This window comes from Vombatus ursinus, unplaced genomic scaffold, assembly GCF_900497805.2.
Source record: "Vombatus ursinus unplaced genomic scaffold, bare-nosed wombat genome assembly UNPS02014778.1, whole genome shotgun sequence".
NCBI classification, from domain to species: domain Eukaryota; kingdom Metazoa; phylum Chordata; class Mammalia; order Diprotodontia; family Vombatidae; genus Vombatus; species Vombatus ursinus.
Window position 1 is genome coordinate 62,874,437 of NW_020954556.1, and position 72,089 is coordinate 62,946,525.

Here is a 72,089-nt window from a genome sequence, read left to right on the forward strand (position 1 = left end):
TGATTGCTAGAAAAATATTAAATAGCTAGAATACCAGCTGTTAAATTCATGTTTTAGTCTTAAAACTGTATGATTCTTACCACCTTTCTACTTTTGTACCACTCCATCACTGTCACTGCAGAAGCTGGTCTCAAAGGACTAAGGATTGTTTTGTACTTTTATCTGCTTCATGAGTTGCTGAGGCCAAAAATATTCATCCTCTGATGCCAACCTTCTGCTGATAAGCATCTTGGAAAAGTAGTATAGCTGAGTGGACTCTGAGCTAGACATCTGAGTCAGGAAATACTGGATTCAACTGCTGTCTCAGACACCAGGGCCAAGTCACTTTCACTTCATCTCTCTGAGGCTCTGTTTCCTACTTTCACAGATTTAGGGCTTAAAAAGACGTTAGCAGTCATTTAGTCTAATGTCCTCATTTTATAGATGAGGAAAGGGAGGTTTCAAAACTTGCCTAAATTTTCATAGGTAGTTAGGGGCAGAGTCAGGACTAGAACTTAGGCCCTCTGATCAGCACTATTTTCCCCTGTACTGTAAGTGTCCTCATTTGCAAAATGGTGATTATAATACTGCAGTCTCAATTCACAAGCTCTTTGTAACCTTCAAATGTGATAACATATGTAAAATGCTTTAGCAAATGCAAACTTTAATGTGATATGTAAATATCAGTTATTATTATCTCTGTATAGAGAAACCAGAGATTTTATTGTGGCAGGAAGGCATAAAAAAGGTGGTGTTTTTCAGCCGTGTCTGACTCTTTGTGACCCCATTTGGGGTTTTCTTGGCAAAGACACTGGAGTGGTTTTTTCTTCTCTGTTTTCCAGATCATTTTACAAATGAGGAAATTGAGGCAAACAGGGTTAAGTGACTTGCCTATGGTCATACAACTAGTAAATATTGAGGCCAGATTTGAACTCAAGAAGAGGATTCTTCTTGACTTCAGGCCTGGCACTCTGTCCACTGCATCACCTAGGTGCCCTTATAACAAAGGTAGAAAATGTAGAAAAAAGAAATTTCAGAGGATGGGGTGGGAGTCTACCTGGATCTTTAAATCTTGCCCCAAATAGATTTACATCACAACTAGGCAGATTCATGGGGGCTAAAAAGAACCTTGTCATCCCAAATCCAAACCTTATAATTTTGCTAAGTGGGGTCCTTAAGATGTTTTAAAGGAATTCAGACTAATGACCAGGAATATGACAGGAATCAGAAAGAAATCTCTTTCAACTCAAATTCATTCTTTATATAGATGCCAAGGTGATTTTCTTAAAGTACAGGTCTGATCAGGTCAAAACCTTACTCAATAAACTCTATTGGTTTCCTATTACCTCTAGGAAAAAATTTAAGCTATTAAAAAACTTAAAACTATGCTAAGACTTTTGCAACACCTTATATAAAGACCTTTGTTTGGCATTTAAAGCCCTTTATAATCAGGCCCATCCTATCTTTCCAATCTTATTACACTTTACTCCCCTCCACGTACTTCATGATTCAGCTATGCTAACCTACTTGTCAAACTGAGAGGTAGGAAGAATCTCATGTTCCTGCCTTCTAGGAGTAAGCAAAGGACTCATCCCTACTCAGTGTTGCTTCAGTGACTCAAGTATCCCATGATACTGGGTAAGATTTCCCTCTGAAGAATGTTTTTCTAGTCTCGCTAACTGATAATTGAGAACTATCTCCAAGTGCTTAACCATGGTGAAATAGTCACTAGTGCCTCAGTATAAAAGTGTGAGATTTAGCATGACATGACCTTCTTCTGAAGCACGTCTAAAGGAGTTTAGTTCCTTGAAGTATCAAATGGATATCATCATAATATGGCCTTATACAGGTCTGGGTTACAATATTGTTCCAGTGGGATCACTTTTATTTGGTTTATTTAAAAGAAATGGACAACAAAATTGGATAGCTAATAAAATTCAATATCTCTTTAGTACTAACAGTCAATCCCAAAGGAAATTTAAATACTCTGGAAAAAATAGAATCATAATCAGAGCTGAAAGGGACATTAGAAAATAGAATGTAGAATGTCAGAGCTGGAAGGGACCTTAGGACAAAAAGAATTTGGTATAAAGGGTTGTACCCAGGAGGATCTTGGTCTAAGTTAATTTCTTGTTAACAATGTTAATTAACAAGGTTAAAGGAATCAATAAACATTTGTTAAGTGCCTACTACATATATGGCACTGAAGACACAAAAATGAACATGAAATCATACCTGCCCTCCAGGAGTTTACATTCCATCAGGGAAAACATAGTATACACACACACACACACATACATATGCACATACACATACATATATGTGTGTGCATGTATGTATAAAAAGTAAATGCAAAGTATTTGAGAGGCATTAATAATTGGGTTGGGGGTTGGTGAGGAATCAGAATAGATCTTTTGTAGGAGATGGCACTTGATATAGGTTTTGAAGAAAGCTAGGGACTTAAGAGGTACAGGAGGGAGTGCATTCCAAGTATGAGGTACAGCCTGGGCAAAGGTGCAGAGATGGGAAGGTTGTGTATGGGGATCAGCAATTAAGCCAATTTGACTGGAATACATGAAGGAGAAAAATGTAGAGCAATCATGGAAAGGAAGGCCAGAGTTGGATTATGAGGCTCTTTAAATGCCAAATGAGAATTAATGCTTTATCCCAGAGACAACAGGGAATCAGTAAAGGTTTTTGAGCAGAAGAGTGATGTGATGAGACTTGTAATTTAATAATATCATGTTGACAATTCTTTAGAGAATGGACTGAAGGTGGGAGAAACTGAGGCAGGCAGACCAATTAGGAAGACACTTCAGTTGTCCAGGTAAGAACTATTGAGGACAGTGCAAATGGAGAGAATGGGGCAAAGCCAACAGATGTTGCCGAGGTAGAATCAAAATTTGGCAACTCACTGGATATGGAGAATGAGAAAGGAAAGAGTTAGAAATGAATCTACAAGTGTCAGAAAGATGGTGGAACCCTGGACAGAAATTGGGAAGTTGGGAAGAGGGGTGGGTTTGAGGGAAAGATAAAGGAAGGAACTTTTGTTCTGGCACTGAAGATGTCTCCCTGTAAAAGAGGTAAATATTCCCATAAATGTCCCAATTGAAGATAATTGATTCAGTCCTGACTAGTCATACACCTGAGCTATAACTTTGGACTTGACTTTTAAAAGGAAGGGGTAGAGAGGGAAACAGATGGGGAGAACCAGAGCTGAGAGAACACAGGTGTACAAGGAGTTTGAGGACATGCCCTGGGGCAAGTATTATCTTCTGTCCTTCTCCCTTGGGGAAAGCACATAGTAAACCTCCCTAAGGCGAAAAGGAGTAGCTACTGGTAATGCTGCCCCAGGGTGTGCATGCAGACCTGGCCTAAACCCTATGCACAGATTATATGAGAGACACCTGGAATAAAGGGGCTATCCACACAGACCCTCAGTTATCTAGAGAGAAAGTCTGCACATCTGGGAGACTCTTCTAGGGAAGAGGAGGGAACCACAGAGCCCCAGAGATGGCTATGGCCAGAGGCAGCAGGTGAGTTCCTCTACTTATCCAGGAACTCTCCTGCTACATGACCACAGCTGTTCCAGTCCTACTGGTTTATGTTCCTATGGTCCCAGGTTGGCTTAAGAGCTCCTTGCCACTCTGTTGCTGCCTCCAGCTATCCCTACCTGTGTGCCTTGCCATCTAGTCTTCCTTCTCAGGAACTGTAGTATATTTGCCTAATCGGATTCTCTTTGGCAGGCTTAACCCTGGTTCTCTCTATCTTCCCTTTCCAGGTCTGTCCAAAAATAAATCTATTAAATAATAGATTGATAATGGAACATCTCTGAGTTACTATAATTGGATGCAAGTATGAGCATCTTACAATTTTAACCTATATTTATGGTCAAATTGTAATACAGGGATGACATCCAAGAGCGAAATGATTAGACAAGGTAGTAAGACAAAGATGTAATATGAAAGTTTTCTAATTAATGGAACAGTAAATTTTGAGAAAAGCAGCAGGATTAGACTTTTCTCTAAGAACTTTATAGAGATGTATATGAATGGCTTCCAAAATTTATCTGTCATGGAAATTCAGGCTTTGAGTATGTTTTGGTAATAAGTTCTCAAAACTGGATTAAGGATTTTACACATAAATTGATTTGATTTATTTAGAAATGTTCTGAAAATAAAAACATTGTCCAAGAAAAGATATCTAAGGACCAGATAATTACATGAGACATCTGGGACTCAACATGTCCTGATTAAATGGATACTGAGAAGAGGTTACCAGGATACAAGTTAACATTGGTGAAGTTAGTTAGTTAACATTGGTGATAACTATTGTATTGCTTTGGTCTTTTGTTTTAAGATGTTTATGTATAAGTTTTCTTGGTTACCTTGGTGACATGTAAATCTCCCTTCTCAGAACTAGTCCATTGTGATTCCTCTAAGTAGTTTGATCTGCACCTGATTTAATGTAATTATATGATTATGGGAATTATGAGAAAACTTTATTGCATGGTTTGAACCTAACTCTACATGGCTGTGAAACTGGATCATCTCTACATGCTGTTTAGACATCCTTAATCAATGTTATGCTGACCAGAAACTCAGATTCAAAGATTGATACAAAGAGTTTCCTCCAAGGGCCCCTACCAGGTCCTTCTAACTATTCCCACAGCCCCCAAACTTATGGGTGTAGATTCTTGGATCATCTGAAGAAAGTCTTTGCTCCTGAGTGGATGGCAGAACCCTCCAGGGACCTCAAGGTTCACCTAGTATGGACCCAGAAGCAGCCGACATCCAGATGAAAAAGCTGTCCCAAGATTCTGGATGAGGGCTGAGTATACTATCCTAGTTTTTTTCTCCTCTTCCGTTTTGTTATGTGCCCAACTACCACGGCCCTAATTCAAGAATGTGTTGACATTTTCTCCCTCTATATTCTTGCCCCCTCCTTTTCCGCTTATTAGCAATGATACCTGGGACATATTTCCCTGATAGGTCCCCTAACTAATCCCCTGGGCAACATCTCACCTTGGTCCAACTGGCCTCCTATGGCATCTTGGCTTATACCTGCCTCTCCTTTATTGGCCAGAAAGGTAGGGGTTCTTTCAGAACCCTCTCCCTTTGGCCAAAAGGAAGAAATGTCAAGATATAAGGAGACACCTTGTTTTCCAGAGCAAAGGCCCAGCAAACAAGCTGTGCCCTGAGCTTGGCATAACAACAATCCTTTGCACTCACCCTCTGAATGATCTCACTCTCTGGCAAAATCACATAATTATTTTAGCATTGCTTTGACCAGCACCAGGTGTTCTCTGAGCTCAGACAAGTTCTGGTCATGCAGCCCTGCTATGAATCAAACTTGCCTGTTTGTTGCCATTACTCCTCATTGTCAGGGCTATAGCTCACTGCACAACCATTGGTATACTTATTGAAATCTCCCCACACTGCCTTGGGTCCCACCACCAGGGGGTGGGCCCTGGCACTTGTGTTCTTGCCTGCAAACCGTTTCCCTCACTTTGAAATTAAACTTCTGTTTTATTCCTGACTCTCCTGTTTCTAACCTGTTCTGTTTGGCTCTGGCTTCCCATAGGTTAGGGGCAGGTTCTGTCCAGTTGACAAAACCAAGGATGTGCCTTGGAAAGAACATGGGTTTTGGAGTCTGAGGATCTGGGTTCAAATCCTAGCTCTGCCTGAGGTTATCTGATGAACTTCAAGAAATTAACTTACTTCTCTAGGTTTCAGCTTCCTCATCTGTAAAATGAGGTGGGTTGACTCAGTTGACCTTGAAGGTCACTTCCAGCTCTAATTGTAAGATCCTAATCTGATCAAAAGGAGTTACAATGAAGATAGAGGAGCAGGAATAAGACTGTCCATGTGTAGTATACACAAAGGCACAAAGAAATAGAGGTGAAATAGAGATCTCAACACAAGCAAATTCCAGCTCATAAGCATCATTGAGATTTGAGGGGGACTACAACTGAAATATGGCTCTACAAGGGTACAAGAGTCAGAAGGAACAAGACAGGCAAAAGGAGAGGATGATGATGCAGTGCTGTAAATTAAAATGATAAAAGGATATGAGGAAAGCTAGGAATAGCAGAAGTATAGTGGAGAGTATTTAGGTGAGGATCACTGAGGGAGAAACAGACATGAGATTATCATCAGAGAAGATATATTCCACCTAGATGGAAGGAGGAAACAGAGTAGATATTTAAGCAACAAATCACAGGTCAAGTACAGAGGCAGAACATATTAGTGATGCCAATTACCATCTATCAGCTGGTACTCTCTCTGACAAAAATAGGGCAGCTGATAAATTCTTGACATGACAATGATAATTGGGTCTTTCAAAAGGTGGTGGAAGCTAATGGAAGGCTAGGGTGCTGCCATTTTGGATCTGATTCAGGAACTAGAAGCAAAAGAACAAATGATGGGAACAGACAATTAGTATGAAGGGACAACTCCATCTTAGAACTCATAATAGAGGAGAAAAGTAAAGCTGGGCATGGTCTGAGACGTGGAGTAGGTGATTGTATGTGCAACTAGCACTACTTTGTAAGGTAGGCAATAATTTCAAAGAGATTAAGGAAATCAGCAATGGTCACACAGCTAGTAAATATGAGACATGAAATTTGAAGCCAGATCATAGAACCCGACTTGGAGGATAGCTTCCATACTTGCAATTCTCTCAATGGACTCACCAGTTTCTTTTATGACTTAGTTCAAGACACACTTTTTACATGAAGCCTTTACTCAAGGTTCTCCCAACTCTTATACATCACTCTGCTGTCAAAGCAATTTTCCAAGAGTGCAGATCTGACTATGTTACACCCCTACTCAATAAACTCTGGTGACTCCCTATTACCTCCAAAATCAAATACAGAGTGTCCCAAAAGGCTTAGTACAGTTTTTTTAAGGCAATTGGGGTTAAGTGACTTGCCCAGAGTCACACAGCTAGTAAGTGTCAAGTGTTTGGTCTGAGGCCAGATTTGAACTCAGGTCCTTCTGACTTCAGGGCCAGTGCTCTTTCCACTGCACCACTTAGCTGCCCCACTCCTTTTGTGTTTTTTTTGTTTGTTTGTTTTGTTTTTTTTTTTTGGTGAGGCAATTGGGGTTAAGTGACCTGCCCAGGGTCACACAGCTAGTAAGTTTCAATTGTCTGAGGCCAGATTTGAACTCTGGTCCTCCTGACTCCAAGGTTGGAGCTCTATCTACTATGCCACCTAGCTGCCCTCTTAGTACAGTTTCAAGCTATTAAAGCATAAAGCTTAAAACTGCACTAAAATGTTTGTGCCATCCTGTATGAAGCCTCCTGTTTGGCATTTAATGTCCTTCATAATATGACCCATTCCTACCTTTTCAATGTTATTACACTTTCCTCCCCTCCATGAACTTTATGATCCATCTACACTGTCTTACTTATTGTTCTTCCTGCTTAACACCCCATCTTCTGACTGTGTGTTTTCATTGGCTGTCCCTCATGCATTACAGAGGGAGAGGTGAGCAATAGAGATGTCCTTTACTTAAATCTGCTACCCTGCCTGGTTTCAACTCCACAGAACAAGATGCCTCCACTCTGGATACTCCCCTACTTTCCTGCCTCCTTTTCTGTGCTGCTTCCATCTTTTCCCTCCATTAGTTTGTAATCTCCTAGGGACTGTCTTTTTAGTTTAGTTTTAAAATTTTATTTATTTATTTTTAACATTCATTCTTCTACAGTTTGAATTCCAAATTTTCTCCCTCCAAATCTTCCCTCACTCAGTGAGAAAGCAAGCAATATGATACCCATCATTCATGTAAAGTCATGTAAAACATATTTCTATATTAGTCATGTTGCAAAAAAAAAGAAAGTGGAAAAAAAAGTATGCTTCAATCTACACTCAGAGTTCATCAGTTCTCTCTCTAGAGATGGATAACATTTTTCATCTTGGGTACTTTGGGAGTTGTCTTGGATCATTGTATTGATCAGAGTAACTAAGTCTTTCACAATTGATCATCTTTACAATGTTGCTGTTACTGTGTGCAATGTTCTCTTGGTTCTGCTCACTTCACTTTGCATCAGTTCATTTAAGTTCCCAAGTTTTTCTGAAACCATCTTGCTTGTCATTTTTTAGCACAATAGTGTTCCATCACAATTATATACCACCCTTGTTCAGCCATTCCACAACTGGTGGATATACCCTCAATTTCCAATTCTTTCCCACCATAAAAAGAGCTGCTATAAATATTATTGTACATTACAAGTCCTTTTCCCTTTTCTTTGATCTCTTTGGGATACAGATCTAGTAGTGGCATTTCTGAGTCATAGGGTAGGTAGAGTTTTATAAACCTTTAGGCATAGTTCCATATTGTTCTCCAGAATGGCTAAACCAATTCACAACTCCATCACCAGTGCATTAGTGTCCCAGTTTTTCCAGATCCTCTCAAACATTTGTCATTTTCCTTTTCTGTAATGTTAGCCAATCTGATAGGTGTGAGACAGTATCTCAGAGTGGTTTTAAGTTGCATTTCTCTAATCAATAGTGATTTAGAGCATTTTTTATGTGATTATTGATAGCTTTGATTTCTGAAAACTGCCTGTTAATATCCTTTGATCATTTATCAATTGGGAAATGGCTCTTATTTTTATAAATTTGGCTCAGTTCCCTATATATTTGAAAAAATGATGTCTTTATCAGAGAGACTTGCTGTAAAAAATTTTTCCCCAGTGTTCTATATTCCTTCTAATCTTGGCTGTACTGGTTTTGTTTGTGCAAAACCTTTCTAATTTCATGTAATCAAAATTATCTATTTTACTTCCCATGGTCCTCTCTATTTCTCATTTGATCATGAGAAATTTTTCCCTTATCCATAGATCTGACAGGTAAATTTTTCCATGCTCCTCTAATTTACTTATGATATCATCCTTTATATCTAAATCATGTATCTATTTCAAACTTATCTTGGTATACAGTGTGAGATGTTGGTCTATACCTACTTTCTGCCAAACTGCTTTCCAGTTTTCCAGCAATTATTCTCAAAATGGTAAGTTCTTGCCTGCAAAGCTTGAATCTTTGAGTTTATCAAACACTATAGTCATTTGCTACTGTGTATAGTGTATGTAATCTATTCCACTGATCCACCACTCTATTTCTTAGCCAGTATCAGATTGTTTTCATGATTACTACTTTGTAATACAGTTTGAAATCTGGTACTATCTTCTTTCACATTATTTTTCATTGATTCCCTTGATATTCTTGACCTTTTATTCTTCCAAATAAATCTTATTATTTTTTCTAGCTCTATAATAGAATTCTTTAGTAGTTTTATTGGTATGGCACTGAATAAGTAAACTAATTTAGGGAGAACTGTCATTTTTATTATATGGGCTCAGCCTACCCATGAATAATTAATATTTCTCCAGTTATTTAGATCTATCTTTATTTGGTGAAAAGTGCTTTGTAACTGTGTTCATATAGTCCCTGGGTTTGTCTTAGCAGGTAGACTTCCAAGTATTTTATATCATCTACAGTTATTTTAAATTAAATTTTTCTTTCTATCTCTTCATGCTGGGTTTTCTTGGCAATACGCAGAAATCCTAATGATTTATGAAGGTTTATTTTATATCCTGCAACTCTACTAAAGTTGTTAATTGTTTCAACTAGTTTTTAATTGATTCTCTAGGGTTCTCTAAATATACCATTATATCATCTGCCAAGAGCAATAGTTTTGTATCTTCACTGCCTATTCTTATTCTTTCAAATTTTTTTCTTGTCTTACTGCTATGCCTAACATTTCTAACACAATATTGAATAATAGTGGTGATAATGGGCAACCTGCTTCACCCTTTACCTTATTGGGAAGGCTTCTAGTTTATCTTCATTACAGATAATGTTTGTTCTTGGTTTTAGATAGATACTACTTATTTTAAGAAGGACTCCATTTATTTCTATGCTTTCTAGTGTTTCTAACAGGAATGGGTGTTGTATTTTGTTCTGTATATATTGTTGTAATCATATGATTTTTGTTGTTTTTGTTATTGATATGGTCAATGATGCTCATAGTTTTCCTAATATTGAATCACCCTGCATTCCTGGTATATATTCCACCTGGACATAGTGTATGATTTTTGTGATATAGTATTGTAATTTTCTTGCTAATATTTTATTTAAAAATTTTATATCAATATTCATTAGAAAAATTGGTTTTCTTTCTCTGCTTTTGCTCTCCCTGATTAGATATAAAAATTATGTTTGCGTTATAGAAGGAATTTGGTAGGACTCCTTATTTACCTTTTCTTTTTCAGTTTATACTAGTATTGGAATTAATTATTCCTTAAATGTTTGGTAGAATTCACTTGTAAATCAATCTGTCCCGGGGATTTTTTCTTAGGGAACTGTCTTTCTTTTCTATAAATTGTATCCCTAGCACTTAACATGGTGCCTGGCACATAGTAGGCACTTAACAAATGTTTATTGGATTAGATTGGATCATGTGTAAGGAGCAGCAAGAAGTCCAGTTTAGCTGGGTTGTAGGATATGTGTATGGGTAAGTAAAGGTAGGATGGGGACAGGTGGTGAAGACCTTTCAATGCCAAACAGAAGAGTTTATATTTGATAATATCCATGAAAGGCCAATGTCCTAGAGGAAATAAAGAACTGTTGGAATTTATTGATTGAGGAGTGATATGGTCAGACCTGACCATGATTAATGGGAACACATCCAAAGGAAGGTTTCCTTTAGGAAAATACTTCTGTGATATTTCATTAGGAATCCCACATCTTCCAGGAAAGAGGTGGGTGGAAAAGACAGTTTACCCCATTGGGTGCCATCCTACAGACAATCCCTGGGAAAATATGGAGAGAAATAGGGAGGGAGGCAGCAGGATAACTCTAATTATGAAAGGAGGCTGAATGAACACGGTAAAAGTTGGGTCCCAACAGAGTGGTGGAACCCTCACACAACAATCATAGTGTGTAATCCCCAAGAGAATATACCATAGGGTAACTCTTGGGAGGAGGCAAAGGTGATGAGAGTATACTCTGCTGAGTACACTAGGCAACACCCCTTCACCCTGGAGGAGGGGGAGAGCATAGCAATGAAACTGGGGAGAAATGAGACCATGGTAAAGCAGGTTCCAGCAGGAGATCAGGCCCTTATGGTATCTTTCAGTGCAGGATTCAAAGAGGACTGAGAAGCTTTGGGGCAAGGTCAAAAGGAATGTGGCTCCTTCCTCTGGGTCCACACCCTAGGGAAAAGCCCAAGTAGTCTGTCATTTACCAAATGTGTATGACTTACCAAATGTATCACCTTAGACAAGTCAGAAAATTTGCCATAATTATAACTTGGAGTGCAATTGAATAAATATAAGAAAATGAGAGGGGGGAATTGGGAAAGGAAAGAGAAAGATAATTGGTTAGAGGACAGGAAGTCCAGAATGCTGTAGTGACTACCTCACCTGATCCACTCTTTCAGGCAGACCCCAGAGTGCTTCACTTCACTCCCTATTCCTGAGTCATCTCAACAACCTCAACAGTGGCTTTGACATAGCAATGTGCATAGACACATAATAAACAGTGAACCGAATGGAACTGAACAGATGCTTGGCATGGCTTCTAGTCTCTTTACCAATCTGGTCACCTTCCTTTGGATGTATTCCCATTAATCAATGTCCTTCCAAAATGTGGTGCCCAATATTGAATACAAAATTCCAGATGCAGTTGGACCTGAGCACTGAAGGCCTATTATGTCCTCTTTTTTGGACACTAGCTCTCACTGAAAGCTCAAACTCTGTTAACTTTCTCTGCTCACCACGACATGGGGTTCAGTTTGTAGTCCACTAAATCTTCCAGATCTTTCGCATGGGAGCTGTGGTATGGTCGTGCATCCTGCTCCTATATTTGTGTAGTTAATTCTTTAGTTGCCCCATGGCACTGCTGACTGGTTTTGGCTTCATGGTCTGAAGTGAAGGAAGGCCTCCCGCCTCTCTCTAACTCTTCAGCTACAAAGGCTGCACATTTCCTATTCAGCCTTCCCCCCACCCCCTCCCCAGTGCCTCTGAGCACTATATCACCATGGAAACAGATTGTGGACTGGAGGAGATGCCATTAAATCCTATTAGACTTGCAATCATTCCAGCAAAATCTGCAGAGCAATTTGGACTTTGTTGTCCACAGCACCCTGCCTTGAGCCTACCTTTTTACTTCCATTCCATTCAACTTAACCCCATAAAGTATTTATGCCATCTAATTCCTCTACCATCACCCCTGTTGTTTGGGCTTGTATGGTCCTGCCTAAATCCCTGCTCTACATTGAAGGATTCTAGCTTAATCTCCACCAAATTAATTTTAGCATAAGAATGAGCCTGTGTGCTCCTAGATCAATACTATGCACACAAAAGGGAACAAAATATGTCTATCTAATGGACTAATTGGGTTGATTTCAGAATTGTTTTTTCTAACGTTAAATGGCTCTGTATATCTATATATTTGCTGTAAAAGAAAATTATAATTAAAATATTGGTCATATTCATTCACTTAACAAACACCCACCAAATTTCTACTGTGTGCTGAGCCCTGTGCTTGTTAATGGGAAAACAAAGAATCGAGAAAAGACGTGCTCCTTACCCCTACGGATATCACAGTCTACTGGGGAGTAGGGCAAAAAGTGAAAAACCATCCTATATCTAAAATCCATACCAGATAGTACGTGATAAGAACACCAGAGCGGTGCAAATAAAGTGCCCTATGAGGTCCAAGGGGAAGAATGCAGGGACAATATAGTAGAAAGAACCCTGAACTTGGTCTAAGGTTCTGCCAAGGAGTCATTGTGTGATCTCTGGCAAGTCATTTGCCCTCCCTTCCTCCTCTGAGCCACAAAGAGAATTGTACAAGATGACCTCTAAGACTTTGGCAAGCTCTAACATTTTACAATTCTGTGAAGTGATGTTCCCTCTCAGAACTTCAGACTTTCTCATGTATAAGACAGAGATGACAACAACTCTAGCATTGCCTCCCACATAGGGTTATTGTGAGGAAACACCTCAACACTCCAGGGATCTTTGACTTCAATGGGTGTGGCTGCTTCCTCCACTGAAGCAGACAGAGCATCTGTCATTTAGTAGACAGTCTTCCTGATTTGCTGTAGTTAGAGAAAACAATAAACATCATCTGGTGGCCCCTAAGTCATCATATTTTTTGACTTCCCTGTAGTTTTTGGCATCGCTGACCACTGTCCTCTCCTTAACACTCTCTCCACCCTTGGCTTCCATGACAATGTTTTCCCTTGGTTCTCCTGCATGTTTAACTGCTCCTTCTCAATAGCTTTTGCTGGATAACGATAGTAACTGTTCACATATGTATATACATATGTATGTATATATGTATGTATGTATTTATGTATGTATATATGTACACATGTATATGTAAATACACTAGGGTATTCCAAAAGTCTAAATGCAGTTTTAAGTTACTAAAGCTTAACTGTATGTTTTAAGACTTACAAAGTGCTTTACTTACATGATTCTCACTTAATCTTCACCACAACACTGTAAAGTGCTTCATGTCTCTTATTATCCCCACTTCAGTGACATATCTAATAAGTGAAGGAGGTGGGATTTGAAGCCAGATCTCCTCTGAATCAAGTACTCTTTCCACTATATATATATACAGTCTTGTGCCATAGTTATTATTATATGATGAAACCATCCTTCCATCATCAAATGAAAACATTAGATCATCAATCTTATCTGTTCCCCAAGCTTGCGAGTCCCCCAAGGCTGAGCCTTGGACTTTCTTCTCTCTTCATTCTTTCTTTATTATCTCATCTTCTCCTATGGGTTGAATGATCACCTCTACACAGAAGACTACTATCTATCCAACCCTAATTTCTCTACTAAACCCCAGTCTGGCACTGTTGACTGCCTGTTAGACATTTTCAGATGTCCTTATGTTCAGTATGGAACCTGTAATGGTTGGAATGCAAGACTTGGTGCCAGGAAGACCTGAGTTTGATCCTTCCTTTGCCACTAGTTTTGTGACTACTGACAAATCACTTAATGTCTCTAAGGATAAACTAAAGACTGCTTAGACTGGAATTTAAGATCAGCCAAGATCTGGCTTCAATACCTTTCTAGTCTTATTTCTCAATATTCTCCTGTATGCAGTTTATATGTCTGGACTTCCAGACCATTTAGACTAGTATTTGCTCCCAATTCTCATCCTACATTCTACTGCCACTAAACATTCACACACATACACTGTCTTCCAAGCCTGTAATACATTTCTACCTCATCTCTACCTATTGAACTATTTCTCTTCTTTCTGGACCAAGCTCAAGGACTACCTCCTCCATAATGCCTTCTCTGATTCCCCCAGTTAAAAGTATACAAGTACTATGCAAAATAAAAACTACGCCACATTGTCTAAGTGACTTTGAGCTCCTCAAATTTTTCCCTAGAATTTTTTCCAGATCTCTCTCTAGCCCTATCACACTGAACCTAGTATGATTTATATCAATGGGCCCATTTTATTCCCTCCACCCCCACACTAGTAGATAGTCAATTTCTTTAGGGCAGGAATCTTTTGAACTTCTCCTTCCTTGAATCCCTAGCACCTGGCACATAGGTGCCTAGTAATTGTTTGCTGAGTTGAACTGAACTGAACTTTGGTGATAACATTCTCTCTACTTTGCTCAGCTCATCCTCAGACAACACACACATAATCCATCACTAGACCAGCACTCACCACCTTTATTTAGTAAACCCTGCCAAAGCTTACATTTTGCTAGCATGACTTTTGAGGCCTAGAGTTAACTCTGTGCCATGAAAGAACATTACTGCAAGGTTGAGAAGAAAGCATTAAGTGTAAAATACAATATACATGTGAACCATCATTACTATAATTTATTTCTGCCCTCTATCTCTTTGACCTCTCTGGACATTTTGACACTTTTGATTACCTACTCTTTCTAGGTGTCCCTCCTCTCCTGCTTGTGTGACACTGATGTCCCTTGCTTCTCTCTTCTTTTCTCTAATAGCAACTTCTCTGTTTCCTTTTCTGATTCTTTTAATGCGGTCTCCATATCACCACAGGATCATAAGATTTTAGAGATAGAAGTCCAGTCCCTTCATTTTACAGATGAAGGAACCAAGGTCCAGAGATGATAAATGGCCTAAGGTCATGCAGAAAGTAAGTAGCACAGCCAGGATTCAAACTCAAATTCTCTGACTCCTAATCTAGTTATCATTCTAGTATATTTCATTTAGAATTCAACAGAAAAATTATCACTCTGGCAGTAGTCACAAGTATCACATCAATTTCATTTATTAAAAGTGTAATTGTTTTGTTCATTTTAATTAAAAATGTTCTATATAAGTAGTTTTCATTTTACTGTGTATAAAATCAGATGAAGAAGCTTAATCAGATGTGATTAAGATGCTAACACTGGGTAAAGAGCTCAGAGTTTATTTTCAGGTCTATTTTGTTGAAAAATGAAAAATGAACTTGTTTTTAAGGCTAAATTTCACCCTCAAACTTTATCCTCACATCCTTTTTCTTTAGTCTGGACTTGTGATTTCATTAGAAGGTGAAATTTCCCATGAGGAAACTTCCTCTACTAATGCAGATCAGAAATTAATCTGTGATTCAGGGAATTGAGAAGTTAAGTGACTTACCTAGGGTTATATAGCTAGTGAGTGTCAGAGGTTAACTTACACTCAGGTCTTCCTAACTTTGTACTTTTCTCACTCTTTGCCACTATCATCATAAAATATGTTTCTAATTTTTACTTAAATGCAATAACATACGTAAAGCACTATAGTGCCTAACACATAGTAAACGCTTAATAAATGCTTGTTGACTGATTACTACCTCAAGTAACATAATATAATGCAAAGTAATGATGAATCTTCCACAAGGATGCTCTTTGACAAATAATAAGAATAGCTAGCATATATATAATATATACATATATACACACACACACATATATATATGTATATGTAGTACCTTAAGGTTTGCTGTTTCTTCATTTGTAAAAGAGGAAGATAATCCCTATCCAGTTGTGAGGGTCAAATGAGATAATGGCTGTGACAACATTTTGTAAACCATACAGCACTATATATATGGTACTGGACGCTACATTGAACCCTGTATTATATGCTCCCAATTCAACCTTGACACAGATTCTAAATCGATATTTCTAAAGCACAAGTGTGACTATGCTCCCCGCCCTGCCAAAGAAGCTTCAATGGCTCCCCATTGCTTCTGTTGTTCGGCATTTAAAGCCTTTTAAAGATAGGCTCCACCCTCTCAGTCCAAACTGATTTCCCAGTATGTCTCCTCACGTGCTCTTTGCGCTCTTAGTTCTGGCCTAATTGGCCTGCTTGTTGCTCCCTGCTTCTCCCGCCGGTGTAGTCTCTTATGCCCAGAGTGCTCCACTTCCTCACCTCCACCACTTGGAGGCCCTAGTTCCTTTCAAGGGCTCAAGACATGGATTCAAGACATCTTCTACACGTGAGGCCTTTCTTGACCCCCCAATTGGTGGTGCTCCCCATAAAAATCACTTTTTATTTACTTTGTATATACCTATTCATGATAAGTGTGTAGTTATCACAAATAAGTAAACAGAATATAAGCTTTCTGAGGGAAGGTGTTATTTCATTTTTATCTTTGTATCACCAATACTCAGCACAGTGTACACATAGAAGGAATGTAATAAATGCTCACTGAATGGAATGGAATGGAATTATGTAGTGGCTAGAAAACGGTTCTCAGAGTCAAGAAGACCTGGGTTCAAGTCCTACCTCTGACATCACACTTATGGGCAGCATGACCTATGACAAATCATTTTAACTCTCAATGAGCCAGGCAACTCTCTAAAGCTATAAATTACAGCACAGATGTCAAACTACATAGAGGGGATTTCTCCACTTGGAATTCCCAACAACAGTGACATCACAGGTCTGGACCCCTCACTCTCAAAAAAATCTTCTACTATGTCCTGTCTCCATTGCCTCATAACAAAGAGGTGACCTTAAGTTCTTAAGGTCTTGCCAACAACGGGCAAATTTTGGCAGGTCCTGGCGGAGGTTGGAAAGATATAGAACCAAGTTGAATTAACAAATATTTATTAAGTGCTTACTATGTGCCAAGCACTGTACTAAGAGCTACATGAAGAATAATTCATTGGACCCCTACTGTATTCCAATCAGATATTGCATAAATCATATAGGGATAGATAGGTTCTTATAGTGGACCTCAAACTATAACATAATGAATGTAGTGAACACTGCAAGTCATGAGGCTCACTTGTGCAACCACAAGAACGCTGAGAAAGACAACCCCACTCTATTTTATTCAAATTCCATGTCCAAACCCAGAATGGGCAGGATGCCTTGATGCTTTGGAAAGTCTTCCAATTTATTTTTGTACCTCTGGACCATTCTCTTTTGTCCAACATGACCATCTTATGACCACTTAGTCAGTAGAGATGCCCCATGTTTCACCCAATCTGTGATAAACCCCCCCACCCTGCTAATTTGTCATTTTTGGCCCACAAGAGCAAGATCTATTAACCAATGAGATTCTGTATTTTGCCATGCCTTTTTTGCATATTTGGGTGTCATGGAATGTAAGAGATGGATGGGAGCTCAGAGATATCCAGTACAACTCGAGCCTAAACAAAACCTTTTCTATAATATTCCTGACAATGTTCATCTAATTTTTGTTTGAAGACATCCAAAGAGAAGGAACCCATTACTTCTCTAGGAATCCCAACCCACTATAAAAACAACGTACTAGAAGAAAGGGGCATCTCAGATTGTGATGAAGATCTGAATTAGAGGGAACAATGGACCCTTTAATAAAGTACTCTTGGCGCCAAGCTCTGCCTCCATCTCTTTTATTGTAGGTTGGACAATTTTAATCCCCATAGCTAGAAATACAAAAAGAAGCAAAAATAATGGCAGAGCTTATCCTCAAGGAACTGACATTATAATGGAGGAAGAAAACACCTAAAAGGAAGGCTAACAGGGGCAAGGAGACCAGTAAAGAGTGAAAATGGTTGGCTCTGCCCTTTCTTAGAATGGAAGTTTTAGGAGGAAATGACTAATCAGAGGAAGGGGCTGCAGGGGCAGAGATCTTCCAGGATGAGAAAGCTGCTGAGGCATGATGGAGAAAGAAGTCTAGAGAGTGAGGAGCAGAGACTAGAGAGGAATGAAGAAGTGAACATAGGTGGTCTGGGCCCTTCCTCCAACTAGAGATTCCAGAAGGAACTAACCAGAAGAAAGAGCCATGGGGGCTGAGAAATCTTCCAGAGTGAGAAGGCTGTCAGAGAATGGTGGATCAGGCATTGAGCCCAGAGAAGGAGTGGATCTTAGGATGGGTCCTGGGTCATTGTCTGAAGATAGAATCATGGAATGTAAGAGATGGATGGGAGCTCAGAGATATCCAGTCCAACCCGTGCCTAAACAAAACCTTTTCTATAATATTCCTGACAATGTTCATCTAATTTTTGTTTGAAGACATCCAAAGAGAAGGAACCCATTACTTCTCCAGGAATCCCAGTCCACTTTTTGACATATCAAACCTGAATTTATCCTTTATAACTTCTATCTAATTCTCCTTTCCTGCTCTCTGTGACCAAAGAGAACATGTCTGATCCTTTTTTCCACATAAAATCTTTCAAATATTTTAAGACAACTTAATTTCTCCCTTATGGAAGTATTTTCTTTTTCAGGCTAAACATTCTAAGATCCTTCAATCAGCCGTCTTCTAGCATGTTCTCCAGGACCTTTACCATCGTGTTTGCTCTCCTTTGAACTTTCTCCAGCTTATTAATGTCCTTCCTAAAAAGTTAAGCACAGAACCAAACATAGTATGTTAGATATGGTCTGACCGGGGCCAAGTACAGAATTCCTACCACATCGCTTGTCTATGACAATTACACTTCTTTTAATTCAGCCTCAGCTCACATACGAATTGAGTTTGTAGTCCACGAAGTCCTGAAGACTGTTTTTAGATGCATTGTTGCCTACCCTCCCCCACCTTGCACTTGAGAAGTTGATATTTGGAAGCTTAGCATAAGATTTTACATGATCCCTGTCAGACTTTGCCCTATTATATTCAGCCAAATGTTTCAAGTACATTTACTGGATCTCTGTTAGATTATGCCTTTTTGATTTGGCCAAATGTTTTGGCCTATAAAGACCTTTTTTGGATATTGCCATCCTGTGTGTTAGCCAACCCTCTCAGCTTTATGTCATCTATAAATTTAAGAAGTATGCTATTTATATGCTCATCCAAGTAACTGATAAACGTGCTGATCTCTGGGCCTCAGTTTTTCCTTCTATACAATGAGATAGTTAGGATAGGTTTTTTTTTAACCTATTTGCTACTCAGAATATGATCATGCAACCCTATTTCTCCCAATTCCTACCACTAGTAATAACAATAAATCACCTTTCTATAGATGCAATCTGACTCCCAACCAAACTGGGTAGGGAAGAGGAAGCAATGTGCTACATAGTCTCTCAAGAACATGACTGAATTGGGGTGGAGATGGAGGTGGAAAATGCAGATGTGATCTTACATGACTACATGAAGAGTAGAGTTAGTATGAGAGCTTTGTGGTTCCCTTTAGGCAAAGTTGGCTTCTCAACATGTCCTTGATCTCCAATTTGCTTCCCTAGAGACTTCTGGGAATTTCCTTTGGGTGAGAAAAGGTTCTTATTCTTGACTGGGAACAAGATCTCATCTTGCTCCCATCCAAGAAGTTAATTTACTTTTGTGTATTTTCTAATATATTCTAATCTGCAGAAGTTGTTACATTTTTGGTTTTTTTATCTGCTTAGATAAATAGGTTTATTCAGTACTCACTTGTATGATGTTCTTTTGTGTAAATAGCATTTCGTGGGAAGGAATCAAGTGTGTGGGTATAAGCTTGGGATATCTTTTCCATTTAAGGGATAGAAACCATGGAAACTAGTATTTTTTTCTTTTGAACCCCCCCCCCCCAAAACATGCCACTAGAACAGCAATATTTGGGGGTGGGGTGGGGCAGATAGATATTATTACTGTCTGTTATCCCTCTTTCTCTCAAAGGATAACCCTTCTCCTGTTTTGTTCCAAGCAGGAATCTTAGTCTCCCGTGGAGAGGAGCAGGCAGTTTTCCAGAGATATCTATTAGTACCTCTCTAAGAACCTGTGAGACTTTCTTTGTAGACTTATCCATCATATACTGGCAGCACCTACCTACATACGGCTTTATAGTTATAAAGACCTTTACATATGTTATCTGATTAGATCTTCAAAATCTCCCTGGGAAGCAGATAGCATTAAATATCATTATCCATACTTCACAGATGAGAAAAGTGAAGTTTTGATGGAGAAATGATTTGACCAAGGTCATCCAGGTACTAAACTATGGGATGAAAGATAGAAAGCCAGTTCACACTAAGGAGCTATTCATGATACTTTAGACTTCCCAGTGGTACATGCATTTGCTATACCCTCTCCATAAGTGTCTACTATCACATTAAAAAGATCCATTCTTCAAAGTCTGGATATACATGTCAGTTAAAAAGTTTTATTTATACCATAGCTTAGAGAGAGGTTAATCAAATAACAGTATTCCTCTATTATCCAAGGAAGTGTCCTTCTCTGTCCTGATAAACCATAATATAGAGTATCAAGAAAAAATGAGAGATAACAATGAGTATTACAAGTTGTTTGAGATGGCCTTAAGATAGTTTATTGTTTTTAGGAAGAGGAACCGGGACTTGCTAATCTGAATGTGCACTGGGACTTGTGACAAAGTGCATCTTCTTTCTCTGTGAACCAATCTTGCAAAATAATTGAGGCAAAAGGAAAATTAGAGAAGTGAGATGTGCCTGCTCACTTATGCTTAAATGGAAGCTGTTTTAAAGATGGAATCACTTTTTTTTACGTTATTTTTTCTGGCTGATTTTTAATTTTGAAAACATTTTTAATTTAATTTTTTCTCAATTACATGTAAACAAAAATTTTTAACATTTTAATTTTGAGTTCCAAATTCCCTCCCTCTCTTCCTCCCTGGAGAAGGCAAACAATTTGATATAGATTATACATATGCAGTCATGAAAAATAATTTCATATTAGCCATGTTGCAAAAGAAAGCATAGACAAAAAAAAACCCAAGAATGATAAAGAAAGTTTAAAAATCAGGCTTCAATCTGCATTCAGACTCCATCAGTTCTTTCTCTGGAGGTGGATAGCATTTTTCATTGTAAATCCTTCAGAACTGTCTTGGATCATTGTATTTCTGAGAATAGCTAAATCATTCACAGTTTTATTGTATAAAATAGCTGTTGCTGTGTACAATGTTCTCTTGGTTCTGCTCAGTTTATTTTGCATCAATTCATGTAAGTCTTCTCAGGTTTTCCTGAAAACATCCTGCTTGTCATTTCTTACAGCACAATAGTAGAAGGGATAACTCTTGTGGAGAAGACAATACAGGGCTCCTCCCTTTGCTTCCATACTAGAATCAAGGCGTGTCAGAGCTGGAAAGGAACCCAAGATCATCTAGTCCAATTCCTTCGGCTCAGGAAACTGAGGCCTAGAGTGTGGGGAAAAAACTTGCTCAAGGTAACACAGTGAATCAGTAGTGGAGTTAGGACTAGAATTAATGCCTCCTATTCCCCAAGCCAGGGTTTTCCTCACCACTCCAAGCTGACTCCTACTTCTTTTTTATGTAAAATTTTTAAAAAATTGAACTTAAACATCAGATAAAGAGCATTTCCATACACACAACAGAACACAAAAATAGGGCTGTATATGAAAGCATGAATCTCCATTTCACACCCCTTTTTTTTTCCAGCCAAAGACAAGGTTTATTAGAATATCCATCAAATTAGTCAGACTCTTAATGAGTCTGAACATTAGTGAGCTATTGGCTAGATTGTAAGAATCTGAGCCCATACCACTTTTTTTTTAAAAAAGTATATAATAAATTCCTCAGATTACTTTCAAAACTGTCCTAGTTTCTGCTTCCTTCTGAGCTTCCTTCTGTCCTCTTCGGTGCATTTTTACAAAAAGTTTCAATGGCCCTTTTTGTTGGCATCAATATTGTTAACTCTCCCTCTCTCTGAAATGCTACCCCCTCCCAAACTAAAAATAAAGGAGAAAAAAAAAAACCTTGCAACAAATAAGCCCAGTAAGCAAAACAAATCTATACAGTAGTCATGTCCAAAAATGTGCGTCTCTTTCTGTCCCTTAAGACTGACCTGTCAACACCTCCTGTCAGAAGGACTTTTATCACAGTCCTGAGAAGTCATAGTTGGTTATTGCATTGATCAGAGTTCTTTGAGTCTTTCAAAGTTGTTTTTTCTTTACAGTGTTATTGTACTTGTATAAAATATTTTCTGAGTATTGCTTACTTCACTCTGCATCAATTCATATTTAATAGGGTTCTTTGCAATTGAGTCTTTCATCATTTCTTACAATACAATCTTATTCAATTATATTCATATACCACTATTTGTTTGACCATCTCCAATTGATGGGCATCCCCCTAGATTCTCATTTTTCCCCCTTTTTAGTCCTTCTCTTCAAAATCAAGGTTTTTTTTGTTTGTCTGTTTGCTTTTTGCCTTGCTTTTATTCCCTCCTCGGTATTATCTTTCCTCAACCCCATCCCCCATTCTCATTCGTTTCCCTATTGATTTTGATGTATTTCTACACCAAACGGTTAATATGTGTTCAGTCCTCATTTGTCCATTTCAGATAAGTGAGGTTCATCTGACGCCTGTTCCCCTTATCTCTTCCTCTATATCTGAACATTCTTTTCATTCATCACAATGAGAAATAGCAAGTTCCACCCCCTTCCTCCTCCTTTTTACACTAGTGTATTTCTTTTACTCTCCTTTCTCCTCTTAAAGCCCTCAGAAGAGAACTAATCCACCCCACTGGGTCCTGTCTTTTCATTTAACTCCCTCAATACCCTTTGAAGACATTAAAGGTTTTGAAGAGACATTGGTTTCTTTTCCCTCTAACAGAATGTTAGCACTACATCGTTATACAGTCCCTTCCAATTCTTCAAATAAATTGATCCTCCTAGGTTTCTCTTAAATCTTGTGTTCGCATTTCTGAGTTCTTATTTAGTTCTGATCTGTTCACTATAAATGTCTGAGAATCCTCTATCCCAGGGGTGGGGAACCTGTGGCTTTAAGGTCACATGTGGCCTTCGAGGTCCTTGGGTGTGGCTTTTTGACTGAGTCCAAGCTTTACAGAATAAATCTTTTTATTAAAGGGATTTGTTCTGTGATATTTAGATTCAGTTAAAGGGCCACACTTGAGGACCTAGACGGCTACATGTGGCCTCGAGGCTGCAGGTTTCCCACCCCTGCTCTATCCCATTAAAGTTCAATCACCAGTCCATAGGATTTATACTCAGCTTTTCTGGGTAAGTTATTCTTGGTTGTAAGTGTATATATTTTGCCTTTTGGAATACTATGTAGCAACACCTCTCATTTTTAGTAGAAGTTGCTAGGTCTTATGTGATTCTGATTGCAATTCTTTGGTACTTAATATGCTTTCTCCTCTCCCCTCTACCCCCTCTCCCCTCCCCACCTCCACTAGATACTTGCAGTATTTTTTTTCATTGATGTAGGAACTCTGAATGTTGGTTATCACAATCCTGGGACTCTTACTTCTGGAGTTTTTCAGGAAGCAATCAATGAATTCTTTTTATCTTCACTTTGTCTTCTGATTCTAGTAGATATGGGAAGTTTTCTTTTATGATTTCTTAAAATATAATATGCAGGTTTTTAAAAATCACAGTTTTCAAGAGGTATGATGATTATTTAATTCTCCTTGATCTGTTTTCAAGGGGAATTCTTACCTTTTTTATCTTAATTTTGTTATAATTATTTCTTGAAGTATCATGAAGTCATTGATTTCTGGTCTATTTTAGTCTTCAGGAAGTCCATTACTTTGGGAAAATTTTACCATTTTCTCTTCTAAACTATTTTCTTCTTCTAATGCTTTCTCCTAGAGCTCTTATTTCATTTTTTATCTCTTGCTTTATTTTGTTCGAGGTATTTATGCAGTCTGTGGAAAGCTCCTATTTTCCTTTGAGTCACTGCTTGAATTTGTTGTGGAGTTACACTCTCCTTTTGGGGGATCTCTTGGTGATAATATTTGATACTGGATGGTGTTATCTTTATTTACATGTTTCTCTATCTTTAGTCCTGGAATTGAGGCTTTTGCCATGCCAGAGCTATGGGGTTGGAGGCAAAAGACCTGGGTTTGAATCCTGGTTTTGCTAACAACTACCTATATCAGCTTGGCCAAGTTATTTAACTAATTAAGTTCCTTTTAACTTTTAACCCAATGAACTATAAAGTACCCTATAACAAACATGGTTCCTGCACTTTGTGTATTTTGGAGATCCTTGTAAAAAAAAAATGGCCATTGACTAAATTGTGTAATCACAAGAGTTACCAAGACTACAGATGACTGCAGAAACATTCTGCCTCTGATCTCTGTCTATAAGAATTTGTGAAAGTCTGACTCAATGATTAGCTATTTTGAAAAATACTGGTACAATCAAAGGGATCAATCATAAATAGGTTATCAATTCAATATGATCAAAATGCTTCTATAACTGATGATATAATTGGTAAAAAGTTTTAACTTTGCTTGAGTATACAATCGTTCCAGGAGAATGGTTACAGAATTACAACTGAGAGCTAAAAGTAAAATTAATATTTTGGAATTTGGATCCCAAAATGGGAAAGGTTCTATTTGTTTTTATAACCTCTGAGGACAAACAATGACATGTTGGACATTCAGCTACCTAATCAGGATAGTGCCCAGAAGACAAGATGGCAAGGGAAGCAGAGACCATGCCATATGAGGATAGATTGAAAGAACTGGTGATTATTCATCTGGACATTAAAATATTTCAGGTGGACATGAAGGTTATCTTCACATATATCAGGTGTTGTCATGAACAAGATGGAATGCACTTGTTCTGCTTGACCCTAAAAGGGAAAACTAGGACCAAGAGGGATAGCTACAGGGAGACAGAGTTCAGCTCAGTATATGAAAAAGAGAAGCAACATGCCATGGTAAACAGAATGCTGATCTTGGAGTTGGGAGGATCTAGGATCTGACCATAATGGCTACATGATTATGGGCAAATCACTTAAAACTTCCAGTGTCCTAAGCAATTATAAGTTACAGAGAGGCTGCAGATCCACTGGTGGAGGGACTTCAACAACTGGAATTACCCACACAGATAAAATCACTTATCTCTACCTCTCCAAAAGGATAAATTTTACAAATATTAGAACTGTCCAAAAGTAGAGTACATTGCTTTGTAAGGTAGTGAGGTTCCCATCAAAAGAGGTATTTAATTGGGGGCTGGATAACCGGATGCTTTTTGGAGACACAGTAGAAGGTATTCATGCTTGAGCAGGGACTAGATGATCTCTCAGATCCTTACTAGCTCTGAGATTCTGTTTCTAATTGCCCAAAATCACAATAGGTTATAATAAACCTGATAAGAATCACAAGACTAGAGTTATACATTTTATGTCTTCTTTTATATTTACTTATATACTTTACAAATATATTAAATGGAACATCTGTCAGAAAATTGATATTGATTAAAGCATAATCAAATTAGTTCAGTGCTATAGACAACCTGTCAAGAAAATACATTTTTCAGTTCAATAAACATTTATTAAGCCTCCATTTGTAAGGCAATGAGCTTGGCACTGGGGATACAAAGATGAAAAACAACATAATCCATAAAGCTCTCAACCCAGGCTTTCAAGGAGCCTGTAGTATAATTTAACCCAAACATCAAATCTTGTGCCAGGAGTAGGATCCTTTGTTTGAGAATCAGGCTGGTACATGAACACGTACCTGGATGTTTCCATATCTAGATCATAACTTGCTCTTGACGGTTCTGTGTATCTTTACAAAGTATCGCTCAGAGGATGACATGAGATCATTGAGATCATATTCAACATCAAAGGAAGGTTGCTTTTGCAAAACAATGAGTGCAGTCAGCAGTGCAAACTGTGCTGTTAACCCCCATATTTGATAGGTTGATTGATTTTGGGGATCCATGTAGCCAAAGCAATGAACAAGACAACGGTGACCAAAAATAGTTGAGTAAAAGGAATAGTATGTGTGTGGACTCAGGAAAAACTCCAGAGGCACCAGGAACACCTCACTCACTTCATGTGGATTAGGCTGGGCCTGGAATGAACTGTCTATAAATCCCACAACTGGGGTTATCATGGCACCATTCTGAAAGTGGAGCACAGCCAAAGAAAAATTAGGACAAAATGAATCAATAGGACTTTCCAACGTCTATCAAACCCGATAATATACCACTGTCAAACGTACTGAAGGAAATCATAAAAATGTACTGAGTCTGCTACATATCCATGCTATCTAATGTCAAGGGCTGAACAGCAAGCCTGTCTTTCATTTTTGATCAACTCTATTACACTCTTCACAATGCCTGTTCCAAACTTTTTTTCTCCTCAGGTACCCAACTCTACCTCCAGTTCCCTTTTTCTCAGCATAAGATCTGACATGAAAAGACCATCCAAACATGAGCTTTCCCACCTGTGCTCTTCCACACCCCCAAATCTTTCAATGTCTTCACCCATATCAAAGGAAGTATCCATTTTTATTGCTAAACTTTCTCCTCCATTTGTACTATTGATCCCATCATCCCCTTCCATTCCTCCAAGACCTTTCTCCATCAATCATAATGTCTTCCTCATGAATCTTCAATCTCTTCTTTTCTACCATAACTATGGAGGTAGTTAGGTGGTGCAATGGATGAGGCAATGGGCCTGAAGTTAGGAAGAACTGAGTTCAAATCCATCCTCTGACACTTACTAGCTGTGAGATCCCAGGCAAGTCACTTTACATCTGTCTGCCTCAGTTTCCTAGCACCCACCTCAAGGTGTTTTGAAGATCAAATAAAATAATATTTGTCAAGTACTTAATACAATGCCTGGCACTTAGCAGGTGCTTATTAACTGCTTGTACTCTCCATTCTCCACCCCCTCCCCCGTTAGAGACTCCTTCCCCTCTCCCTACAAATATGCTCAGGTCTTTTTTGTCCTTAGAAAAATCTTTTCTTGATCTTGGCACCTCATTAAATTATTGTCCTTTCTCCTCATTGTAAAATCACTATTTTATAACCCTTTGTAACTTACCTTCTAGTTTGATTGCTCTAGTTAAGTAACTTTCTCCAAGCTTCTCCAATACCTCCTTATCACTAAATCCAATCAGGGTTTTTTTCCCTGTTCTCATTTCTTTCACACTGCAGACAACTCATTTCCTTGAATTTTTCCCTTGGCTTTTATAGAACTACTCTTTCATGGTTCTCCTTTCAACTTTTTGTTGACCTGACTCTTTTGTTGCATTCTTGACCCTTAAACTTGGATGTTCCTTAATGTTCAATCTTAGACTTTTTTGTCTTTTATCTTCTCTCTTGATGATGCCATGGCTTCAACTATCACCTCTATGTAGATGACTCCTAAATCTATAACTTCACATCCAATTTATCCTCTGAGCTCCAGTCCTTTATTTCAGTACCTATACCTGATTATCTTGGAATAACTAGAATTCAGTATATTTAAAATTGAACTCCCTGTTGAAATTCTACCCATCCTTAAAGCTTTTTCTCATATGCCTACCATTCCCTATGTTCCAGAAAAACTGGACAGCTCTTCTCATCCTGCCCTTTCCTATCTCCTGATATTTCCTCTGACTGAAAGGGTCTCTTTCAAACCTCACCTTGGCCTGTTCTGATGGCACCTCATCCAAGAAGCCTTTCCTGAGTACCTTCTCCTAGCCTCTCAAAACCTCAGCTCCAGATGAACTTTTTCTGTCTTTAATCTCTTATTCCATGCCATTTGGATCTCTCTTATCCACTATTGTAACTTGTATTATAGTCATGTGTAGTTTTGTCTTATTTAATTGCTAGATTATGAGTTTCTTAATGGCAGGGACTGTATCTAATTTTTACCTTTGTATTTCCCTTAGAGCCAACTACATGTGATATTGAACATAGTTTGTATTTAATAAATTTTAAATGAAACCTAGAAGCTGTGTTTATTCATATTTTGGTTCCCAAACTAATCACTTGCTTTAGAAGTTGCACTCTAATTAGAGGCTGACATATGACATTGTATAAGTCAAGCATATTTTGTTAGATTTGTTTGAGAAGTTGGTTAGTTTTAATGAACTGCTGAGTCTCTGGGTAGAGGAGGAGTAAGGGATATATTTGGAAATGAAGGTGATATAAAAACAAAAGATATCCATAAAAATTTTCCAAAAAAGGAATTCAAGTATAATTGTGAAGATGCATGTCCAAGTCTTTAATTTCGTTCTTATTTCAAGTTTACCACACACACAGTGCTAGAAGGCACTACTGAAGTCACCTCATCCGACTCCATTTTATAGATAGAGAAAATGAATCACAGAATGGTAAAGTGATGTTTGTTAGAGAAACTTCAGTTATTCCCTTTCTGTTTTTTCCATCCTCTTTTCCACTCCCTTGACAACCACTCTACTATAGGTCCTCATTACCTCTTATCTATATTATTTCAGTAGCCTATGAATTAGTTTTCCTGCTTTCAATATCTCACCATTTAGTACACTTTGCATATACTACCCAAATAGTCGTCCTAATGCACAGATCTATGTCAAGACCTTGCTCTCTACTATCAAAAATAAACATTTAAATTTCTCAGTCTAGTATTCAAGGATGCAGTGTGAATTTGAAATATAGCCCTTCAGAGGTGTCAGAGGATTTATGTTCAAATCCTGGCTCTGCCATTACCTATGTGACCTTGGCATTTTGACGTTACAGATTTAGAACCAGGAGATTCAGAGGTCATCTAAACAAACCTCTTTATTTTATGTATGAGAAAACTGAAGCTGAAGAAGGTTAAGGGACATGTCCAAGGTCACAGAGCTGGTAACAGGAAGTCTCTTCTCCTTTCTCAGTTTTAGTTTCCTCATCTATAGAATGAAGGGGTGAGACTAAAAAACTCTAAGGTCCCATCCAAATAAAAATCTTCCAATATAACTTTGTTTTAGCATTATTTAATATTATTCCTCTCCATACGTTAGCACACTCTTGTTATAACTAAACTTGAATGATTTGTAAGTTTCCTTACATAATGTGAGCTTGCCTCTGTGCATTTGTTTATTCTGTTCTCTATGTATCAAGTGTCATTCTTTCACCTCTTCCTGCCACCACTCCCCTATATGGGTTGTATCCCCTAGTAGAATAGAAGCAACCTGAAAGCAGGCCTTTTTTACTTACTTTTTACTTAAAAAAGCATGTTTTTTTTTTACTTCTATATTAAGCACTTAGCACAGTTCTTGGCATGCAGTAAGCACTTGGAAAATATTCTTTCTCTCATTCTCTTTCTTTCTGTCTCTACTCATCCTCTATCTCTCTGTCTTTCCCTCCGTCTCTCCCTCTCTTCTATTTTCCTCCTTCTCCCTTCATCTGCTGTCATTGTACCTTTGCTTCAGGGTCCAAAATAGTTACCTACTTTCCCCTAAAGACTTCCCTATGCCAATTCCAAGCTAGAAATTCTCTCCTATTCCTTTGGGCTTTCAGAGTAGTTTTTAACCCTTTTTATGCAACATGATATTTGTTTTGTATTACAGTTCTATATGAACATGTCCCTTACTAAACCGTAGGTCAGAGACAAAGTTTTAATTAGCTTTCTGTCATCCAATACCAAGCAGAGAACCATTTACAGAATATACCTAATATTGAACCAAATCTGCCCTAGCCCTACTTATCTTTCTGAGCAGTAAAAGCAGAAAGAGAAGGTAGGGTCTTGTACTAGGCTTGGGGGGCAGAAAACCTCATAGAGCTCACAATCTGGTAGTAGAGACAGACATATACAGATAACTGCAATGTAAACTAGATTATAGTACATGATTAAGAGGAGATCAGTAGAAGAGGGAATCAATTTTACCCATAAACTATAGAAGGCTTCATAAAGAAAGTGGTGTTTGAACTGAGCCTTGAAAGATGGATAGGATTTTGACAGGCAGAGATGACTAGGAAGAGAACCCATTCTAGAAACAGAAAATAGAATAAATAGGGGCCTAGAAGTGAGAATATTGAGGTTGGTGAATAATCTGATTTGGATGGGACAAAGATAACACATCTGTGTAGTATACTGAGGTCAAGGTGGAGATGTAGGCTATGCTTTAATTGTGAAAGGCATTGAATGCTAGGTAAGGTAATACGGATTTATTTTGTAGGCAATGGACAGCAACAGAAAGGTTTTGGTTAGAGGAATAATGACTTTATTAGTCCTGAATATAAGGAAGACTGCTTGGGTAGCATGTGAAGGATAGACTGGAGAGAAGAGAGACTAGAGACAGAAAGATGACTCAGAAGACGTGATTACAATGTTGTACAAGTGAAAGGTAATAAGAACTTGAACTATCATACCAACAATGTGAGTAGATAGCTAGACCAGATGACTTCTAAGGTTCAATTTTAATACTAAAATAAAACAAATGAAATGAAAATCATAAGAATAATCTAATCCTCAAGAAAAATATGACAAACGAATAAAGAACTCCACAAGTTTTGAGTCTGCTAATTGTTCTCTCCTACCAGGACACTGGCTGTCTTCCAATTTCCAGACAGAATATGAATCTATCTGAATATACTAAATAATACAAATATTTCCTTTTAGCCATGATTGGGAAGCCCAGGCTGAGTGCCCAGAGTATGGGTGGTTGTATAACCAAACCCTCACAAGCAGCAATTTTTCAAAACAAATTGCTTAGAGTTGTTTTGTTCCCTGACCATCACCCCAAAAATCTGACACAGTCTGTCTTTGTCTTTTCTCCCACCCCTTCTGTATAAGGTCAGAGGTATGGATTAGGAATCAGGATACCTACTTCAAAGCCTGGAGATGACCCTCAGGCTCCTGAAGATTCTGCCAGTGGAATTAAAGTTCTGGCAGGTATGACTAAGTTGGAAATTCTGTCTGGTGACTGACTCTGTGTCTGTTTTTCAAGAACCAACCTAGCTAAGTGTGGAGAGAGCTGGCTATCAAAAGATTAATCTTTCTCAGTGGATACCACTCATGAATGCTATCTATGGAGCAGTTGTGATCTGTACTGTCTGAAGGAATAACCACATCAGTAAAATCCAGAATCATTTAAAGTATTAATACGTATAGGACCTTACATTTACTGCTACCGAATTTCACCACCTTAAAATATGAGTACATCTTGTGATCAGGACACAACTGAGGACAAAACTATTGGTTTCCGTCCATATTTTTTCCCCAAAGAAATGTAACAATTTTAACAGGAACAAAGGAAGCAGGAGCATGCAAAAAGCAACAAGTAAGGCTATTACTCTGGATTTAATTATGATCAATGAAATGGAGAAAAGACAAATGATGAAAGGTAACAGAAAAATTTGGGGGAAAGGGACTTTGACATATTAAAGTCTATAACAACAAAGGAAGAGAATGTTAGGCATGGTGTCATATGAGAGATGAAGTCCTAGACTGTCTTAGAAAGGTTCAGTCTTTACAAGAATATGGATTCCTTCCCCTTGGGTGAATCCTTTGTGGATGGTGATACTGCTTTGTTAAGAGTAATATCAGAACCATGGTCAGTGGTTGTGAAAACTAGTATCAATTGGTTCAGCACTGGGGCAGCGGACAGCACTACACAGTTCACAACTGAGAAGTTAGCATTTCAGCTTTGCCCTAGGATTATTTAAGTAGGACCAAGGGCTATTACCCTTTAAGTACCTTAAATGCAATGGAAGTGTGCCCTCTAAGTCTTCCTGGTCTAAGACCAAGTCTCTAGACCATGCATAACCAGGTCCTTTAACCTATCCTCACATGAATAGAGGGTCTATAGCTCCCTCACCATTCTACTCTGGATGCACTCCAGTTTGTCAATATCCTTCTTAAAACGTTATGCTCAGAGCTTAACCAATATTCTAGATGTAGTCTAGCCAAAGTAGGGACAAGTAGGACTATCACCTCCCTCATTTCGGATGCCATTCTTTTTAGAGAGGGGATATCACAAGATAAAGTTGGAAAAACACAAAATTCTAGCCCATACCTTGTTTATACGTGGCACAAGACGACAGATGACTTCTACTTGGTGTGGCTGAAGTCCAACTTCCTCCTCAGCTTCCCGGAGAGCCGTGGCGACTTCATCTGTGTCTCCTGGCTCACTCTTACCCCCTGGGAAGCACACTTCCCCTGGTGAGGTACGTAACTAAATATTAAGTGAAAATCACTAGATTATATTTAGCTACATAGCTATTCATATGGCAGAAAATAGGAATTTTTGTCTTTTATGCTTCAAATCCTCTACTACAGGCCCACTGACAAACTGTGTATCGGTCATTAGTGGACCAGGTAGCTCAATGGAAGTAGAAAGTTTCATCACCAGAGAGCTGGCCACGAAACTCTTGAATAGTTTTAGACAATATTTATGAAGATTGGCTGCTAAGATGGCTAAATTTGGTGGAGAGAGCACGGGCATTAATAAAAAATATTGTTCTTGTGAAGTGTTCAAGAAGTACAGGAATGCTGCACAATCTATGTGCCTGATGCACACAGCTGTAATACGTCGGAGGTGGAATATGAAGCCAGGTCTTCCTGAGTTCTAAATCTGTAATCTCAAAATGACAAGGTCACATATGTAATGCCAAGCTGGGATGTGAACATAAATCCTCTGACATAACTCTAGGGCTGTATTCCAAATCCACAATGCATCCCTGAATGCTACACTGAGAAAATTGAAACATTTATTTCCTGACTTCAAGCCCAGCACTGTATCCACCCTGCTTCTATTAACTTAAAGCAAGTTAAAGAAATATACTTTTAAAATATATCACTAAGTTAAGAAAACAGTGCTATGAGAATGCAAAAATGGTAATCCCTATCATAATCCTTTGAAAAAGGACAGAAAAAGTCAGAAGTAATTAGATAGTAAGAAATGGAAATTTTCAGGTAACAAGTATTTATGAAAGTTCTACTATTTGCAAGGCTCTGTTGAAGAAATTTTTTTTAAAAAACCAGTTACATTTCTATAATAGTTTCCACTTTTACAAAACTTTCCTAAAAAGATCTGAGTTAAGGACTGCAGTATGATTATACCCATTTTACAGAGAAGAAACTGTATTGAGAGAGGGAAAGTGTTTTGGCCAAGGTCAAAGGGCTAATAAGTGGCAGAGTCGGAACTTTAGACTCAGGTCTCCTGATTACAAGGCCACTACTATAGCCACCATACCATAGCATAACCTCAAAATGTAATGCATGTAATGAATCCAGACAAAAAGGGGACAGGTGGTGATTTGTCCAGTTTGACAGAAATAGAGAAAATATGAAGGACAGTATTAAATCAAGCTCTAAGATGAGTTAGGCCCCTATTTGTAGAGAGCCAAGACTTCATTAAATAGAAAGTAGAAAGCCACTGAAGGTATTTGGGCAGCAAAGTGACATCATTAGATCTGTGTACTACAAAGATTATTCTTTTTAAAGTTTTTACATGTTTTCATACCACATTTATTTCTGCATACCCCATCCCCACTAGCCCAGTGAGCTTTCCCTTGTAATAAAGTTGTGGGGGGTTTTTAATGTTGCAAAACCAAATGATACAGTAGCTAAGTTTCATAGCCTATGCAATATTAGTAAAATTATCTTTGCAGATTTGTGAAGGATGGGACTATAGAAAGAGGCTGGAGGCAGAAAGGCCAGTAAGGAGTCTATTATGATAGTTCAAAAACATAGTCTAAATGATGTGGCAATTGCTCTAGCTCTGGGCCACCTTTCCTGGCAGAGAGGAAGAGGCAGAGAAGAAAAGACATTGGATGAGGAGTCAAGAGACCTGGCTAGTAGTGATTCTCTTCCTCTCTCTGCAAAATGAGTTGTTTAGACTAGATGATCCCTAAGGTCCTCTCCAGCTTTCATATTCTAATGGCTCTAGGATCATCAGCCTGAGACAGTAGAGGAATGGTTGTAGCAGGGAAGGTTATTGCTCTGGGAACTGTATGAAAAATGACAGAAGTCTTACAGGATAGTATAGTATGAATGCTGACTGAGTTAAGACTTAGAATGTCTTCCATCTATCTTTGATGTTCTCATTTTCTAATTAGCTACAATATAACATTATAATTGAAATGCTGAATAAAGGCACATATCCTGTGACTAGAGGTATCTAAACCTGCAATGTAAGATATTATCAGGATGGTGAATGAAAAGACTACTGGAAGTGGAGGAAGAGGACCTAAGTTCAAGTTCTAGCTCAGTCACTTACTACTTACATGAATTTGGACAAGTCACAACTTCCTTGGGCCTAATTTTCCTCATTTGTAAGTTTTCCTCTCAGGTCCCTTCCAGTTCTGTATCTGCAACCTATGAAAGGCAGCATGGTTCACTAGCGGAGTGCTAGACTTAGAAGATCTGGATTTAAATCTTGGTTGTGATTTCTCTCCTCTCAGTAACAAGATGGTGGACTGCAAGTGGGGAATGTTTCATATACTGTGAGATATGGCTGCTCTGTAAGCTGGTTTAACTTTTTCTTTGCTAAATGGGTTTTACGAGAAGGAAGTGGTCATTGCAAAGTAATTGTGAGGTAAAAAGCAAAATACATCAAACAAGTTTTAAAACTTGGGTCTCTTACATCCTACTTACGTGACTACATGACAATGCACTTCACTGCTCTGGTCACCCATTATTCATTTTACATAAAAACAAAATAATACTTGCATAACTTCCTTCACAGAGGGATTGTGAAGATCAAATGAGGATAAAAAGAATGTATTATGCAAACCTTAAAATTAGATAGAAACGGAAGCTACTATCATTATTGTTGTTTGGAAAGTCAAGTTTTTTTAATCTCACTTAATATTTTCCCAATTACATGTAAAAACAATGTAAACATTCTTTTTTCTTTTTTTCAAATTTTGAGTTCCAAATTCTCCCCCAGCTAATTGAGAAGGCAAGCAATTTGACAGAGGTTATACATGTATAGTCATGCAAAAAAACATTTCCATGTAAGTCATTCTGTGAAAGAAAACACATTAAAAAAAAAAAAGTAAAATAAAGAAAAAGTACCTTTGATCTGCATTCAGACTCTACCAGTTCTTTCTCTGGAGATGGTCAGCACTTTTCATCAAAGTTGTACAGAACTGTCTTGGATCATTGTATTGCTGAGAATAGCTAAGTTACTCATAGCAGATCATCATATGACATTGCTGTTACTGTGTACAATGTTCTCGTGGTTCTGTTCATTTTACTTTGCATTCATTCACATAAGTCTTTCTAGATTTTTCTGAGGGCACCCTACTCATCATTTCTTAAAGAACAATAGTACTCCTTCACAATCATATACAACTTTTTGTACACATAGGTCCTTTTCCTTTTTGTTTTTTATCTCTTTGGGATACAGAGCTTGTAGTGAGTACTGCTTGGTCAAAGAATATGCATGCTTTTATAGCCTTTTGGGCATAGTTCCAAATTGCTCTCCAGAACGGTTGAATTAGTACATTAGTGTCTTAATTTTCCCACATCTCCTCCAACGTTTGTAATTTTCCTTTTCTGTAATATTAACCATTCTGACAGGTGTGAGGTAGTAGCTCTGAGTTGTTTTAATTTGCATTTCTCATCAATATTGATTTAAAATTTTTTTAATATGACTATAGATAGCTTTCATTATTTTGTCTGAAAGCTACCGGTTCACATCCTTTGAACATTTATCAATTAAGGAATGGCTCTTGTATCTATAAATTTGACTCAGTTTTCTACATGTTTGAGAAATGAAGTCTTTATCAGAGAAACTCACTGTAAAATTTTTTTTTTCACAATAATGATTACCAACTAGGTATTTTCTTCCACTCTATTTTCCCCATTTATCCTACTTTCTCTCCTTTTACCATGTCCATTCTCAAAAGTGTCTTGCTTCTGACTTTCACCTCCCCCAAACTGCCCTCCTTTCTATCAGCTCTTCCTCCCTCCCATCCTCTTCCCTTCCCATTTTCCTGTATGGTAAGATAGATTTCTACACCCAACTGAGTGGGTATTATTCCCTCTTTGAGCCATTTCTGATGACAGTAAGGTTCATGCACTCCCCTCCCTGTTTCCCCCATTTCCCCCTCCACTGTAAAATCTCTTTCAGGCCTCTTTCATGTCAGATAACTTATCCCATTCTACCTCTCCCTTTCCCCTTCTCCCAATGCATTCTTCTTTTTCATCCCTTAATTTTTTATTTTTTTAGATAATCATGCCATCACATTCAACTCATACCTCTACTTTCTGTCTATGTAGACTCCTTCTACCTGCCCTAATAATGAGAAAGTTTTTAGGAGTCATTTCCTATGAGGAACATAAACAAGTTTAAAGTTAACAAATTCCTTATGATTGTTCTTTCCTGTTTACTTTTAATGCTTCTTTTGCATCTTGTACTTAAAAGCCAAATTTTCTATTCAGCTCTGGTCTTTCCATCAGGAATGCTTTAAAGTCCTCCATTTTGATTCAAATTGAAGGGTGGAGCCAAGATGGCGGAGTAAAAGCAGTGACTTGATTGAGCTCTCTCCCAAATCCCTCCAAATACTTGTAAAAAATTCTACCTCCAAACAAATTCTAAAGCAGCTGAACCCACAAAAAGACAGAATGAAACAAATTTCCAGCCCAAGACAACTTGGATGATTGATCTGAAAGGTATATCATGCCAGGTGGGGAGAGGAACGTAGTTTGGTGTGGGCACGCAGGCAAAATAGGCCTCAGTGAACCTGGAGCAGCCCTCAGAGGACTGAATCAAGGGGAGCTGTGGGGGTTTCCAGACTTCTCAAACCATGAACGCCAAAGACAGCTTAGGTCAGTGGGAAAAGTCTATGACTGTGGTGAGAGAGAAGCTTGGTCCCAGTCCCAGTCCCCGCATGTGGCCCCAGGGTGGCGGCTGCTTCCAGAGCTACCGGCCCACTGACTGAGGGGGAATCGATTAGCTGATCAGAGAGGGACTGCAGGGATCTCTTTGCTGGTGCTAAGGCAGGATTCTCTTGCTTTGCCTGTGCTTAGATTTGGGTAACAGTTCTGGGTGGCGGTCCTGGGGTGTGGAGGAGTACTGGCATGGTGGAGCTTGTAGTGGTGGTGGAGAGGAAATCCTCCTCACAGTTCCAAGGTAGAAGAGTGCTTGTGGACACTCAGAGACCACAACACAGGTCAGGAAAGGAGTAAACACCTTGCCCCTTATCATACCACCTTGGAAGAACTGAAAACTTACAGGTCCCTAGAAGTATCTCTGAAAACAGCTGCACAAAACCCCTGAAGCTTGGGACAGTACATTCTCCACAATGGAAGCAGACTTCTACCTAACAGAGAGTTTATAACTCAAGTAACTGGCCAGGATCATGAGCAAACCTCGCAAAAAAAAAAGTCAGACCATAGAATCTTTCTTTGGCGACAAAGAATAATGAAACATACAACCAGAAGAAGCTAACAAAGTCAAAGCTCCCACATCCAAAGCCTCTAGGAAAAATATGAATTGGTCCCAAGCAATAGAAGAGCTCAAAAAGGCTTTTGAGAAGCAAGTAAGAGAAGTGGAGGAAAAACTGGGAAGAGAAATGAGAGCAATACAAGAAAATCATGAAAAACTAGTCAACAGCTTGCTAAAGGAGACCCAAAAAAATACTGAAGAAAGTAACACCTTAAAAATTAGCCTAACCCAAATGGCAAAAGAGGTCCTAAAAGCCAATGAGGAGAAGAATGCCTTAAAAAACAAAATAGGCCAAATGGAAAAGGAAGTCCAAAAGCTTACCAAAGAAAGTCCTCTATTTCACTGAATGTCAATTTTTTCCCCTGAAGGATTATACTCAGTTTTTCAGGGTAGGTGATTCTTGGTTGTAATCCTAGCTCTTTTGCCTTCCGGAATATCATATTCCAAGCCCTCCATTTCTTTAATGTATTAGTTGCTAAATCTTGTGTTATCCTGACTGTGGCTTCACAATATTTGAATTGTTTCTTTTTGGCTGCTTATAGTATTTTCTCCTTGACCTGAGAGGCCAGGAATTTGGCTATAATATTCCTGGGAGTTTTTATCTTGGGATCTCTTTCAGGAGGTGATTGGTGGATTCTTTCAATTTCTATTTTACTCTCTGGTTCCAGAATATCAGAGCACTTTTCCTTGAAAATTTCTTGAAAAATAATGTCTAGGCTCTGTTTTTAAGCATGACTTTCAGCTAGTCCAATATTTCTCATATTCTCTCTCCTGGGTCTATTTTCCAGTTGGTTGTTTTTCCAATGAGATATTTCACGTTTTCTTCTATTTTTTCATTCTTTTTATTTTCTTTGATTGTTTCTTGATGTCTTATAAAGTCATTAGCTTCAACTTGCTGAAATCTAACTTTTAAGGAATTATTTTTCTTCAGTGAGCTTTTGTACCTGCTTTTCCATTTGGCCAATTCTACTTTTCTTTTCCTTTTTTTCTTTAATTAATTTACTTTTAGTTTTCAACATTCACTTCCACAAGATTTTGAGTTCCAAATTTTCTCCCTGTCTCTTCCTCTCCCCCCATCCTATAACAGTGTGCATTCTGATTATCCCTTCCCCCAATTTGCCCTCCTTTCTATCACCACCCCCATCCCCTTCCCCTTCTATTTTCCTATAGGGTAAGATAGATTTCTATACCCCATTGCCTGTGTATCTTATTTCCCAATTGCATGTAAAAACAATTTTAACATTTGTTTTTAAAACTCTTGAGTTCCAAATTCTCTCCCTTTCTCCCTCCTCACCCACTCTCATTGAGAAGGCAAGCAATTTGATATAGGTTATACATGTGTCATGCAAAACACTTCCATAAGTCATGTTGTGAAAGACTAACTATATTTCCCTCCATCCTAACCCATCCTCCATTTATTCTATTCTCTCCTTTGACCCTGTCCCTCCTCAAAAGTTTTCGCTTCTGCTTACCTCCTCCTCCAATCTGCCCTTCCTTCTACCACCCTCCCATCCCTTTCCCCCCTACTTTCCTTAGGGTAAGATAGATTTCCATAACCAATTGAGTGTGTATGTTATTTCCTCCTTAAGCCAAATCCAATGAGAGCGAGGTTCACTCATTCCCTCTCATCTTTACCCTCTTCCCCTCCATGGTAGAAGATTTTTCTTCCATTTTTTATGTGAGATAATTTGCCCCATTCTTCCTCTCCTTTTCTCCTCCCAGTACATTCCTCTCTCACCCCGTATTTTATTTTTTAGATATCGTCCTTTCATATTCAATTCACCCTGTGCCCTCTATCTATATATATGTGTATGTGTGTGTGTATGTCCATATACATACATATATGTGTGTGTGTGCGTGTGCGTGCGTGTGCATGTGTGTGTATTCCCTTCAACTACCCTAATAATGAGAAAGGTCTCATGAGTTATAAATATCATATTTCCATGTAGGAATATAAACAATTCAACTTTAATAAGTCCCTTATGATTTCTCTTTCCTGTTTATCTTTTCATGCTTCTCTTGAGTCTTGTATTTGAAAGTCAATTTTTCTGTTTAGCTCTGGCTTCTCAAGAATGCATTAAATTCCTCTGCATCACTGGATGTCAAATTTTCCCCCTCATTGATTACACTCAGTTTTGCTTTGTAGGTGATTCTTGGTTTTAATTCTAGCTCTTTGACCTCCAGAATATCATATTCCAAGCCCTGCAATCCCTTAATATAGAAGCTGCTAAATCTTGTGTTATCCTGATTGTGTTTCTACAACACTTGAATTGTTTCTTTCTGGCTGCTTGCAATATCTTCTCCTTGAATTGGGAACTCTGGAATTTGCCTATGATATTAATGGGAGTTTTCTTTTTGGGATCCAATTCTATTTTTTAAGGAACTTTTCTGTTCAGCAAAGTTTTGTAAATCTTTTTCCATTTGATCAATTCTGTTTTAAGGCATTCTTCTCTTCATTTTACCTCTTTTACCATTTGGTCTATTCTGTTTTTTAATGTATTATTTTCTTCAATACTTTTTTTGTGCCTCCTTTACCAAGAAGTTGACTCTTTTTTCATGATTTTCTTGCATTACTCTCATTTTTCTTCCCAATTCCTCCTCTGCTCTCTTATTTGATTTTTAAAATCCTTTTTGAGCTCTTCCATGGCCTGAAACCAATTCATATTTTCTTAGAGGCTTTGGATGCAGGAATTTTGACTTTGTTGTTTTCTTCTGAGTGTGTGTTTTGATCTTCCTTGTCACCACAGTAACTTTCTATGGTCAAAATTTTTTTCTGTTGTTTGCTCATTTTCCAGTCTATTTCTTGACTTTTAATTCTACACTAAAGTTGGGCTCTGCTTCTCAAGTGAAGGGGGCACTGTCCCAAGCTTCAGGTTTTTGTGCAGTTGTTTCAGGGATATTTCTGGGGACCTGTAAGTTTTTGGCTCTTCCCAGGTGGTATGATCTAGGGAGAGATGTGTTTACTATTCTGTGGTTTGTGAGTAACCACAGGCACTATTTTCAATGCTGTAACTGTGACCAGGGTCCCTGTTCCCTGCAGCCACAAGTTCTGCTGGGCTAGTGCTCCTCCTCCCCCTACTGGGACTAATACCCAGGACTGTGACCCAGATCCAAGTAAAGGTATTGAAACAGAATTCTGCCTCTGGTGCTAGCACTGGGACCCCTATAAATCTCCTTCTGACCCCTAACAGTCTGTGGGATGAGAGGTCTAGATACTTCCACTGCTGCCACTGATTCAGTTGCCCCTAAGACCTGCTCCTGGTTTGCTCTGATGTGGCCCACCCTTCTCTCTCACCTTGGTACAATAGCCCTTTCCCGCCAATTTAGAAGACTTTAGCCTAGCCTTAGATTAGAAAATTGTTTCATTCCATCTTTCTGTGGGTTCTGCCACTCTAGATTGTGTTTAGTCATTATTTAAAGGTATTTTAAGGGATTTGGGGGAGAGCTCAGGTGAGTCCCTGCCTTTACTCTGCCATCTTGACTCTGCCTTGAAAGTCAAGTATTTAATTGCCTATTACATGCAGGAAGGATATGTATAAAATGTGGCACCTCACTTCACGGACCTTATAGATGGGAGGAAAGACCTAAGCAGATGCAACAAGAATGACCAATCTGATTAAATGCTATAGGTCTTCAGAGAATCAGGGTAGATTAGAATAGTTAGGTAAAACTTCGTGGAAGAGTGATCACCTGTCCAAAGCTAACCATATTATCTTTTCCCCAAAACCCTCTCCTCTTCTAAACTTCTTATTAAAAGCACTGCCATCTCCCGACTGGGAGTGACTACTTGGTTTCACAACCAAGATATCATCCTTGACCGCTCACTCTCTCATCCCCTATAGTTAATCTGTAGTCAATTCCTGTCAATTCTACCTTTACATCATCTCTCCTTTGACACTGCCACCACAGTAGTGTAGGTCCTCATCTCCTTAACCCGAATCACTGCAATAGACTTCTCTTTGGTATTTCTGTCTCAAAGTCTCTGCCTACTACAATCTATCCTCTACTCAATTATTAAACTCATCTTCCTAAAATGCAGGTTTGACCATGTCACACACACCCTTGCCCCAACCCCCCAACTCCCTCTAGGTCCTTGGGTGCACCCTTTTGACTGAGTCCAAGTTTTACAGAACAAATCCCTTTTACTAAGGGGATTTGTTCTGCAAAGTTTGGATTCAGTTAAAGGGCCAAACCTGGAGGGCCACTTGTGGCCTTAAGGCCACAGGATCCCCACCTCTCTTCTGGATGCTTCCCATTACTTCTAGGATCACATATAAAATCTTCAGTTTGGATTTTAAAGCCTTTCATAAATTGACCCTTCCTACCCTTATGGTGTTCTTACACTTTATTCCCCTTCACATACTATAAAATCCAGTGACACTGGCTATCTTGTTTATAAGAATAGCATATTAAGATTTCATTAATGTTTTGCTAACATCTAAATAAATTATATCTATAGCAGATTTACTAGTCTAGGGACAAAATTTTAAAAAGCAAATGATGTTAGCCTGATATGGTGTGTTCTTGAAGCCACACACTGGCTCTTAGTGATCATTTATTTCTTTTGAAGATATTTGGAAACTATCCTTTTAAAAAAACATTTTAGAATTTTGCCAGGAATCAAAGTCAAGCTCATTGGCCTATAGTCTGCAGACTTTATTCTCTTTCTTTTTGGAATTAAAAGATTTCTAATTATCTTCCCTGTTTTAATTAATAGATCCCAACTACTTCAAATTATCCTTAATCTAGAAAAAAAATCTATTATTAAGAACTGCTAAAATTGTTTATAACTTGGATGAAAACTGCTTTTTTCTAGTTATTCCAACAATATTATAACTGAAAGGGAGCCTAGTTACTATCTAGAATCACCTTTTCAGTGAGCATTCAGTGTTACCCCCAATAGAACTCAAGCGACTTGTGGGCAAATATGGATTCATTTTTGCATTTGTATCTTCAGCATCAGCACAGGGCCTGGCACAGAGTAGATACTTAATAAATGCTTTTGATTAACTGATTCATCAAGTGGAAGCCCTACTCTAATTAGAAATCTCATCTCCATAACATCTGAAGTCCCTGCCTCAATTTCTTTATCTATAAAATTAAAAGTTTGGACCAGATAATCTCTTTAGTTCCTTTTAGCCCGAAATCTAATCATTCAGCTTCCACTTATAGATTTCCAGTAACTCACCCTCTCCTGAGGTAGCATATTATATACATTTTTGATAACTGTAATTATTAAAAAGTTCTTTATTTTGGGCCCAACTCTGTAAGTTCCATCCAGCAACTGTAGTTCTATCCATGGGGGCCCAGGAAAACTAATCTAATTTCACTTTTATAAAACAGTTAGTTCTTCAGCTACTTGTTTAAATCTTCTCTTCCCAGGATAAACACCTCCAGTTCCTTCAATTAATTCTCATATGTCCTGGTTTCTAGTCCCCTCATAAAGGTGGTCATGCCAATCTGAACTCATTCCAGTTTGTGAATGTACTCTATGTGGTATCAAGTATACAGTTATGCCATAAGCACTATACAATCACCATGAAAATAAAGCTAGAAATACATTAAGTTCTTGCTTATTTAGATATTTGTATTTTTGGACACATACTAGATTTATAGCTACTTAAGAGTCTTTCTTAATTCATTAAATGGATATAGAACAGATGAGTATTTTAACCTAGATTGTACTGTTTTCAATCATTCCATAAAGAGGCAGTGTAGAGTAGTGTGTAGCATAAAAAGCACTAGATCTGGAATTAGAAGACCTAGGTGGAATCCTGGCTGTTTTATTTATTAGCTGTGTTACCTTGAGTAAACTAACTTATTCCGTTTCTTCTTCTACAAAATAAAAGAGCTGGTTTCAATGATTTCTTCCTACATCCTACACACACTGAACTTTGAGAAGGGTAACCTAAGTGCTAATCCAAGCCCCATTAAAGTAACACAACCCTGGACAAGTCACCTAGCTTCCCAAGGTCTCAACACTGCAAATCTAATTGTTGACACCTTGCTCTGTGTGAAGAATACATCAGAAATACTATAATAACCTAGCACCAAATGTAGCCCCACAGAAGGTCAATAAGGGGCCAAGGCACACACAGTGAACTGAACTGTTATAGCACTCAAAATATACAAGGACAATTTATTGTGTTAATTAAAGCAGCAGCAGCAACAGCACAATGTAGTAGGAGAAACTCTGAGTCTTGTGGTCTTGTCATAAAGTTTCCTCCTCTCTAAAATGGGTATAATACTTGCACTACCTACCTCACAGGGTTATGAAGAAAGTGCTTTATAAACTTAATATTAGTTATTATTGTTAGAGTTTTTTTCAGATCACTCTGACTGGGAAGGTGATTCACCTACCTTCTTTGATCGGACTGTGAAAAGCAGATAAATCTTTCCTTCTTTAACCAACAAAGGTAGTAGGACAGAGTATTTAGTTGATAACCACTGGGAAAACTTGGTTCCAACATCATGCTTTCTTAATCGGACCTTAGCAGTATCCTTGGTCAAATTTTTGCTAAGATAAAAACAAATTCATGAATTTTAGCACAAGACTTCTCTTAAAAAGTTCTAGTTTGGGGGCAAATAACTTTCCCTCTTTGGGTCTTAGTTTCTTTATCTGTAAAATCTAAGGATGTAAAATATTTGATCTAGCTCTTTTCTAACTCTGACATGTTCGAAGTTTCCTTGAAACACAGAAATGAAAGCAGTGATCATTAAGTACTAGTATGGGTTCAAAAACAGGTCATACAAGACTAACCTCCATTTATTTGTTTGTTTGCTTATTTATTAACTTTGGGGCAGGGTTACTGGTCCCATTCAGAAGAATGCTAAAGATTTGGTATACGTGGATTAACAATACGGCATTGAACAGTCTCTCATAATATACTTGTGAATAAGATAAAATGTGATTGGATTAGATGCTCCACGTCTGAGGCTAATTTCTTTCAGCCAATATTCTAAATTAGAATTTAGGGGTTCCTTCCAACTCTACTCTTTTTATGTTCTAAAGTCCTTTCTAGGTTTCATATCCTATATTTTTAAGGTCCTTTCTAACTCAAAATTGAATGATCAGAGAAAACATTCAAGTGTGGCTTTTTTAATGTTCTAACGGCACTTTAGTGATAAGATTCTAATTCTTGGTGAGGCATGTTTTTTAGAAATTCAGTAGCTGAGAGGTGTTGAAATCCACCTTTACAAACAAAATTAGCTATAGGAGATACCCTGAGCAAAGGAGTTGAACACAGGGCCTTCAACAGTCCCTAGTGCATAGAATCAGATTAAAATGTAATTGGGACAAAAACAAAACAAAACAAACAAACAAAAAAAGGGGCAGCTAGATGGCTCAGCAGATAGAGCACCGACCTTAGATTCAGGAAGACCTGAGTCCAAATCTGGCCTCAGACACTTGACACTCACTAGCTGTATGACCCTGGGCAAGTAAAGTAATTGGGAAATATTTGACAAAATAAATAAAACACAATAGAACATAGATAATATTAATATGTGGTTTTCTAAGTCAACATGAGGCTCACAGGGATCCTTATCTACCTTTTTTTTTTTTTTTAAATTGAGTTACAGATATAGAGGAGCCTAGACAAATACTAGGAACATTCTCCCTGGATAACCACACTTACTTTCAGTCGTTCCCCCTCAGACATAGTTTCAATTTGCATCTGCATGTGTTGTCTTGGTAGTCGTCCTCACCTCTGATATGTGTCTTTCATATTCTTTTTTTGACCATAAATTCTTTTAGCTAAGGTTTTTTTTTTTTTAAGTGTCTCCCCATAGTGTCTGATCTGCCACTGAGAAAATGACATTCAAGAAAATGACAAGCCTGGAAATGATCTTATAAGAGCTGAGGAGGACTTTAGAACCTAAGAGCGGCAGAGCTGGAAGGGACCTTTGTACTCTCTCTAAAGGGTATACGAAGCAGCATACCTCCAATAGCAGAGGATTTTAACCTTTTTTGTGTGTGTCATGGATCCCTTTTCTAATGGGGTCCGGTGAAGCTTGTGAATCCCTTCTCGGAACAGTTTGGAATCACGAAGACCTGTGTTTAAATCCAGGCTCTGACACAACTCCTGTGACACTGCGCAAACCACGTTCTGCTTCCCTTTCCTCATCTGTGAAATGGGGTAGTCATAGTATCTCCTTCAGAGGGTTGTTATGAGGATCACATGAGATACTCCTAAAGTGCTGAGCGCTGTGCTAGACACGCAGTAGACACAACATGTTATTTGTATTATCGTTGTTACTCAGTCTGTTTCCTCATTTGTAAAATGAGCACCTACCTCCCGGAGTTGTGAGGATCAAATCATATAATAATTGCACAGCGTTTAGTACAGTGCCCAGCACAAAATAGGTGCAACATAAATGCCATTATCATTATTCAGTCTCAGTTCCCCATATTAAAAAACATAACAACAGCATCTATCTCTCAGGGTGGTTGTGAAGAATAAGTGAGATAACACATGTAAATCACTTTGTAAACCTTCAGGCGCCATATAAACGCTGGCTATTATTATAAAATACGTAGGGTTATAAAGGAAACCAACTGAACAGTTTTCATAATGTATTAAAAACCAGAAGCAACAAGTTCATGGCCCCGGGTTCTTAAGTGCGGCCCTACAGGGGCCTTTCAGGTGCCACAGCGCGAGTGCAGCCCCGCGGCACTACCCCGGCTGCAGGTCTGTCAGGCGCACTGCGTTGCAGGGGGCGGGGGGCGCGGGGCGCGGATCCGGGAGAGCTGGCTCGCGCCCCCGTCCTCCTCGGTACCCGTACCACGTCACGGCCCGCGGGCCTGCGGTCAGCCCTGCGCCGCCGCCCGGCTCCCACACGACCCTGGCCGGAACGGCGGGATCCCTGACCCAGCCTGAGGCTCTCCCTCCCAGCTCGGGTCTCACCATTGACGCTCCATGGGCTGCAGCCACCCGCCGCCTCCCTGAACACAGACAGACACACAAGCGCGGAAAGATTCCCTCCCCCAACCGCCCTCCCCGTCAGGCTGTCTCCTCCCCCAGGGCCCAACAGGCTGGAGAGCATGCGCACAGGGCAGACTGGAGGCCGAGCATGCGCAGAGGGCCCCAGCACTTGTACAGGAATTTTAGATTGTCGGAGTCTGGATGACTCATTCTACCCACAGGCCCTTCTGCTCCCAACTATTCCCATCCCCCACCTTCCCAGAAAAGATGCCGTATCTCTAAGAACTTGTGGGACCAGGTCTCAGTACAGAGTTGGGAGAGTGGGAGGAGCTAACTGGAATATCCCACCCCACTGACCCTTCTCGGTCTCTCATTGGCCCTGCCCCGTTTCGCTCTCGCTATTGGTCCTCACTCTCTCGTGCAACCCGCACTTTGTCCTCGCTTTCTCACCTCTTTTGAGATCTTGGGATGATTGAGTAAACTCTGCATGACTAATCTGGGGGATCAGAAGGCATGTAGCTAGGCTGGTGGAAGTTGCTTATAAACCCCTTTCTCCACACTTTTGGTTAAAGTCAAACTGGCCTGTTCTCTGCTAGTTTACATATTCCCAACTTCTGCCTGTGCCTTGACTGTGTGCCGTGCCTGGAATCACCCCCGTTACACTTTGGCCTCATCGAATCCCTCACTTTTTTTCAAGACTCAGGTCAAGCATCACCTGACATGAATCCTTTCCTGATCTCCCCCAAAGGCTAGGGCTCTCAATCAATCAACAAGTATTTTTCAAGCACCTACCACATGCCAGGCAATGTGCTAGAAGCTGAGGATGTAAATGCAAAGAATGAAACAATCCTTATTCTCAACGAACTTTCCCTCACCACTTTGTATTTGTTTTGTGTGTTTGAGTGTGTGTGTGTATAGACAGATAGATGGACAGATAGATATAGATATACACGTGTCTATCTATCCCTCCATATGAGGGGACTTCAACATACATGGTGACTGTCCTTCAAATACCCTATTTTTAGTTCCTCAACCTACTTTCCTCCAATGAGCTACTCCTCCAGCCCACCTCAGCCACGCCACCAAGATGTTCATACCCTCTTTCTTGCTATCACCCACAAATATACCACCTCCACTTTCAAGAATTCTCAAATCCCCTTATCCAATCATCTTTTGGCTTTTCAAATCTCCATCTGCCTTTCCTTACAAAACCTGAGTCTTCATCCTAATTGTGACCTCTAATCCCTTGATCCCTCAATTATCTCTCCTGCACTAACCACTCTCTCCTTCCCATCATGACTCATTGATGAACCAATTCAACTCTATTACTGTCCTCCTCTCTTAAATCCCTAGCCCCCTTATCATATCACTGATTATGCCTAGCCAAGCCTCAGCCTTGGATCACTCCCACCATGCATCACCTTCGTACCTACACAACTGCTGAATGAAGATGGAGAAAATCATGCTGACTGGGTCCAAATTTGCATTGCACAACTTTAACTGGGCCTTCACTTCTGCTAGGCAATCCTACTATACCTCCTTTATCAATTCACTATCCTACTCCCCACAGCAGCTCTTCCAAACCTTTTCATCATTCTTCAAACCTCCTGTGACTCCCCTTCCTCTCACTCTCTCAGCTGAGACCCTTGCCTCATATTTTACAGAAAAAAAACAGGCCTGTTTGTTGTGAACTCCCTCTTCTCCCCTTTTTCATCTCCCTTCACTCAGATGTCTTTTTCCACTTTCTCCTCCTTTGCATGATGAAGTGGCCTTATTCCTTACTAAGGCTAACCCTATATCTGTTCAAATCCCATTCCATCCCATCTCTTCCAATAGATTGCTCCCTGTCATTCCCATTCTTTCACTTATTTTCTAATTCCCCTTCTCTACTGGCTCCTTTCCTATTCCCTACAAACATGCCCATATATCCCTGTCCTAAAACAACAAAAACAACAACAACAACAACAAACTCTCACTTGTTCCTTCTATCCCTGCTATCACCCTATTTTTCTTCTGCCTTTTGTAGATAAACTCTTTGAAAAGGCCATCTACAATAGGTGCCTCCACTTTCTTTCCTCTCACTCTCTTCAGAACTCCTTATAATCTGACTTCTGACCTTATCATTCCACCAAAACTATGGTCTTTGAAGTTACTAATGGTCTCCTAGTTGCCAAATCCAATGGCCTTTTCTCAATCCTCATTCTCCTCGACCTCCCTTCTGCCTTTGACACTGTTGATCACTTTCTCCTTCTTGATACTCTCTTTTCTCTAGGTTTTCAGGATATCACTCTCTCCTGGTTTTCTTCCTACCTGTATGAGTATGCTTTCTCTGTCTCCTTTGCTGGATCCTCCTCCAGATCACACCTTCTCCCTATAGGTTCTCCCTCAGGGTTGTCTCCTGGGTCTTCTTTTCTTCTCCCTCTATACTACTTCACTTGGCAAACTCATTAGCTCTCATAGATTTAGTTACCATATTTATGCTGATGATTCTCAAATCTACCTTTCCTGCCCCAATTTGTCTCCTGATCTCCAATCTCACATCTCTAACTTCCTTTCAGACATCTCTAATTGAGTGTCCAGTAGATACCTTAAACTCAGTATGTCCAAAAAAGAACTCATCATTCCCCCTAAACCTTCCCTGTTACTGTAGAGGGCAACACTATCTTCCCAGTCCTTCAAGATTGCAGTCTAGGAGTCATCCTGTATTCCTCACTATCTTTCACTCTCATATCTAAGCTGTTGCCAAAGTCTGTCAATTTTGCCTTTGACATCTCTCAAATTTGCCCCCTTCTCTCTTCAGACATTGCTGTCACTGTAGTGCAGGCCCTCATCACCTCGTGTTTTGATTATGTCAATAGCCTGCTGGTGAGGCTGCCTGCTTCAAGTCTCTCCCCACTCCGATCTATTCTCCATTCAGCCACTAAAGTGATTTTCCTAAAATGCAGGTCTGATTGTGTGAGCCCCCTACTCAATAAACTCAAGTGGTTTCCTATTACCTCCAGAAGCAAATACAAAATGCTCTGTTTGTCATTGAAAGCCCTTTGTAACCTAGCCCCCTCCTACCTTTTCAGTCTTCTTACATCTTACTCCATCCCTCAGCATGTACTCTTTGATCCAGGGACATTGGCATTTTCTGTGGTTTCCAAACCTGGAAACTACTGACGTCCCTCACTTCCTTTAAGTCACAATTAAAATCCCACCTTCTACAGAAAGTCTTCCACTTAATTCCAGTGCTTTACCTCTTTTAATTACAGTTGTCCCTCAACATTCATGGGTTTTGGGGCACAGGACCGCTACAAATGTGAAAAACCAAGAATAACTCTAGGTTCCACCTCAATCCTTTATTTTTATTAATTCTGATCCTATTTTTTAAACACAAAAAACAAATAAAACAACACATTGTACCCATAAAAAAAGCTGTGGTTTCAATGGAGAGAAAATAATATCTTGTACACTATGTAGTCTTTGCGGCCACCAGTGTAGCTGCAGCAACTGTTTCTCCTTCTCCTACAAAAAGCACAAGATATAGTGATCACCTAGGAGGTGCAGTGGATAGAGTACTGGGCCTGGAGTTCAAAATGACCTCAGACACCTAATAGTTTTGTGACCCTGGTCGAGTCACTTCACTCTGTCTCAGTTTTCTCATCTGTAAAATGAACTGGAGAAGGAAATGGCAAACCACTTCAGTATCTTTGCCAAGAAAACTCCAAATGGGGTCATAGAGAGTCAGATAATATCTGGAAATGACTGAACAGCAACCATAAAAATAAGGTTAGAAGTGAGGAGTTTATCCTGGGAGGGGGCATCTTTTATGGAATTGAAACCAGGCAAATCACCTCTTATAGAATGTAAACTCCCTGGAGTGATAGGTGTTTGAGTTTCTTTTTTCTTTTTTTTTTTTTTTTTACTCATGGATAGATTGGCTGATTGCCTAAAGATCGACTTAGGAAATTTTAGGAAGATTTAGGAAAAACCTTCCAAACAATTAAAGCTATTCAAAAGTGGAATGGGCTGCCTCAGAAGGAAGTGAGTTTCCCCTCAATGGGGATTTTTCAGCCAAGGCTGGGAGACCAGTGTGCTCTCCAGTGTGTTACAGAAGGGCTTCCTGCTGAGATAGTTTGGACTGGATGTCTCTGAGCCTCTTCTAACTCTGAGATTCTGAGAACCAGTCTAACCTGCTTCTCCACCATACCTCAGTTTTACAAATAAAGAAACATGAGTGTAGAGAGAAGAAACTTTCCCAAGGTTGCTCAGGGCAGCAGTGGCAGAGCTGGACCTGTCAATCAACAAGAATGTATTAAGCGCCTCTTACATGCCTGGCATTGTTCTAGGATAGTCTGTGCTCCCAAAGTACTTAGAGTATAACTGGGACATTACATGCCTCTCTGGCCAAAACAGAAACAATTGCTATTTACACTCATTCTGAGCCATCAAAACCCAAACAACGACCAAGTGAGGTTTGGGCTGAAACCTATTCTTGGCCGGTCAGTGAGAGCCAGAGTGATTTGGGTTTAAGGCATGGTCAAGTAGCTCCATTTGAATCCCAATGGGCTTTATCAAAGCCTGGTTTTCCAATTCTGTATTTCAAGAAATCATAAATGAAACTACATGGGGCAAAAATGCTAATTGAGAATTTATTCTATCATTTTAATTCTCAACTAGAAAAAGAAGAAGAGGGCAGAAATGAGGAAATTTAAGCTTTAAGAGCAAAGAGGGAAATTTAGGCTTTTGGAAAAATGTTAGCAATTGGGAGCTATCCAAATGTGGACAGATAGTGAGTTCCCCATTACTGGATATCTTCAAGCAGAGGCTGGAATGCTACTTGTTGGGTAGATAATAGGATTCCTTGCCGGACAGGGTTAAATTAAATGGCTGCTAAGGTCAGTTCCAACTCTCAAATTCTATGATAGTCTCTGAGGCCCCTGTTAGCTCTGCTTCTTATGTTGTCACTAATGGGGCCAGGAACCCAGAATATTGGCCATCAGGATTCTGGAATGTCTATGGATGAGGCCATAGCAAGTCTGTGAAGCAGCTCAAAATTAAAATCATTATTTCAAACCTGTCCAAGTATACTGCCTCAGAAGGTAATGCACTTTCTGTTACTGGACATGGTTAAGAAGAGAGATAGGGGTTGGACTAGATTCCCTCTTCAGTCCCTTCCAGCTCTGAGATTCTCTGGTTCTACTTTTCAGGACATGAAGTCATCTAGGGAAATTATCTCTATGAAAAACACTTCGAATTTATTTCTAGTCAGTACAAATGAAGTTGCTGTGGGGATTTGGGGCATGTGTGTACCTGACATTTATCACCCATTTTATTTTCAGTGTTGAACAATAAAACTGATTTATGTTTGGAGAGTGAACAAACAGTTCTCTAAATTCCTGGGAACCAGACAGGCCAGGAAATGGCCCAAATGAAAGGGGGTGTGGGATTGGAGAAGAGGAAGCAGTGAGAACTTCACTGTATATCTTATACAGTTGCTATAATGACAATCACACTCACTGCTATGAAGCTTTGTAATTACAGTGTGGGTATGTCACATGTATTTCATTTGAGGTTCACCATAGCTTTGTGAAGAAGACAGCCCAATGATTATTATCTCCATTTTGCAAAGAATGAGGCTCCCCTTTCTAAGGGAGGTAAACTGCCCTATGGTCCCACAGGGAGGTAATAACAAACTGGGGCTCCTGATTCCAAATTCAGTATTCTTTTCACCATTTCCCATTGCTTCATGTTTTATTTGTTTCTCTGCACTCCTAGAAATGAGATCTAGATTAATTATATTTAGATCCTTCATTATAAGTTTCCTGGAATAGTAAGATCAGTTAGCTTCAATTACTGGGAACCATTACCCTGGAAAATGTTTTATCTCATCGATTAGTCACAATGACAGGCCAAGGAGGGAAGCCAATGCTCTGCATTTAATTGGAGTCTGTGTGATGTACTAGAAGAAATACTGGAAGTCAGAAGGGCTGATTCAGGTTCTGACTTTAACTGTATGATCTTGGCCAAGTCACTTCTCTTTTGGCCTATGAAATGGAAATCAAATTACCTATCCTATGTATCTCAGAGGGTATATGTGAGGAGTACATGAGGCAATGAATGGATGGTTGGGGTGGGGAACCTGCGACCTCAAGGCCACACGTGGCCTTCTAGGCCCTTGGGTATGGCCTTTTGACTGAATCCAGGTTTTACAGAACAAAATCTTTTATTAAGGGGATTTGTTCTGTGAAGTTTGGATTCAGTCAAAGAGCCACACTTGAGGACCTAGAGGGCCACCTGTGGCCTCGAAGCCATGGTTTCCACAGCTTTCAATAGACAATGTCCTGGTATCTGATAGAATATGAATGCATAATGATCTGTCCAAAGTAGCATTTACTTTTATTGTCAGTAATACATGTATCTCAGAATCTCAGAGTTGGAATGGGGTTCAGAAGTTATCTAGCTTAACCTGCACATTAACAGGTACTCCCTCTATGTCAGTTCTACAAGTAGCTTTCCAGCTACTTGGAGAATTCACTATCTAACAAGAGAATCCATTTTGTTTATTGAGCAGCTCTGATTATTAGGAAGTTTTTCCTTATTTCAAATAAAAATCTATCTCCTTGTAATTTCCACTCATTGCATTTGCAATTGGCCCAGATAGGTTAAATGATTTGCCTTCCCTTCTTTGCTTACCCCTCATTCTTCACAGAGGTAGCAAGTAGCAGCTTTAGAATTTAAACTCATACCTTCTGAGGCCCTTGATTCTAAATCTGGTACTCTTCCCACAATACCATGTTGCCTTACTGATATAACCTGAGTCCCAAAGCCCATAAGCATGTGGAGTTGGTGGAATTGGTGAGGTGAGGAAAGAAAGGAGATCCAGTCACTTCAGGCTCTTCTGGCTTGCAGTTTTGAGGGAGAAGATGGACAATGCCAATCTCACTTCAGATTGCCGAAGGGAGAAAAATATTCTGGGAAGAAGCTGACATGAGAAGAGCTGGCAGCCTCCAACATTTGTCTATCTCCAGCTTGCTACACTAGATACTTTAAGAAATATTCCTCTTTGGGTGAGATCTAGTTCTTTCTCTCTTGGTTGAATTGAGATCTCCCAATGGGAGAGCTCCTTCAACCTGTATTGTTTGGTGTATATTCTCATATGTATATTTTCTTGGATTTCTATTTTGCTATTGATTTGGATAAATGGGTTTCTTTCCTATTTACTATGTGTGCTGGTTGTGGAACTGCTATCTATTGGAAGGAAGTCAAAGTGTTGAATATAAAGCCTGGGGTCCTCCTTTCTCCATGAAGAAATAATGATCAACAACTGTGATTAACTTAGCTATTCTCAACAATACAATGATGAAAAATGCTATCCATCTCCAGAGAAAGAGTTGATGGAGTCTGAATGCATCAAAGCATACTTTTTCTTTATTTACTTTATTTTTTTTGTTTTTTTGGTATGTGTTTTCTTTCACAAGGGAAATATGTTTTGTATGACTGCACATGTATAACCTATATCAAATTGCTTGCCTTCTCAATGAGTGGGGGAGGGAAAGGAAGGAGGGAGAGAATTTGAAACTCAAAATTTGAAAAAATAATGTTAAAATTGTTTTTCATATAATTGGGGGAAAAATAAAATATTACTTTGGAAGCTATGTGAAGGATGTATTAGAGAGGGGAAAGACTTGACATATTATGCAATTAAATAATAATTATTCATAATAATAAATTGACTTTTTAACAAACACGATTTAAAAAAAAGAAATAATGATCAAGAGGTTAGCTTGAATCTGAAGATCACATCCACCAGACTAACAATATTTAAGGGAGCAGATAGAATATAATTCTAGCCTGCTACCCCCCTCTCTCTGAGGAGTTGAGAGCAGCCAGTTGCTTTTGGAGTAGCTTAGAGGCCTTAGAGAAGAGGAGAGGGAGGAGACGTTAGAACGAGAGCTGTTCATACCTTACTGTAAGTCACATTGAGACAGCCTATGTCATGTGTCAGATGGAGACAGCCTTGTTACACTTATTTTGAGCTTGCAACATAATTTAACAAGTATTTATTAAATACCTACTTTGTGCTATATACTAGACACCATGCTAGGCACTAGGGGATACAAAGGCAAATGAAAAATGATACCTGCCCTCAAAAGGCTTTCATCATACTGGAGGGTTACAATGTGCACACAGATACAGAAGTGTAATAAGAATGTGGGATGAAATCAGTGGCCAGAATACTGTATCTGAAGTGAGAGTTCTTCCTGGCTCTGAGGAGAGTTCTCTAGCCACTCTATTGTCTTTGTCATTTAACCTGTTACTTGTGTCTCCCAGCTTTAAGGAAACCTATAGATTTGATCCCCAACCTACTAGTGATGAGCCCGCCTGCTGTTTGCTAGGCTGATCTTCAGATAGTATGTTCAGTCTGTCTCTAACATTTTGTTCTTTGAAATATAGCCCATTGTTTTATCCTGTTGAGATAGGTTTTTGTTTTTTTTTGGTTCATGGTCTTTGTCATCTTTGTCATCTGCTCTGTTACTTATCTCTCCCTCTTCAAGGAAATCCATAGATTTGATAAGAATACTTTCTATCGTTTCATTCAAATAACTAATAAAAATGTTGAACTGAACATGGGGAAGGACTGGTTTCTGGGACATTCTATTAAAGACCCCCATTCCCAAGTTGATCTTGATAACTGCTTTTTATGTCCCTTCATGTAGCTAATTCTAAATGTACATTCACTGTCCTGTAGCTCATACAATTCCCTCTTCTACAATGGCAGAATGAGATAACAATTGTCAAGTGCTTTGCTAAAATTTAGACGTGCTATACCTCTTGTCCTATTCTCTCATAATAAGTGGTGGAATCAGGACAGGAGTTCAAGTGTTCTATCTTCATGTCCAGGGCTCTTTCCACAATTCTCTTTAGACCTCTCCCATAGGCTGTTATAAATATTGTGGAATGTCTGGTTGAGTGACCCTTTCATCCCAAGAAAGAGAACTGAGGCCTCCAAAGTGCAATATAGAATCATGGTCTGAAAGCTGGAAAGGACCTTAGGAAGTGACTAGTCCAGTCCCCTTCATTTTATAGATGATATGACTGTGGTCAGAGAAGTAAGGAGGCTTACCCAGGGCCACCCAGATAGTAAGTTTCAGAGCCAAAATCTGAACCTATATTTTATAACTCCAAATCTTGTGCTTTTTATACTAAACCATATTGAGTCTTTTCTCATGGACCATGATAGTGGTACTAAGGATACTGAGATGTCACAAATAAGAGATCATCTGAGTATAGGGGTTTACTAAAGAACTTGTTCATTACCTACATGGCAAGAGATGGCATCTGATTTTGATAACTTGCCAATTGTAGCCTCAAAAACTCTTCTAGTTGACACTCGAATAACTATAATTCATATCCATGGACATTCTAAAAGTAGCATCTGGGGTACTCCCTCACACATGAACCTCCAGAAAAAAATGCCCTCAGATTCAAGGCATTGTGTTAGATCAGCACCCCATTCAAAATGAATGGGTATGAATGGTAAACAGCTTCATTGATTGGTATGCAAATGAAGCTGAAGAACAGTCTTTAACTTAATAATTATTGAATTGAGTGGAATATGTTAAACTCTGGTGAAACTATACCAGGAAATTTGTATTCACTTTTGGGGCCACATTTTAAGAAGGATATTGTCAATTGGGAGCATATTCAGAAGAGGACAACTAGGATATGGAAATGATTATCTGTGAGTACCAGTTGAAGGAACTAGGAGTATTTATATTTAGGAATATCTGAATATATATAATTATGCATCCTGAATCTGCCATGTCTCTATAACATATATACACATGTGTGTACATATACACTCACATATATGGAATATATACATACATGCATATGTATCTCTCTGTGTATGTGTGTGTGTGTAGTCATTGAGGAACTTTGTTTTGTTTTACTATGTATAGTTATTATAGGAAATTTTTAATCTTTTTTAATGGGGTAGAAAGTGGAAAGAAGAGAAAATAGATGTTTGTTAATTCAAAAAATTAGAGGTGGAGGTTGGTGCTAGACGAGGTCACTATATTATCAGTTTTACTTAACTTTTATTTTGTTATAAAAGACCTCTCATGAAGTAGGAACAAATCTGTAAATGGCTGTAATGTAAAAAGAAGCACATCAATAAAAAGAAAATATAATAATAGCCTCTACTTCCTTTGGTTGTTGTGGGGATCAAATTAAATGAGATAATATATGTAAAGTATTTTGCCAAAACACTATATAAATGTTTGAAGCACTATATAAATGTTAACTATTATTATTATTTTCAGAGGGTGCAATAGATCAGAGATTTGGAAAGGAAACACACTTTCCCTTCATGGTCCCAAAGAAAGAGCTGAAAATGTATTTGTTTGTATAGGGTGGGTTTTCTGTGTGACTAAAACAAGCAGTGTCAAAACCTGGGCTATTTTTAACCCTGGTGTTTTTAATTTAGAGAGAACATTTCCCCGGATCATGTCCAAGAACATATGTTCAAGTCACCTAATTTAAATAGTAAACTAGGTTTTCTGATCTCTGCAAGGCATTGGAAGATTTGGAGCCAAACCACTAGCGCCTACTTTAGAACCTTTATGTTTCTAGGCAGACAGAGGCCCGTCTCTGCACTCCTCATCTGATGCCAAGAGAGATACCTTGAGCAGGCCAGGAATGCGCTGGCCCTGAATATTTTTCTTCCTAAGCAGTGCTGTGTGGTTGAAATACTACAGAACTAGAAGTTCCTGATGTAAAGAATTTGACCTCAGGTAGCACTGAGACTGGGCAGGAAAGGTTCATATCTCAAATCTGTCTCTGGACAACTATTCTTGATTTAAAAGGAACCGTTTAGGTTAAAAGAAGCAGGGAGCAGATAATCGTTGTATACAAAGATATGTATGAGAAAAGTGTGAGGAGCTCAGGAACCAGAGGGGTGAAGCATGATGGAGGGTATTTGGGTGAAAAACAGCAAACAGGAATGATATTGACTTTGGAATATAATGCAGTTCAGCTGGCCAGCAAAACAAAACAGGTAAAGAGTTTGGGAAATAGATTACAAGCCTGGCCGGGAAGTATGCTACAGTAGTGATGGGAAATTTCAAGCTGGACATCTGTGGGAGCTTTCTTTCAGCTCAAAGCAGAGGAACTAATAATTCCTTGACTTGTCTTAATTATATCATCCTTCAAAAGATACAGGGACCCATGAACAGAAAGGCTATTCTCTGAGTCTGGAAAAACTGATTTCTGAAATGGATATGAAGGGAACTTTGTGATGGTGTGGGGATGGAAATGACTACTCCTTCTAAGAATTCCTGATAAAGAAGGTGAGAAAATCTAGGAATAATCAATTGAGGAATGGCTGGACAAATTATGGTATATGAATATAATGAATACTATAGTGTCATAAGATATGATTAAACGAATGGCTTTAGTGAAACCTAGGAAGACTTGTAGCAACTGATGCAAAATGAAATGGGCAGAACTAGGACTATTTATATAACAACACCACTGTAAAAACAAATAGCTTTGAAAGACTTAAGAACTCTGATCAATGCAATGATCAGTTATGATTACAGAGGACCGATAATGAAGCTTACTTCCCACTTCCTGACAAAGAAGTGGTGTACTCAGGGTACAGAATGAGACATATATATTTCTGAGACTTGATCAGTGCAGGAATTTGTTTTGCTTGACTATGAATATTTGTTTCAAGGGTTTTTTTTCTTTTTTCAATGGTTAAAAGGATGGAAAGGAAAGAAAATTGATTTTTGTTCATTGAAAAAATTAATTTTATTTAGTTGAGTATAGTTTGACATTTAGTGTAGTTTGCAGGGGGAAGGGGAGAGAGAGAATTAATAGGCATGATCCCATGGCTTAAAATTCTACAGGTAAATACATTGAACAGGGAGTTAAAAACTCCAAGAATGAAATTCTGAAGGTAGAAAAACAATACTGAGGAGGAGAAAGGGGAGTTGTCCAAAGAAATTGCTGTGTGGATTCATGAGTGACTATTGTGGACATGAGTTCTGTGATGAATATACTGTATGTTAGAACTTCCCTTCTTCACAGGGAGCAGGACAATGGAATTACACAACAACCAGGCAATTACGATGATTTTGGAGGCTCAGAGCTGCTTGACATACTAGTGATCCTTTGTCAAGTGAACTCTAGGTGAACTTGGAGATGGCTGCAGAGGCTGGACCAGACTTGAATGGTTCAAGGAGGCCTTGAGCAACTGCTGCAGACTCAGGACTTTCCAAACATCTTACTTCCTGACCTATGGTATCTGCAGATATCTTCTTCCTTAACATCTCCTGCCACCTCTCTCCCCCTCTGAAAGCCTCCAGAAATTATGTTTTTTCATCCCTTTTCCCACTCCTCTTTGACGAGCTGAAGAGCTCTTTCTCTGTACCCTTGTAGGATCTTCTTTCCTCTACAAGCCTTTTGCTCAGACAATAAATGCTTTTAATTTGTGATTGGACTGTTTCATTTCAGGTCCCTTTACAGGCCTGGGGGTCATTTGTTAACACTACATATATACAAACACATATATGGACTATATGAATATATGTGTATATTTAATGAAGACCTATTCAGAAATGAAAAAGGGCAAGTAATATATACAAACTTGTGAACCAATTCTGAAAGAAAAATGACAGTAGTGTGAAAGCCCATAATGAGCTAAAGTTGAGAAGGATAAAAATACTGAGTGCCCCCTCCCAAAGGTTTTTATTATTTCCAACTATATTGGGGAAAGATAAATAGAGAAAAAAAGACATAATCACTACTCAAGGTAGGTATAATGATGACAACGGATGAGACAAGCTCAAATCTTATTTTGTTGCTATAGAAATTTTGTCTTTTATTTCATGGTGACTATAAATGTGAGTTGTGAGCTTTACCCTATTTTTTCAGCCATTAATGCTCTCTCCTTCCAATATTCCTAGACAAAGTATGCTTTGTCTAATATCTCCCTTGCCTCTTCATTCCCTACTCTATTTAATAAAAATAGCTGGCATTTATATTTTTATTTATAGGCATTTGTATTTAAGGTTGGCAAAGTACTTTACATGTTCTCTTATTTCAAGTCAACAAGTATTTGATCCTCACAACAATCCTTTGAGGTAGGTATCATTATTATCCCCATTTGTAAAATGGGGAAATAAAGTTGAAAGAGGTTATGACTTGCCCAGGGTCACACAACTAGTAAATGTCTGAAGGAGGATTTGAGTTCAAGTCTTCCTGACATCAAGTCCAGCATTATATATATTTTTATATATATCATGCCACCTCATTGTATCATCCTTATCTGTATTCATGTTGTATCCTCCTGGAAAATACAAACTCCTTGCAAATTTTTCATTTTTGTCTATCACTAGAGCCAAAGACAGTGCCTCACACATAGTAGTCATTTAATAACTATTGAATTGAACTGAATTAAATGGAATTAAGGATCCTTCTAGCTCTGACATTCTATGTTCTAATTTTCAATGTGCTTCCAACTCCAACAACTTCTATTCTCTGTTCTAAGGCCCTTTCTAGTGCTCTGTTACAAATGCCCTTCTAGTGCTAGCATTCTATCACTCTTTCTCAGAAGTAGGGGTTCTGATGAAAGGGAGAGAGTTCCACCAAATAGCTTGACAATGAAGTATTGGAAGAAAACTGCTCAGTGTATTTTACTCAATTAGCACTCTCTGAAATCCATTTGTTAAATTTCCTATAGATTTGTACCTGTCTGAGTATGATCATATTATAGTGCCATTGGCAGTCCTCAGAGAGATTTTTATGACATTTGTGTGAAGATCTATTCCTTGCTCACAGACAGATGGCCATTTAAAAACACTTTAGCTAAGTTATGAGATCTTAGCCCACAGATCAGCTATGGATATTGCAAACCCAAAGTGGGTTTGCATACATATGCATGTACAGATCATCTGTACCTCAAGTTGCTATAACCAGATGTAAAAATAGATGGACAGGTGGACAAAATAAGCATACTATTCAACATAGAAGCACGAACTGTGAATTTTTCATCAGCAGAATCATTTTACTTAGTGAGAAGCATGGGTTGCAGAGGAAAGAATGTTGGAAGCGGTTTTTGACAAAATACTCATTCCTATTAAAAACACTCCAAAGCATCGGAAAAAATGGAACTTTCCTTTAAATGATAAATGGTATCATCTAGAACCATCAGCAACCATTATCTGTAATGGGGATAAGCTAGAAGTCTCCAAATAAGATCAGTGGTGAAGCAAGGATGACCATTATCCTTGCTTATCACAACAACCACTTATATTCAATATAGTACTAGAAATGCTAGATATAGCAATAAAAGAAGAAAAAGATACTAAAGGAATTAGAATAGGCAATGAGGAAACAAAAATATCACTCTGCAGTTGATAGGATGGTATATTTAGAGAATACTAGAGAATCAACTAAAAACTAGTTGAAATAATTAACAACTTCAGCAAAGTTTCAGGATATAATATAAAATCAGCATTTCTATATATTACCAATAAGACCCAGCAGGAAGAGATAGAAAAAGAAATTTCATTTAAAATAACTGCAGACAATATAAATTACTTGGAAGTCTACCTGCCGAGACAAATCCAGGAACTGTATGAACGCAATTACAAAATGCTTTTCACACAAATAAAGTTAGATCTAAACAATTGGAGAAGGGCAACTAGGTGGCGCAGTGGATAGAGCACCGGCACTGAATTCAAGAGGACCTGAGATCAAATTCGGCCTCAGACACATAACACTTACTAGCTGTGTGACCCTGGGGAAGTTACGTAAGCCCATTGCCTAGGCCCCCCCCCCAAAAAAAGAGCAATTGGAGAAATGTTAATTGCTCATGGGTAGACAGAACCAATATAATAAAATGACAATTCTACTTAAATTAATTTACTTATTCACTGCCATGTCACTCAAATTACCAAAAAATATTTTATATAGCTAGAAAAAATAATGAAATTCACATGGGAAAACAAAAAGTCAAGAATATCAAAAGAATCAATGAAAAAAATGTGAAGGAAGGTGGCCCATTAGTACCAGATCTCAAACTGTATTACAAAATGGTAATCATTAAAACAGTCTGGAACTGGCTAAGAAATAGAGTGGTAGATCAGTGGAATAGAGTAGGAAAACAATACACAGTAGTAAATGACCACAGTAATCTAGTGTTTGATAAACCCAAAGATCCAAGCTTTTGGGACAAGAACTCACTATTTGACAAAAATTGTTGGGAAAACTGGAAAGCAGTTGGCAGAAATTAGGTATAGATCAACATCTCACACTGTGTACCAAGATAAGATCAAAATGGGAACCTAATTTAAGCATAAAGGATGATGGCATAAGTAAATTAGGGGAGCATGGAAATTTTTCCTTGATAGATCTATGGATAAGGGAAGATTTTATGACCAAATGAGAGATAGAGAGTATTGAAGAGATGTAAAATGGATAATTTTGATTACATTAAATTAAAAAGGTTTTGAGCAAACAAAATCAATGCAACCAAGACTAGAAGGAAGCAGGAAAATGGGGGGATGTTTTTTACAGAAACTTTCTCCAATACAGTCCTCATTTCTCATATAAAGAATTGTTGGAGTGTGAATGCAAATCAAAGCATACTTTTTAAAAGTTTTTTATTTTTCTTTCTTTTATTTGTGTTTTCTTTTGCAAAATGGCCAATATGGAAATATGTTTTGCATAACTTCACATATATACTCTATATGAAATTTCCCTCTTAAGGGGAGTAGGGGAGAGAGGGAGAGAGAGAGAGAATTTGGAACTCAGAATTTTTAAAAAAGAATGTTAAAAAAAATCTTTTTTTTACATGTAATTAAAAAAAGAAAACTTTTAGAAAAGAAGCAATAAAAAAGAATATTGGAAGTTGGAAGATCTAGCTTCCTGTCCCATCTCTGCTCTTTGTTTACTATGGTGGTGATTTTTATCCTTTGTGTTGGAAGAGGACCAAAATGACATCACTATGTTGGGGTCAAGTACAATGTGTTCAATTATGGTCAATGAGACCAATATGAACTCTCAAAGGCTCTACCACAGGCTGGGCACAAATAGTCCATGTGAACATTTGGGGTGGAGATGTGTAAATTTGTGTATCTCATTTTTCTTTTGAGCCACTGAAATTCTGCTTTATTCATAGAGCATAGAGCCTTCTTTGATGTGGGCACGTCATGCTGGGTGGTCTTGTGCCAGTGTCTCCCATGTCACAAAATCAATTCTAAAGTTCTTTAGAGAGTCTGTGAGAGTGTCTTTTATATTGCTTCTTCTGCCCTCAGTGAGCACTTGCCTTGTGTGAGTTCTCTGTAAAACAGTCTTTTAGACAAATATGTATTTGGCATTTGAAAAACATGGTCAACCCATTGGAATTGCACTCTCTGCAGCAGAGTTTGAATGTTTGATAGTTCAGCCTGAGAAATGACCTCAGTGCCCAGTACTTTATCTTGCCAGAAGATCTTCAGAATCTTACTAAGACAATTCAAATGGAAGCAGTTCAGTTTTCTGGCATAGTGTAGGTATACTGTCCAGGTTTCACAGGCACACAACGAGGTCAGCATAAGGGCTCTGTAGACCTTCAGACTGGTGGGTAGTCTAAGGCCTCTTCTCTCCCACACTTTTCTTTGGAGCCTCCCAAAGAGTGAGCTAGCTCTGGCGATGTGTGGGTCAATCTCATCTATGTGCACAACCCCAGAAAGTATACTGGGAGGGTAAGTGAACTCATCCGCAGCATTCAAAATTTCTCCATTTTATGTAACTGATGGTTCCACATTTGGATTGTGCAGTGCTGGCTGGTAGAGAATCTCTGTTTTCTTGATGTTAATTGTCAGGCCATAATTAGCACAAGTGGCAGAGAATCAACCATACCCTGTTACTTCTGAACCTCAGAGGCTGCATTGAGTGCACAATCATCTGCAAACAAAAATCATGTCCCAACTCTCCCTCTACTTTATTCTTAGCTTGTATACTTTTCAAGTTAAATAATTTACTGTCAGTGTGATAACTGACCTTGATGCTGTTTTGATCCTTGGTGAAGGCATCTGACAACATCACTGAAAATGTCCTGCTAAAAATCATGAGAGCAAGCACACAGACCTGCTTCCCTCCATTGGTGACTGAGAAAGCTCAAGAGCACCATTCATTATCCAGAATCTGTGCAAGCATGCCATCATGAAACTTATTATATGACCTTGGACAAGTCCCCTTTCCTATCTGAGCCTCAGTGTCTTTTTTTTCAAAATGGGAAACAATGCTTTTGAGGAAATTTCATTATAAGCTATAAAAGTGTTATAGAAATGTGGGCTGCTGTTAAACTACAAAGGCACACTATAACTATCATACCTGAGCAGGTATTAAGCCATAGGAATATATATATATATATATATATATATACACACATACACACACATATGTGTGTGTGTGTGTGTATACATATGTAGGAAATTTAACAGGGAATTTAGAGAACATTAATTCAATAGGATGGAATACAGTGAGTCATTTTCCTTCAGTGTTTCATTTCTGAGTCCTTTGAAGATTTTCCTCCTTCCCCTTTATCAGAACTCCTGGGGCTGAAATAGACTGATGAAATGTTAGAGCTGCAAAGCAACCTTAAAGCAAAGAACAGAAATTATTGTCCTAGTACTTGGCATGTAGTAGGCGCTCAATAAATGTGTTCTGAATTGTAAAAAGCACGACAGTGGGTTGTTATTGTTGTTGTTGTTGTTGTTGTTTTACTAGCCATGAAACGGGACCCTGATTGTGCATTATCATGCCTTAACTCTGATTTAACCTGTCTTCTCCTGGGCCTTTGCAGAATGAAACCATGGGAAGAAAAAACTCTTTCTAAATCTTCTTCATAATGTTTAGGAACTTAGAATTAGTTGGTGTTGTTCATTCTTATTTGATCTTATATCTAAAATGACAGAGCTATAACTAGGGTGGGTCACTTGAGCTTTGTCTCAGGGTACTGAAATTTAGAAGGGTAGGAAAGCACTTGTACTACAGCAAGTAGAAACAACTGAGCTTAGCAACTAGTTAGAAAAAAAATAGTGAGTTAAAGTAGGAAACTAGCTGATGATCCCTACCCCATGGTCATACTTCTCGTTAGCTCTGACCAGTCTGACCATACCCTGTACTCTCCTACCACAATGGCCTTCCCAGTAATGGCCTCCTGGCATTCCATGTTTTTAGAGCCTTCACTCACAAAAGACATTGAACAGGTTCTCTGTCCTTATTGAAACTTAGGTCCAATATCACTTCCCAAAGTCTCTCCTCTACCTTTCAACTAAATTACTTTTAAAAAAATGATTTGAGCACACTTTTCATGCTAATTACCTGGGTATATTTTGTGATACTTGCTCTGAGACCTAGAAGTGCTCATTGAATGGATGGAAATCAATGAAAATGTATTTAAGTTTCTATTACATGGCAAACACTGTGCTAGGCATTTGGCATACAAATACAAAGTGAGAAAGTCCCTGACCTCAGAGAGCTTACAACTTGATAGAGAGAGAGGAATATGGTGACCATCCAGGAAGTGTGGTGAACAGAAAATGGAGCTTTGGTCTGGAGAGGTGACCAGGCATGGTGAGTAGAGCCATAGGGCAGTTGATCCCATCTAGTAGCCATATTTTCAGGGCAAGAGGATGGAAAGATGCCAGTCGTAGGCCCTTGTTTCCTAGTGGATGGGTGGATGGGATGTAAAGCCTGGAGATATATAATGCATAGGGGATACCTAAATATATTGTAGGTTATCTGAGTTTTAACTCAGGACAGCTCTGGTCCAGAAGGTCACTGTTCCAGGTGGAGGGAAGGGGGCCTGTGGTAGCACAGATGGTATGATACCCAAGTTGGCCCTGTTTTCTGGTGGATGGATAGATAGGAGGTGACATTTATCATTCTGTGAGAGAGAAAGCAGAGGTATTGACTAAAAGAATATAAATTTTAGATCTGGGGTCTTAACACATTAAAAGATCAATATAGTTTAGTAGTGTGACCAGGCTACATGGCTGCCCCCCAAAGCTAATGTGTTCTCAGCCTGTTTTAATAGAGGACTACTATCCAGAATAAGGAACGTGATAGGCTCATTATACTCTACTCTGGTCAAATTTGGGGAGGATTATTGTGGAGCAGTGGTGTCAGACTCAAATAGAAATGGGTCCCTGTGGGCTACCTATTGACTTAGAAAATCACGAATTAACTATCTATATTTCATTGTATATTTATTTATTTTATTAAATATTTTCCAATTACACAATAAAATGTTATGTGTTTATTTTATTAAATATTTCTCAATTATACAATAAAATGTTATATATTTATTTGTTTTATTAAATATTTCTCAATTATACAATAAAATGTTATATATTTATTTTATTAAATATTTCCCAATTACATTTTAATCTGGTTCTGCCAAAAGTTTTGCCAGGGCCCTGAGTTTGACAATGGTATTATAGAGGTTATTTCTGATCAGGCTTAAGTGAAACTAGATGACTTTGAGGTCTCAGTCATACTAAGGTCCCTAAGACATATTAAGGCAGGGAAGGCAGAGCTAGCCATAACCTACTCCTGAGAATCAAGTGTTAAATTTTCAGTGTAAGCACTTATACCTCAGAAATTGACAAATGCTACAAATCAGGGCTTGATTTATTGATTATCTGGATTAAGAAAGTGATAGATGAAGTATTATAATTGCAGATTAAATTGAAATGTGATATGGGTGCTTTTTTTCTTCTTCAGGGAGCTGGTGGTTAAACATTTACCAGCACATTCCTGTATTAAGGTGATGATTCCATTGTATTCAGCTATTCCTTAAGTATCACCTTCAATCTGGGTACTACATTTTAGGAAGGACATTGAGAAACTGAAACAAAGGCAATGGGAGTTGGGCAGGGGACCAAATGGGAATTCGCTGAAGGACCTGAGATTGTCTTACCTGAAGAAGAAGCAATATTGGGAGAAGATGGTTGCAGTTTTCAATGTTGGAATATGCAAGAAGGATTAACTTTGCTCTTTTTGGGCTTAGAAGATAAAATTAGCAGCAATGAAAAGAAGATACAGTGTACCAGCCGCACCGACCTTGTGCCGGCCACGCCGTACCTTCTCCTCCTATAAGGAGCAGGCTACCAGAGTCATACTCACTTCCGAATCTTCGGTCCTCAGCCGGATAAACACACAGAGACGAGCCATCGGGAGGCGCCAACACCAGAGCTTTATTCAGAGGCCATCACAGCAAGCCATCACAGCAAGCCCAAGCAGCAAGGCCAGAGCAACAGAGCAGGAGCCAAGAGAGAGAGAGAGAGAGCGCGTGATCTGACCACACTCGTTCCTAAATACCTACCTAGCCCCTCCTCCCCAGCCCGCTTACTAGCCAATGATTGTAGGGTCAGATACCGGAAGGGGCTGTCTGAGTTTAGCACACCAAGGGAGAGGGAGTGACGTAGGAGGCTAGGACCGGATACAGGAAGGAGGCATCTGGGATTAGTGCATAGACAGAGTACGTGACCTAGGAAGTCAGACTCAGATACTGGGAGGAGGCGTCTGGGGTCAATGCTACACAAAGGGACCCAGGAAGTCAGGAAGGTCACAGGAAGGAGGCGTCTGGGGTTGACGTTGCATATAGGGAGGGGACTAAGCAAAGGGAACTCAGTCCTCTGCCGTCCCACTCCCACGTGACACCGCCCCTTGCCTCAGGAGCACAAGCTCCGGCTACTTCCTTGCACCCAGCTTATCTCACATAGCACTGCCCACTGCCTCAGGGCTTCTCCGTACCCAGCCCATCCCAGTTCACCAGGACTCCGCCTACCACAGCCCCTGCCTCGACTTCCAAAAATACCCAGATCTTACCCTAATCTTGCCACAGCGCCCACCTGGTAGTTGCCAACATCAGATAGTCCCTCACAATACGGAGGCACAGATTTCAACTTGAAGTGAAGAAAATCTTTGTGCCAATTAAAACTGTCCAGTGCCTAGAAAATAGTGCATTCCTCATTCCTGGAGGTCTCTATGCTGAGGGTATATAATTTCTGTCAAGGCATTCATGTGCATTCTACATTGTGCCGAAGTTTGGATGAAGTGACCTTTAAGGCCCTTCCCATTTCTGAATTCTAAGATTCCACAATTTATCCAGAGTCATATGATATAGTATAAAGATCAAGGGCCTCAGGTCAGGAGACCCAGATTTCCTGGCTCTGACACTGCCTTGCTGTGGGGCAGCAAGCAAGACCCTTACCCTACTTGAACCTGCTTCCTGCTCCGTAAAAGGGGATAATAAATATTTTACCTAACTCACAGGGCAATTTTGAGTAAAGTTCTTTGTAAACCTTAAAGTGCTATAGAAATAAGAGACAACCAAAAAAAGATAAGGTGTTACCTGTTGAAAGGCTCTTATAAAACAGCTACACTTAAGCAGTAGCATGAAGGGAATAATGTAGACATAAGGAAGATTTCAGGATACTAGAATGGAAAGCCAAAGGAACTTGGAATGGATCAAGGAATGAGTGAATGAATGAAAGGATAAAGCATTTAGAAAGCACATTTACTATGTGCCAGGTATTATGCTAAACATTGAGAACTCAAATGCAAGTAAGCAAGAGAGTCCTTGCCCTCAAGAAGCTTATAGTTTAACCGGGAGAGCCAATCTATAAAGGGAAGCCAGAGAAAGAAGAGAGGACATGACACATATGTAAGTATGGTTTGCAAATGTGTCAACTTGGTTCTGGGCAAAGTAAAATAGAAGCTCACCTATTAGAGTCCAAAGTCCTGGGACAGAGATCAAGGTTCCCATGGGAGATGTGAGGATAACCAAAGGATGAGCTTCATGGCTTGGAAATGGCCTGGAAGTAATGTATTGGTCCGATTTTGGCAAACTTGTGGAGGTCTTTGGAAAAAGCATAGATTCTTATCTTGCTGGGTTAACTTTAGTATAGCCCTACCTGAGGGTAAGATCATAAGGTCAATAGCACCTAGAACTGGAAGGAACCTCTGGGGTGTTATTTTACAGATGAGGAAACTGAGAGCCAGGGAGGTTGAGGAACTGGCCAAAGTCACATAGGAAGTAAGGGAAAGAGCCAAAATTTAAGCCCAGGTCCTGGGAATCCAAATCTAGTTCTATGAATTCACCATACCACATTGCTACTCAGGCTACAGTTGTCCTGTGGGGTAGGTAGTTCAGGTACCATTATCTACATTTTACAGATGAGGAGACAGTTAAGGGACTGGCCAAATTTACACAAGAAACAAGCGGCAGGGCCAGGACTCCATCCAAGGTCCTTCGTTTCATTTCATTCCCTTCTCTTTGACCATCTTCTCTACAACCTCACCAAACACCTCAAGTCTATACCAGGGACCATACCCTGGAGGAACATCCCCCCTAGGTCCCTCCTTTCCTAGTTGGTGTCCTCTCCCAGGCCAGTATTTTTCATATAGGGAAAGCCCCAGCCACACTTCATTTTACTCCTTTCTCTCTGGTCATCTTCTCTATGACCTCCTTGCCAGCCGTGGTAGCCATGAGTGTATCTTTTTCTGAGCTCAGGAACCACAAATCATGATCAACTCTATTCCTGAATGACGTGTATCCTTTGCTCCCATTCACCATCCCTGTAATTTTTAGGACCAAAGTGCCTCTCTCTGGCCACCTCTCTCCTATACATGTTATCTCCTCCATTAGAATATAAGCTCTTTGAGGGCAAGGACTGTTTTTGTTTTTGTATTTGTATCCTTAGATGCTCAACATCATTCCTGGTACATAGCTAATGCTTAATAAATGCTTTTTCATTCATTTATTCCAAATCCAGGGCTCTTTCAACTACACTATGCTGCCTCTAAAATTGGAACTTGGCATCCTTTCTAAGATGAGTAGGCACAGATCAAAATATTTTATTAGTTTCAGGAAAACAGTTGGATGCTTGAGATACATGTAAAGGCCTGTTTTTAGGTTTCTTTGGAAAAGGCAGCTTCATCAGCTACAGCAAATGTCAGTGAACAGGGAAACTATCTCAAGATCTGATGTAATTAGCCTTGGCCACCTTTCATCAACATATGGGTGACTGGTTATATTATTACCACTTTCCTTGTTAGTTTTTGCAGTTCTATTCCTTTCTATTCCACTGCATGTGGTTCATATTTATCTCACAGACCTGGGAGTCATGTTTTCTCTCTTTTTGGGAAACTGGGAAGAAGCCAGGTTGTCACTGGGGAGGCCATCCTGACCTTGTGTGCCCTCAGCCCCCTCCTCAGGAACCTTGTCCTTACAGTTATCAGGCTCATCAGTTAGAGTCAAACTTTCCCTCCAGCCTACCCTTGCTGTCATTATTGAAAGATAGTGTAGTTTGATGCGGTGGCAAAAGCCTTGATCTTGGAGCTAAAGGAACAGCATTCAAATCCTGTCCCTCTGTAGAACTGTAAATAGTAAAACTGAAATAATAATACTTGAAATATTTATCTTACTGGGTTGTTATGAGAAAAGTTCTTTGTGACCCTTAAAGTGCTATAGAGATATGAGCTAGTAGTGTTATTATTACCTCATCCAGGACCGTGTGCTTGGAAATGGAACTGGAAAGATGAAATCAGGCACTGTCTCTGTTCTTAAGGTACTTTGCGACATGGACACACATAAGTACAATATAAAGTAAAATATGATCAACATAAATTTGGCTCTTCTAAAATGTCAGATTAATTAAGCTTACATTGAATGAGGATAAATGTAAGTCTCTGTACTCAAGTTAAAAGATTCAACTTCACAGGTGCAAGATAAGGGAATTGGGGTTAAGGCAACAATTTATGTGAAAAAGATCTAGAAGTCTTACTAGATTGCGGTAATCAGAAAAATTAAATGGAATCCTAAAATATATTGAAAAGTATATTACCTAGCACAAGAGAGATAACAGTCTAACTCTACTGTGCCCTGGGTAGATCACGTGTGGAATATGGTTACCAGGAATTCTATTGTCTTGTTGCTTGATTAGAGAACAAAGAATATCTTTCGAAGATCCTGAATATGAACATTGGCAATTCTGGCTTACATCCCTCTACACATGACCTTTCAGTTCTGGGCTCTACATTTTATTAAAAGATATTGACAAGCTAGAATGAATTAATCTAAACCACGAAAGAGTTTACTCTCTGCAAAGAATGGTGCTAAGAAATAGGAATCCAAATACAACATGGAAACTGTACATGGTTACCATAGCAACCTCCTTATCTTGGAAGTTCACTCTGTCCCTGATTTTCTCACATATGGAATTTCATTCTGCCCTTGAAGCTCCTACTTCTTATTTATTATAGCAACAACAACAATAAATGTGTTATAATTTTATACCACTGTTATGAGACATCAATCACATATAATGTCTAATTATACATAACACATTATTTATTATATATTATGAGTTATAGGTTGTATATATCATATATAACTATATGTCATTATTGTGATAAGTCATATTTTTATAATTATATTATCATATTATGTTTTCTATATATATAAAATTTGTATAGTATCTACTATGTGCTAGACACTTTACAAATATTATCTCATTTGATCCTCACAACCACTCTGAGAGATAGGTGCTATTATTATTCCCATTTTACAGTTGTAGAAACTGAGGCAAATGGAAGTTAAGCAACTTGCCCAGGGTCACACAGCTAGTAAGTATCTGAGGGTAAATTTGAACTCAGATCTTCCTAACTCCAGACCCAGAACTTGATCCAATGTGCCATCTAGCACTTTGGGTGGCTCCTCCCAGAACCTCTATTTAAAGGAAAGGGCCCAAGTTAGCTATGTCTTCATTTTTTTTCCAGTTTCACTCCTTACTTTCCCTAACCATTTTCCCCACTTTGAGTACTTTCTCCCTTTTGTCTCCCTTTTAGAATGTAAACTCTTTGAGGGCAAGGACTATTTCTTTTTATTTGTATTCTCAGTGCTTAGCACAGTGTCTGGCACATTGTAAGGGCTCATTAATACTTGTAGACTTGATTTGAGACAGATCCTTCCCTCAAGAAATTATATTCTAATGGAAAATGTCAAAAATATAGGAGAGTGGTAGCCAGGACTTATGATCTGTGAAGTCACAAAGGTGGATATTGGAACAATAGAACAGTCCTTCACACACCCTTTCCAGAAGCTGTGGGAGTGGTGATCTGATTATAGTTCTCCCCCCAAAAAGGTAGAAAGTTGGAAGAGGGGAAGGGTATTTGAGGCTGCGGGGTGGAAAATGGCTGGGGAGAAGATGAGGACTCTAGTGTCAAGAAGGTTGATAAGGATAGTGAGGGACTAGAGACTAGGTCATACAAGCATCAATCAAGTCAAGTCAAGCCAAGTCAATAAGCATTTATTAAACATTTGTAATGTGCCAGGTACTATGCTAAGCACTGAGAATATAAATACAAGCAGAAGAAAAATAGTCCCTGTCCTCAAGGAGCTTATGGGGGCATGTAAGGAAGCTGAAAAGAGGTAAGGGCAGGGGTATATATGAAAGTAACCAGCAATTCAGCAGCATAGCTTGGAGAGGAATGAAAACATGGAGGGCTTTTTCCTTAAAATGGGTGATTTTGGAAGAACCAGACAATCAGATGGAGAGGCAGGGGTGGAGGGTACTTCCATTGTGAGAAGAAGTCCAAGGGGTAGAGTGAAATTCAAGTGTTACAGGGTCACTG

The 72,089-nt window shown here is 38.9% G+C and overlaps 1 protein-coding gene across 1 annotated transcript; it reads right to left on the minus strand.

Moving 5' to 3' along the window:
* Positions 1-25,576: 25,576 nt before the first annotated feature.
* NUDT7 (nudix hydrolase 7) lies at positions 25,577-46,456 on the minus strand. Its single transcript, XM_027865431.1, has 4 exons — positions 46,386-46,456; positions 43,840-43,996; positions 32,098-32,256; positions 25,577-26,250 (listed from the first exon to the last, which is right to left on the minus strand). The coding sequence occupies exons 1-4, from the start codon at positions 46,397-46,399 to the stop codon at positions 25,882-25,884; spliced, it is 699 nt and encodes a 232-aa protein (XP_027721232.1). The 5' UTR covers positions 46,400-46,456; the 3' UTR covers positions 25,577-25,881.
* Between the last annotated feature and the right edge of the window lie 25,633 nt (positions 46,457-72,089).

What these genes read in the sequence shown, in the direction of transcription:
- NUDT7 (XM_027865431.1), bottom strand. An exon ending in TCACAGTCCGATCAAAGAAG is followed by an intron (nt 32,257 to 43,839) that starts GTAGGTGAATCA and finishes CTTAATATTTAG; the next exon opens with TTACGTACCTCACCAGGGGA. An exon ending in TTGTGCCACGTATAAACAAG is followed by an intron (nt 26,251 to 32,097) that starts GTATGGGCTAGA and finishes CTCCACTTTCAG; the next exon opens with AATGGTGCCATGATAACCCC.